The sequence below is a fragment of the Pelodiscus sinensis genome, chromosome 22 (assembly GCF_052426305.1).
Source record: "Pelodiscus sinensis isolate ZL-2025 chromosome 22, ASM5242630v1, whole genome shotgun sequence".
Classification (NCBI taxonomy): domain Eukaryota; kingdom Metazoa; phylum Chordata; order Testudines; family Trionychidae; genus Pelodiscus; species Pelodiscus sinensis.
The window spans coordinates 7943812-8011912 of NC_143073.1; the positions used below are offsets into that span (position 1 = coordinate 7943812).

The window sequence follows — 68101 nt, forward strand, 5'->3', positions numbered from 1 at the left end:
CCGCATGGCCCCTGGGAACAGCCACAGAGCAGTGCTCATCAGCCACGCCCCCGAGACACCCCTTCTGCCAGCTCCGTATGGGTCTGGGGTGCCCTCTGCGGTATGAGGATTCTCAAGGGCTTCTTCCCACCCCCCGCATGGCTGGAGCGGCCTCCGCATTGCTGAGAGCCAGACTCCAAGACTCGCTGCTGCCAAAGCGCCGTGCCCCATAGAATGGGGAGGGCAATGGGGGAGGACAGAGGATTCCAGGGGGCTTGGCTGCAGCCAGGGGATGATGTCATTTTTTCTCAGGCTTGGGATGAGAGTTGCTGTTTCCCTCGTTAATTACCGACTTGATGGAGAGTGGTTGACCGCAGGCCAAGGTAAGGGGGCAGGCGGCAGGGGGAGCCGCATGATGTCATTCCTTTGCCGCCTCCCCCTCCCCCCGCTAATTAAAATGAGACCTTTTGGGAGGCTAGGAAGAAAGTTAATAGAGAAGGGCTCATCAGCGGCTCTTGCATTATTTGGGTTTTCCAGCAGCAGCAGCTGCTGCAACCGCTCGGTGGCTACTTGGGGAAAACTGGATGCACCCCCCCTGTGCCGGAGAAACTGCCTGGGACCCTGAGATGCAGCAGCCCCGGCTGGGGTGGGGCATGGTGGCTGTTTATACAGGGCTCGCGCAGCACGAGGGGGCTGCTTCCTAGCTTTGTGGTGCCGTCAAGCTTGTTTTCTACTCCCCAGCCGTAGCTGCACCGTACTGCCTTTCACCCTCCCACTGATCCATTATCTGCCTGCAGCTTTCCCATCCGTGTCTTCCTTGCACCCCGAACGGCCACACCAGGTCAGACCAAAGGTCCATCCAGCTCAGTGTCCTGTCTTCCCACAGTGGCCAATTCCAGACACCCCAGAGGGAATGAACAGAGCAGGGAATCATTAAGTGATCTCTCCCCTATCGCGCATTCCCAGCTTCTGACAAACAGAGGCCAGGGACTCCATCACTACCCATCCTGGCTAATCGCCATGGATGGACCTAACCTCCCTGAATTTATCTAGCTCTTTCTTGAACCCTGTTATAGTCTTGGCCTTCACAACATCCTCTGGCGAGGAGTTCCACAGGCTGACTGTGCATTGGGTGAAGACATGCTGCCCTTTGTTTGTTTGAAACCTGCTGCCTGTTAATTTCATCTGGCAACCCCTCGTTCTTGTGTTATGGGAACAAGTCAATAACTTTTCCTTGTTGACTTTCTCCACACCAGTCATGATTTGATAGACCTCTCTCCTATTCGCCGCTGGTTGTCTCTTTTCCAAGCTGAAAAGTCCCAGTCTTATTAATCTCTCAGCATATGGAAGCCGTTCCAAACCCTTCATCATTTTTGTTGCCCTTTTCTGAACTTTTTCCAATGCCAATTTATCTTTTTCAAGCTGAGGCAACCACATCTGCAGGCACTCTGAGATGTGGGCGGGCTGTGGATTTAGACAGAGACAATACGCTATTCTCTGTCTTATTCTCCATCCTTTTCTTCATGATTCCTCTACTCTGCATCCTCCCCCCCACACACACTCTCCCCGGCTTCCGTTCCTGCTCTTAGCAAGCTCCAGGCAGCTCCTAGCCCGGGGGCCCCTTCTGCTGTTATGTGTCGTGGCGTTCTCTTCTTTGGAAATGGCTATTCACAGAGGCCAGGGTCAGGCTGGGTCCTAGGCGGGCTCATTCCAGCCTGATTCCCAGGATCTCTTCCTAGATGGAAAAGGTTTGCAGGGAGCAGGGTCATTCTTCACATGCTGGTAGCACCTCGAGGCTCCATCTGTGAGCCAGGCCCCAGCGTGCCAGGTGCTGCACAGTCTAAGGAAGGAAGTCGCAGGCTAACAATTTGTTTTTCCTATGCGGCGCCACTGTCAGTCCTGAATCCATTGTCCATGTGGGGTGCTTTCCAGAGTAGTTTATTGAGATCCATTTTCTCTTCTCAACAACCCCTTCATTGGCAGAGAGCGGGCAGGGAAACTGAGGCAGAGAATTCACTCCCCCGCCCCTCCAAAAAATCACACTGGGCCTTGCTACCTCTTGTTTCCCCCTTTCTTAATATCATCCTCACTCACTTACAGTTTCAACTTCTGTCCTAATTAACCCTCTGCCTTTGGGTTTATCGCTTCCAGAAAGTCCCGTACACACGTCTCCCCTCAGAACCACCCGTGAGCCACACAGTAGAAATATCTAGTTGTTTAAAGCTGATCCTACACCCGCCCCTGCTTGGATCCCCCCCCTCCCCCCCCTCGGCTCTGTTAAATGCACTGGCCTGCTGCAGCCATTAAGCACAATCTGCAACGGGGGATGTGCTGTCTAATGGGTAGAAATCAACATTAGGAGCCAGGATGTCTGGATTTTATATTCCCTGCTCTGCTGACCTTGGCCAAGTTGTTGTGCCTCAGTTTCCCCATGTGGAAAAGGGGCCAAGAGGTCCCTACCCCCTCTGCTTAGCTCGTTGGTGAACAAAAAGTTCCATGAGACCTTTCTGCAGAAGGGCAAGGTGGATTTTATATTCCCTGCTCTGCTGACCTTGGCCAAGTTGTTGTGCCTCAGTTTCCCCATGTGGAAAAGGGGCCAAGAGGTCCTTACCCCCTCTGCTTAGCTCGTTGGTGAACAGAAAATTCCATGAGACCTTTCTGCAGAAGGGCAAGGTGTCATGTATCCTCCTATCCAACAGGGCTGTGCTCACCCGCCTGGTATCATTAAAATCCATCAGGTTACTCATGCTTCCAGGGGTGAGGCGGAAATCAATTAGCTCCTACACAGGGTGGCAAGGAGGGGGTGGGGTGGGTTTTCCTATTTAATCTCTATCCTAATGAAGAAGGGCATTTGCCCGCAGGAGCTGGCCAGGCCTGGAGAAGAGTTATAGGACTGGGCGAGGCTGCCTCGGTTTCCCAATTGCTTCTCCTTGTACATGAGCATCACAGAGCCAGAGACCCATTAGGGGGAGGGTGTCGCTGGAATATTCTGTGCTCTGGTTACTGCTGGCCAACTCTACCCCGAGGGGTCTGTGCTGACTTATGCCAGGGGCTTCCTTAGCTCCCAAGGAGCAGCCCTGACTTGGCTGGGCAGGAAGACCGGACGTGGCCCTGTGGCAGAGGTTTCTTGGGGGGCTGGAGGGAAGGGGTGAAGGGCCTGGGATCCCACCACCCCTGGCCTGTGCTGTGAAATCCAGCAGCAGCGTCTTGGCATGCAGGAGCGGCAGCCGGCATGGCTGGTTTTGGTGTAACACGAGCCGTCGTTGGCCAGAAACTCCCCTCGGTTACTCCCGATCCCCCCCCTCCCCTCGCTCCGTGGGTCCCCCCCTGCATCCCAACTCTGACGGATGGCTCCAAACACACATTCCAGCAGCTGCCCCCTCCTCCAGCTGACAAATTTAATCTGCCTCCGGTCAAAGGTCCCACCGTCTGCATTCTGGGGCTAGAGCAGGAAAATCCCAGGTTGCTTTTTTCAGACACGTGCTGGCAACAGCTGCCAAGGTCGGGGCGCAGGGGTCTGCACTGAACAGGAGTATTGCAGAACAGCTGGTGCTGCCTGGAAAGGGTCCTGAGTAAGGGGAGATCTTATTATAGACTATAGAGAGCTGCCTTTCCTGGCTCCGACATGGGTTATTCTCAGCCGTGTCTGTGGGGCACGTGCCCAGCCAGGGAAGCACTGAGGCAGGGGGTTGGGGGTGCAGGCAGAAGGAGGGCTGAGTGCCAAGCTGGAGCTGGGAACCAATGAACACAGAATGTAGGCTGCATAGAATTTCTCCCCATCCTGATTTCCAGGGGCATGGGCAGTTCTCAAATGACGCAGGCCCAGGGGTATGCATCAGTATTCCCTGTAACTTGAGCACCTGGGCAGTCCCCCCCCCCCCAGAGAGATTCAGGTGCTGCCCAGCTGATTTGAGGAGAACCCACAGCCACTCACATCCAGCAACATGTGTGTCTACGGGTGGTGCACATCTGCACATGCCTTGGTGCACCCGACAACATTTATTCCGCACATGGGTGGAAACTGTTCACGGGAACACTGGGGTGTGTGTGTCAGACTGGTGTCATCAGGGTAGGACATGGTGACAGATGGCATCATGGCATTGCACGGATGTCATCCAGGGCTGTGATGCAATAAAACGGGATTGCGACAGGAGGGGACATACCAGGAGACTGGGGGGTGACATGATGACACACAGAAAGGCAGCCACCGGGCCTCACCGCCCCATGGGGCAGGAGCACCATCGGACGGGATGGCTCCCTGTGGGAGGGTGATAAACCAACTCAGGGACTAGGCCGCCCCTTTGTGGCGGGGTGTGGCACAGCAGGGTCTCCCACTCACCATACCTGGCTGACAGCCACTCCCGTCCCGCCACTGTCTGGTCATTGTGGCTTGACCCAGCCGCTTGGTGGCTTCACGTCCTACCCCTTCTGGGGTAAACTGAGTCCTGTATGGCAGGAGCAGCACCCCAGATCTTCTGCCAACTTCGGAGTCACGCTTCCTTTCTCGCCTGTGACTTCCACCCTCCCTTTGTCCGCAACCTCTTGTCCATCTTATACCCCAGGTTCCAGATAAAGATCTGTCTACTCAGGCCCCCTGCTTCCTCTCTGACCTGTCTCTAGGCCTTTCCATCACCCCCTACCTGGCACACTGCTCCGCAGAGGAAAATCCTGCAATCCCAGGGAACAAAGCAATCCCAGGGAACAAAGCACACAGACCAGACCTGGGCCAGGCCGACCCGCCCCAAGGAAGCGCTGTCCTCTGGTGGCAGCCAAGCCTTCTTCCGAGGGCTTAGTGTGAGGTCCTGTCCTAGCCTCCTCCCATTCACCCCCTATTGAGCTTGGAGTCCCCCACTCCCTTTTAGTCCCTCTCTGCAGGCCGGTGAAGCAGGCTGGGGCTAAGGGACCCCACAGTTTGTCATTAACCCTGTGATGGATGGGAGGGGTGCTGTCCGCTTAATAGCCTGAGGTTCTGTGGTGCTGGTTCAAAATCATCCCACCGCTGCCACCATGTCAAGACTGTCCCCCACTTTGGCACTTTGAGTGCAGAAGTTGAGGGCCCTGCAAGAGACCTTAAAAATATCTTGCAGAGGAGCAGGGCCACAGTGCGGTCATGCTGCGCTGGCCAGTCAAGGTATCCTGAGACCTTCAGGACAAGGTAGGGCAGCCCACAATGTCGTGGGGGGTGGGGGGTCAGAGCTGGGTTACCATGTGGCGATGTGGCACATTGATGTGGCTGCCTGGTGTTGCTATTTGCTGGCATTCCCTGGTACCCTGAGGGGATGTAACCAAAGCTGTCATGCTGGGGATGGCTCAGGATTGGGGTGCTGGAAAACCCCTGGAAAATGGCCTGTTTTTTGCAGTGTTTCCTCTAATTATTTCAATATGTGTGCAGAATAAATGTTGTTTGGTGCACCGACGCAGATGTGGATGTGCACCACCTTAGAAACCCAGGCTGCCAGCTGTGGGTGCTCTGCTAATCAGCTGGGTGGCAGTGGACTCTCTTCTGGGTGGCCGCCCAAGTGCTCAGCTGACAAGGAATATTGCCAGCAACTGTTTCAAGGTCTGAGCTCCCAGGAACCGTGCTTGGTGCCTTGCCCACGTGGCCTCTCTCAGTACAAGGCAGAAAGCAGAGGCCCCATAGCTAGCGCCATCGGACCAGGACACAGAACACCTGTGCGTCCAGGGCTTGGCCTAATGGGACCCTGACCTCAGGCATAGGGTCAGGAAGAGACTTACCCAAGCTCACTCAGTAAGCCAGAGCTAGGATGAGACTCCAGGGCTGAGTGCTTTATCCACTAGGCCACACTGCTGCCATGTGTTTTGCTTAGCTGATCCCTTCTTTCTGCTACCACTGCAGCTGAATGGAAATCCCCTAACATGGCTTCATAGGGTGAACTCCTAGCTCCAGAGAAGTTTTGGGAATTTTCAGCAGGGTTACAATTTCTCCCATCAGGGCCACGGGGGCCGTGTGAGAGCTTTTCATTACAGGCTCTCCTCCACCATTTAATGATTCATTCATGATCCTCCATCACTGCGTGAGAGGACAAAGAGCTCTGTCAACCTGTGGAACTCCTTGCCAGAGGATGTGGTGAAGACTAGGACTTTAACAGGGTTTAAAAAAGAGATAGACAAATTCATGGAGGTTATGTCCATCAATGGTTATTAGCCAGGATGGGTAGGAACGGTGTCCCTAGCCTCTGTTTATCTGGAAATGGCTAACAGGAGAAGGATCACGTGAGGTTTACCTATTGTGTTTACTTCCTCTGGGGCATTTGTCATTGGCCACTGTTGGCAGACAGGACACTGGGCTAGAAGGACCTTTGGTCTTACTCAGTATGGCCATTCTTATGTACTTATGCTCTCTCTCCTGTATTTTGAAGTTGGGGAAACTGAGGCACAGAGAAGAAAAAAAAATATGACTTGCCCGATGCTGTGCAGTGAGCTAGCACCGGAAGCACTTCTCCTACTCCCCCTGCTTCTCTAACCACCCAACCACGCTCCCTTCCCAAGTCAGGCCTGGCATCCAGGACACCCAGATCCACTCTACCCATGAAATGGGGCTAGAAGAAGGGATCTGGATTCCCATCTCCCCCTGATCTAGCTGGAAGGCTCCTCGTCCTCGCCCCTCCATTTGGAAAAAAGCAGCCAAAGGACTGAATTGAGAGAAAAAAAAATAAAGTGGCTGGGTTTTTGGGTTACTATTATTTGTATCGATTCTTCCCCTTGCTGCACATTCCTGCAGGGCCACGAGACGCCGCCAGCGCATTCTGCGTTTCCTCGCATTCCAGCCAGGGCCTTCCATTGTCTGCGGGAACACAGAGACGCTTTTGGAGCCCGGACAAAGCGCTGGCGCATAAATAGAAGGGTGACATACACGCATGATGCATGCAAAAAAAAATTGGTCAGTTTCATTCAGTTGCATCAGGGCCTGAGCGGAGCAGCTTATATTTAGCATCCCCTGGGAGACGGGGGCTTTTTTGGTTGGCGGGCGCGGGTGATAAGATATTTTTTGGTCCTTCCCTTATAAGGCTCATGTATATGGGGAGGCATGCAGGGTGAGGTCACCCGGCTGAGGTCATCCTAGCCCCCCCCCCCACTTCCCTATTGGCCCCACAGCCAGGCTTTGTCTAGCCTCCAATGGAGCAGCCATCTCAGCCTAGCCGAAAAGGAAACAAACCCCTTAATTGTCTGGCTGGGAGCCAAAGGGCTGCAGAAAGACACAGAGCAGCGAGAGGCAGCTGTCTGTGGGCCCTTAAAGGGGCAGCATGAAGGCAAGCTTGCTTCCTCGGGGTCTGTAGGGGGCCGCAGTGTGGACGCTTCCCACATCAATGGAAGGGGTTTCATTAGTCTGCCTCCCTTAGGAGCCGTAAGTTGGAGGATGGGAAGCATTTGGCCGTTGACCTAACTGCATCCACGCTAGGGATGGGATAGTGTAGCCGATGAACCGATAAGCAAAAGCTTATAAGTGAATGCTATAGACCAGTGGTCTCCAACCTTTTGACACCCAAGATCACTTTTTAAATGACAGACCAAGCCAAGATCTACCGCCCCGCCCCTTCCTTGAAGCCCCGCCCTCTCTCTTCTCCTCCTCTCCACCACTTGCTATCCCCAATCCTTATACTGCTACTTTAAAAAAAAAATTCCCAGCATTTCTCGCAGCTACTCACCTGTGCTGTTGCTTGGTGAGTAGCTGCTCCTCAAATGAGGAAATCTAAAGTAAATGTACTGCGCAGGCGTGCAGTTCAGAGAGGGCTCAAGAGCTACTCTTAGAGCCTCCGAGATCTACTGGTAGATCGCGATCTACTGGTTGGTGATCACGGCTATAGACTATACACATTCCCTCCCCCCCCCCTTTGCCAGTACACTTTTTAGCAGGCTGGCCAGCAGCCCAGCTCAATCCCAGCTTGCACTGGGTCCGGGACCTATCGCTGCTGCGGCTCTCCATGTAAAGTGTATTAGGAGCCAAGCAGGCAGCCTGGCTCAGTTCCGGCTTGTACAAGGTCCAGGAGCTCAGCCCCTTACCCCCTGGACAGGGCCTGCCCAGGGACTATAGAACAGTCGACTAACCGATAAGAATTCATGAGGTTCATCGACTATTCAATGAGCTGATATTTAACATCCCTAATCTACGCTCGAGGCGTGACGTTTCCCACAGGGCTGAGTGCCGTGATGGTGGGGGGCAGGGGGTCTTGATCTACTTTTTAAGTGTGGACCAAGCCACCGGGAAGGGCTTGCTTAGAGCAGCGGGTTTCTAACTTTTTTTCTCGCATGCCAGTTGAAGAAAATTATTGCTGCCGCGACCCAACAGAATTTGACTGGAGCACGAGCTTCTGGAGAAGGGCTGAGAGCTTTGGGGTGTAGTTGGGGGCTCTGGCTTTGAGGGTGGGCAGGGCTGGGGCAGGAGGGTCAGCTCCCGGTCAGCGGTGCAGCGGTGGGGGCTAAGGCAGCTTCCTGCCTCTCCTGGCACCACAGACCATGCTGCCCCCAGAAGCAGCCTGCAGCAGGTTCCAGCCAGTGGGGGTACGGAGCTCGTGCTCAGGGCAGGGGCACTGTGTGGAGCCCTGGGCGTTCCCCACCACCAGCTAGGAGCTGGGACTGCTGCCTGCGGCTTCTGGGGTGCACCAGGACAGGTAGGGAGCTGCCTTAGCTCCCCCACTGCTCACCTGATCCCCCTGCAGCAATAAGACCCAGAGCCAGACATTCCACCCCCCCAGTCCTGGAGCTCTGTCTCTAGTTTGAAATCCACTGGCCTACGTGAAAAGTGGTGCTGGTATAAATAGAGTGTGAGTTACCGCCTTAGCCTCGAGCCCCGAGGAGGGAGAGTTCTCCCGAGAGGCCTTGCATCGACCAGTGTTACTTTGGTTTGTTTCGTGCAGGTGGAGAGTGCTGGAAATATTCACCCTCTGCGTGTGCACAGTTGTGCGAGGGAGGCGGCATTTGTGACTGGGCTAGTGCGTGCGTGCGAGAGAGACCGCCTCCGAGTGATGACACGGGAGTGCCTGTGGACGTAAGCAACTGGGAGACTGCGTGACTGTGCGCTTGTGTGGACTGGCCTGGGACAGCGTGGGTGTGTGCGACAGGGTGTAGTAATCCGTGTGTGGTAATCCAACTGTGCTCCCGTGTTGGATCTGTGTGACTCTGCACCCAGCGTGCAAAGGTGGGTGTGTGAGAACTGTCACAATCTGGGAACGTGTGTGCATAGGAGTGTGTGTGTCCCTTGGAGAGTGGACAACCCCAATTCTCTGTCCTAAACGTACCATTCCTCCCCCCTCTCCCCGAAAGAACCGAGAGTCCCCACAATTAGATTACATGTGCTCCACTGACTAGATTTAACAAGGCCGGATAATTACTGCTAAAGGACGGGGCTTAGATGAGAGCTGCTGACTTCTTGTCAGTTACAAGTTTGGGGTTTGTTTTGAGTTTCTTTCAGCGGCTTCTGGAGACAGCCTGGGTGCCCAGTGTCAGGTGCGGAAAGAGCCGCTGTTGGGTCTTATTTCACCCTTCCCAGAAATAGATCTCCAAGTGCTTTGACAAGGAGGCTGATCGAATTATCCCCATTTCACAGATGGGCTAGCGGGGAGTGCCTGGAATAGAGGGGTATGGGAGAGGGACACGTTCAAGGTGGTGGGTATAAGAGGCAAGGGCCTGCCCCCCTCAGACTCCGCCCCCCAGAATGCCTACTGTATGCCTAGTAGGGGTGGAGCATTTCTGTCCCCAAGCGCCTGCCTCTGGGGTCGGGGAAGCTTGGATCGTGCATCTCCCTCCTTCCCCATGGAGATACAGGTAAGGAGGCGGGGCTTGGTTCCTATGGGGGCGGGGCCTAGGCAGAAGGGGCGGGGTTGGGGGCTAGCTTGCGCCAGCCCTACCTTCACCTACTGCCCACAGGTACACAGCGTGATTGAGTGGGATATGGAAGGCTGCCCAGAGCCCCTGGGGTGTGACCTCCGTGCCGCCTGCAAGCTCTGCGTCACTGGCCTAAGGCTCAGGGCGCACAACACCTCAGGGGAAAATCACGAGGCCTAGGCGGTATCCCCTGCGCTGCCTCGCAAAGCCCGAAAGGAAGAAAGCAAAGGAGCTGAAGGGGCAGGTGGCCCTGGGGAACCTAGAGCAAAAAAGAGGCACCAATTCCGGGGGAAATGAAACACATTCCTGGCTGCCCCAGTGTTGACAAAGTGGGGGGCAGATGGTGTAAGTGGAGCTGCATCTCCCAGGAGAGGGGGACCAGCAATCGAAGGGATCCCTGAATTGGGGGTGGCTGGTACCTCGAGGTGAAGAACAGACAAGAGGGGTGGGGCGGATGTGGCTGGCAACCAACATGACCCAAGAAATTCAGCATGGTCCTCTGGGCCACGAGTGCATTGCTGCTGCTGCAGCTGGTGCTTCCTGGCCCCCAAAGGGGCGTGGTTGAGCAGGCAGGGGGCGTGGCTAGTTTTCCATCTAAGGGCACACGTCCTTCTATACACGGAAAGGACGCTACAATACGCAGAATCCCTTCCTTCACCACAAGCACATTTCCTCAGCAGATCTCAATACTCTTTACAAACAGGTCGGTCTCATCACCTGCCCTTTTCTGGATGAGGAAACCGAGGCACTGAGCAGGCATGTGAGGTGACCAAGGTCACCCAGCAGGCCAGTGGCAGAGCCGGGACTAGAAGCTGAGTCCAAAAGCATAAAATCGTTACCCACAAAGGATGCAAGTAGCACAAAGATGGGGGGTGGGGTGGAAAATAGAGACGAGGGCAGGTTGCTGGTTCAGTGGGATTTGGATCGACCGGGCTGCAAGCCAACAATGTGTGTTCCGAGCCAGCCAGATGCAGAATGAAACATCTAGGAACAAAAGAGCGCGGGCCCCACTGCCAGGAAGAGGGCTCGCTCCCGGGAGGCGGCGATGCTGAAAACGACTCAGGCGTCCTGGCGGATTATCAGCTGACCCCGAGCTAGAAGCCGGGAGGTTATGTTACCACCATGCTTGGCCCAGGTGACAATGCCATTGGAAACCTCTCTCCAGTCCTGGCATCCACCATTCAAGAAGGATGTTGATACACGGGGGAGGGTTCAGAGGCTAGCCAGTCCCCCCGGCTCAGACCACTAGACCCCACTTCCCTAGCAGAGCTGGGCCTAGAATCCAGACTCCCAGTCTGCTGGCTCAAACCCCTAAGCTCTGTTGCATGTTGGGGCAGGATATCTGCAAGCGATGAGAGGTGAGATAAGTTCGTTTCTGCTTTCAGGGATTGAAGAAGCCTGGTTTTCAGGCAATGCTGGGCCATCAACCCAGCTAGATCCCTTGAAGGCATCTCAAGCGCCCCAGATCAGTAGCTGCTGGGGTAAATCTTGGCCTGGCAGCCTGGCTGGCCAGCTTGTGCTGCCCAAAGGTGGCCGGTTTTTGCCTTCTGTGGCCGGTGAGGTGCCAAGTGCCGAAGGCAGGTTCATGGCTGGTGCCATGGGTGGCGGGTGAAGTCCCAGCTGAGGAAGGCGAGCCGAAGTCCCGCCCCTTCCCACCCAACCCTACCTGGCTGGGCAGTGTAGGCAGTTTTGGAAAAGCAATGCCTTCCCTTGCCAATATCACCCGCTGCCCATGGCCGGCTGGAAGCATGGGGACCCGCAGGGAGGGGTAAGGCAGGCAGGGGCCCCTGGGACCAGGGGACAGCGGTGTCAGGGCAGAGCCATAGGATGGTCCAGGCCCTATGCTTTGGGGGGCCGTCTCAACCGTCCTGCAGGCAGGTCCCAGGGCAGCCTGGGAGGGCTACCTGGGGGCCTGGTGTGGGGCAGCAGCAGGGGTCAGCCCCCCTCCCGCACTCACTACGGTGGCGGGAGCTCCAGGGACCCGACACCTCCTCCCAGCCTGCTGCGCCGGCTTCCCCACAGCAGGAAACAGAGCGCCCCTGCTCCCGGTTGAGAAGTGGGGTGCAGCAGGCTGGAAGAGGGCGGCAGCGTGCAGCGGAGTAGGCTGCCCTGTCACTCTGGCTCCTGCCACAGCGGGGAGTGTACGGCGGGGGCCCTGCTGCTGCCGTACGCCGGGCCGCCCCGGTCATCCCCTGGCTCCCGTTGCTCGGGGGAGGGGCTTCGGGGAAGTGGGAGGGACAAGGGCAGCAAGGGGCGGGGCAGAGAAGGGAGAGAGCGGGGGCAAGGCATGGAGGGCCCTGGGGAACTGGAGGGGGGGGGGGTCCCTTCAGGACAGCCCTGTGGCAGGAAATCGCCAGGGGCTGTTTTTTCCACCTTTCTGCCCTGTTGACCCTCCACGGCCTCCGCGAGACGCGCTATGAACCGTGGCCCTGCAGCCAGACATCGGCGTGACCTCCTGCTCTCAGGCGTCCGGACAGCAGCCAGCAGCCAGAAACCCAGCGGGGCTCGCGGAGGGCCAGCTTGTGACTCAATGCAGGCCGTGTGCCTGAATAAACGGCCGAGGGCTCATTTGTAACTCTCATCCTCACGCTTTGGTCCCCATCCCAAAAAGCGAGTTTGCCCTTAAAAGGAAACGGCGGCTTCTTCCCGGGGCTGCAAAGGCTGGCAAAATATTAGCCCTTCTCAGCCTTTGACTCCAGCGTTGCCCACAACAGCTGGAAGGAGCTGTTGTTGGTTTAGGCCTCTGGCTGCCTCCAAACTAAATTACAAGCGTGGGCAAGGAGGGGGAGGGACAGCCGGGCAGCGGGCAGGCGGCCAAGGTTGACAGCAGCCAGGCACTGCCTGTGCCCCTCGTGGGACGGGGAGACTGGCCGAGGGATCTGCTAGGACGGGGCACAGGCTGGAGAAGTCAAAATGTGGAGGTTGGAGAGAGGCTCATCTGAAAACTGGACCTGTGGGCCGAGCTGCGGACTGGAAGTCAGGATTCTGGGTTCTTTAGCCAGCTCCGGGTGCGCGGTGTGGTCTAGGGGTTACAGCAAGCAGGCCGGACTCTTGACATCTTTCTCCTGCTCTGCCGGGCTCACCTTGGGCAAGTCCCAGCTGTGCCGAATGCCTCAGTTTCCCCGTGACGACACGGAGGGCGCTTGTCTGTTAACCATCCTAAAACCGGACGGCGGAGCCTTGTAAGATTTGATGCTCAGACGCCAGGGGCCAATCCAATCGGGCACGTTGACTGGCGTCGGATGGGAAGGACTCGTTTCGGTTGCCCAGGGCTTTTCGGCCACCGGAGCCTCGTGTTCTTGCTTCATTCCCTGCCCCTTCACTAGTGTCCTCAAGAAAACAGGCACTTTGCCTGGCTCGCTGAAAGGACTGCTCCCTGCAGGGTCAGATTTTCAAAGGCTCCACGCCCCATGGCACAGTCACCGCGGCGTCTGCTCTGCTCAGACCCCGTGCCCCATCTGCCTCCTACAAAGCAAAGACTAATCCCCCAAGGGCAGGGCCTTCTGGGCACACCCCAGATCCACCCCCATGCCAGGAACTGGGAGCTGGCCAGGGGTAGGGCAGGGCAGTGGTTCCCTTCCCCTCCAGCACGGAGCACAGCCTGGACAAAGACAGGGGGACCTGTGGTCAACTCACAACCCAACTGGGAGGGTCCTGGGTGATGCCCACACATCGGTTCCCGCTAGGGGGCGCACCAGTGCACACCAAGAATTTGAATCCCGCCCACTTCCTCAGCAGAGCCCCACAGCGGCCCCCCCCATCCTGGAAGGTGAGCTGGTGGTGGTGGGTCGATGGTAGCTGCCCAGCTGCTCTTGGGGTGCTGGAGCTGGACCCGGGCTGGGGTGCAGCTGTTCCTGGGACCAGTGTCCCCTGCATCCCTGTTTCCCCTGCTTCTCCCCTCACTGTTCCCTTCAGCCCCCTGCTGGCTCCCCACTTGTCGCTGCTCCACCTCCAGCCCCCCACTCCCTGCAAAGCCTGGGGGCTGGCAGCAGCTTCCCTCTGCCCCAGACACAGCCTCGCAGCAGCCCCTCGGGGAGCAGCCCCTGCCCTGCACACAGGCTGCCCCGGGAGCAGCGCTCCCTGCGGGGGGGCGGACAGGTCTCCCCTTCTCCCCATGACGGGGGTGGGGCGTTGCGTGGGAGCTGGGGTCCCAGCAAGGGGGGCCAGGCTGGGGTGTCGGCGCTGGGAGAGTCTCTTGGGGAGCAGCGCCACCGGTGGGACACGTCTCAACAAGCGCCCATGAACTCAATAGCGGTGCCCCAGACAAATCTCACTCCACTCACGGATGGAAAATCCTAGAGGGAACTCGGGCCCCCACGGGCCCCTCTCCGCACATCTGGACCCGGGCACCACCCCAGCCCATGCGTGCGGGTGCCCATCAAGCCGTCGCGCCCGTGGGGACCACCCGGCCTGCCAATGACTCAGCTCTCTCCTGCTGGCTGCCCTCTTCCCCCGGCACAAAGAGCTCCATTCTCCGCCCATGCCGGGGTGGATTTTTCATGGCATCCACCACCCTGTGTGTGGCGGCTTAGCAGATAATGTACAAAGGCCCGATTGATGGGATCATACCCAAGGCTTGGCAGTTCCAGCCCTGGCGTGCCAGTGGGATGCAGGCGTGAGGGGTTGGCGCCGCAAAGAAAACAGCTCTGGGCTCAAGGGGGCCAGACACTGCAGGGCCATCCCCTGAATCTGCCACAGACTGCCTGTGTGATCTTTGGGCATGTCACTTAAAAATAAATCCCATCGTGCCTCAGTTTCCTCCTCCTGCAGAATAGGGGAAACGAACTCTGAGCCACCCTTTTGCACAAGGGGCTTCGCCCCTCGAGCCTGCCACAGACTGCCTGTGTGATCTTCGGGCATGTCACTTAAAAATAAATCCCATTGTGCCTCAGTTTCCCCCTGCTGCAGAATAGGGGAAATGAACTCTGAGCCACCCTTTTGCACAAGGGGCTTCGCCCCTCGAGTTTGCCACAGACTGCCTGTGTGCTCTTCGGGTAAGTCACTTAAAAATAAAATCCCATTGTGCCTCAGTTTCCCCCTTCTGCAGAATAGGGAAAACAAACTCCGAGCCACCCTTTTGCACAAGGGTCTTTAATAGAGGCAGGGTCGCCCCTCAAATCTGGTGCCAACCCTTCCATAAAACCTGGCCTTGTTCCATCCACTCGGCATCCAGGCAGGAGTTTACCAGCCACCCTTGAAGATCCGTGAGGCAGCCACATGCACTAATAACCCAGGGCGCCACTGTCACAAACCGTTCTGCAAAAGATTTTGTTTTCCCCATGCTGCAGGAGGGGGAAACTGGGGCACAGTGGGATTATTTTTTTAAGTGACATGACCGAAACTCATGCAGGCCGTCTGTGGCAGAGCTGGAAGCTGAACCAAGCAGCCCCAAGCACATCTCCACTGCGCAGAGGGGAAAACTGAGGCCCAGTGCAGTGGAAGGCAACATCTTTCAAACACATGTGCCACTTGCTTAGTCGCCTGAATCCAACCCCTCACTGGGCTGAGCACCTTCAGGTTCCCTTAAGTGCCTCATTCCTGGGATCGCCAGCCACGTCTTCGCCTCTCTGCACTGGGCACAGCAGGCCCCTGGTGACCAGATCATTTCAATCGTGTCCTGCGAGGCGCCCGCCCTCAGCTGTTAGAGGGGCTCCAGCTGGCCTCCATGTATTTCTAGTTGCTGGACTCACCGGGGGAGCCCTGTCCTGCTGTGACAAAGCAGGGAGTGTATTCGCTCCGTTCGCCTTGTTACGTTGCATGTGATTTCTACTGTCCTGTAGTAACCCTGTTGGCGTGCCTCAGTTTCCCAAGGCACTGAACCAGATGGCGATGGGAAGCTCAGGGTGACAGTCTTCCTCCCCTACATTGATGCTTTCTGTAACCTGAACTGTGTGTGTCCTCGCCCACAGCTGCAGTCTCCCGTGGCTGGCTTGCAGGAGGAAATGGTGCAAGCCACCGCTGGGGAGAAAGCCTCTGGGAATATACTGCAGGGACCATGGGAGGAGCAGCAGGGGAGGGACAGCGTGGAGGATAGCCCTGTCCCCTGGGGTGTGGTGGGCGGAGCTGGAGGCAGGTTCATCCACCCAGCACACAGCTCCCAAGGCCCAGCTGTTCAAGGTATTTAGGTGCCTACCTCCCACTGAAGGCACCTGAAACCGTTGGGAGATCTAGGCATGAGTCAGTTTCCCAGCGCGCGGTAGCTAAACAGGGCTTTGTGTGGGCCCCTGGCTCCCACGGCACAGCTGAATCCCAGGCACAGCTGGATCCCAGGGATCCTACAATTGGGATGCCGACGGGAGTGGAGAGGCAGACACTGCACCAGCTGCCGGCCAGAGGCAGTGTTCTCTGGAAGCTGGGTGCTTGTGGGGCCGCTCAGGAGAGGGTCCAATTAGGGATGTGAACGTTAACTGGTTAATCAGTGAGAGGGCAGGAAGCAGCCCCTGCCCACGGCAGTTTAATCAGTTCACTAATGAAATTTTACATCCCTAATTCCAGTGCCAATGAGCGGTTTAGTAGAGTGCCCACAGCTAGATTTTTGTGTTTCTGCAGGTGGTGCACATCCGCACATGCCTTGATGCACCTAAAATTTATTCCGCACATGGATGGAAAAAAAGCCACATGGGGTGGAAAAGCTGAGCGGGAACGTTGGCCCTGACCCAGTCTCTCTTCTTCTGCGCCCTCCCCTCCTGCAGCATCATCTTATCTCTTGCCAGGGGCCTGGCGGCGTGGAGAGGAAGGAATGGAAGCTCAGTTGTCTTCCTCTTAAAATACATCCCCGCTCATAGGGGAGTTGCATCAGCCCATCCCAGATGGCCCATCTTGCAGGCAGCCGGCCAGGCGCCCTTTCCCGGTCTCCCTAGAAAGAGCAGCTGCCTTCTGCTGTCTCATGGCTAAATGCGCCCGTCGCGGCGCCTGCCAACAGCTGGTTTTGGAATCTGACGCCCGCCAGGCTTGGCTGACTTTGCGTTCGATGACACCGAGGGTGATTCTGCCGGAATCGGTTCAGCTCAGGGATCAGGGAGGGAGCTTCCAGGTCCAAGCGGCCCCCCTTGATCAGTAGAGGGAATCGACAACATAGCTGAGAGCTTCTCAAAGGATTCCCTGGCCTCACCCCAGAGCGGTGGGACCTTCAACGCTGCTATTCTACAGCAAGGAAACAGTGGCCTGGCTTCTCACTTACTGTCTGGCAGGCGTCTACAGCCTGGGGACCAGATCCGGCCCCCAGCTTGCCTGGATCTGGCTCAGGGCTGGCCCACAACATTTTGGCACCTGAGGCGGGGAGCCCCATGCCCCCTCTCTTGGGCCAAAACTTTGAAAGCTCTCAATTCTCTGGGTCCTAGTGGCGCCCCCCCCCCTCTTCCTCCCCCGGTCTGGCAACTGAGGCGGCCGTCTGAGTTTGTCTCATGATAAGGCCAGCCCTGATCTGGCTCCCAAAGCTCAGGGCTCCCCCCTCCAGCACTGGGAAGCTGGGGTGCCAGCCCTGTGGCCCCCCTCCTGCCCAGATCCTGCACCCCCACTCTGCTCCTTCACCCTCCCAGGACCACCAACCCCCTCACCCACTCTGTCACCCTCCCTCCTGCCCAGACGCCGTACCCCAGGGTTGCTTCCTAATATCTCCCTCCCACACACTGCACCCCTCAGTTTTGGGCCACAAATATCTACTGGCCTGCCCCCACCCGCCGGCTCTGGTTTGTTTTGCTTCTCACCTATGTACAGCCCCTGACTGATTTTTCTGTGGGTCAGCGGCCCCCGACCCGAAAAAGTTCCTCACCTCTGCACTATGGGCTTGTCTACATGGGCAGCGACTTTGGATTTAACTCCACGATTAACTCCAAATGCGCTTCATTGGCTTGGGGAGCGAGGGGGACGTTAATGCCAGGCGGGGGCCAGATCCCGAGCTGCGACCTGCCTCCCGAAGACCCCTCTATTAGCTGCATGAGCTGCACGGTCTCTCTCCCGGTTCCCTGACGGAAACCTGGTTCAGCGCCTTGCCCTCCACCCCACCTCCGAGCGGGTTCAAGTCCCTGTTCTAGCACATGCTTCCAGCATGAGCCGGGGCATGTCATAGGCAGCCCACAGGAATCAGGCCCCTTAATACATTTGAGGATCCGGGCTTTAATTGCGCCGTGCCTCAGTTTCCCATCTATAAAAGGGGGAGGCTGGCTGGGTGTTGGGGGGGGGGTGGTGGAGTGAGTCACTGCAGCAGAAGCCAGGATGGATCAGCTGGATGGATGGAGCGTACCATTCCCTCTTCTGCTGTGGGGGAGGTTACAAGGAGGGCAGAACTCTTAGTGGGGCGATGGCCTCTGGGCAGGGGATGTTTTCCTGGTTTTCGGGCCAATGCAATGAGCGCACGAAGAGGGTGTAATCCACCTACTCCTCCTTCTCCTGCCCCGGCATGGATCTGCTCAGGCACCGGCCCGCTGCAATAACACATACCCGGGGCGTCGGGCCAGGTGTCTTGCTCTGCCCGCTCTCACCTGGGCTCACTATAGCCACTGCCCCAGCCTCCCTACGTGCAGAACAGCTCTTGGCCTGCCTGTAAATCCCACCGGCCCTGAGAAATTAAGCCGAGTCTCGGAATTGTAGCATCCCAAAGGGATGGTCCTCTTGGCCGGTGAGGACAGGACGAGAAGCAAAGGGCTTAAACTGCAGCAAGGGAGGTTTAGGCAGGACGTTAGGAAAAACATCCTACCTGTCCGGGTGGATAAGCACTGGAATACATTGCCCAGGGAGGTTGTGGAATCCCCATCTCTGGAGATTTTTAAGAGTAGGTTGGATAGACCTCAGGGATGGTCTATATCAGTGTTTCTCTACCTTTTTTCTTTATAAAGTACCCCTTTAAAATTATAAGTACCCCCAGAGCCAGGCACCCGCATCCCCCCCTCTAACCCAATGCACCCACCCCTCCCCCAGAGCCAGGCACCCGTATCCCCCCCTCTAACCCAATGCACCCATCCCTCCCCCAGAGCCAAGCACCCGTATCCCCCCCTCTAACCCAATGCACCCACCCCTCCCCCAGAGCCAGGCACCCGTATCCCCCCCTCTAACCCAATGCACCCACCCCTCCCCCAGAGCCAGGCACCCGTATCCCCCCCTCTAACCCAATGCACCCACCTCTCCCCCAGAGCCAGGCACCAGTATCCCCCCCTCTAACCCAATGCACCCATCCCTCCCCCAGAGCCAGGCACCAGCATCCCCCCCTCTAACCCAATGTACCCACCCCTCCCCCAGAGCCAGGCAACCGTATCCCCCCCTCTAACCCAATGCACCCATCCCTCCCCCAGAGCCAGGCACCCGCATCCCCCCCTCTAACCCAATGTACCCACCCCTCCCCCAGAGCCAGGCACCCGTATCCCCCCTCTAACCCAATGCACCCACCCCTCCCCCAGAGCCAAGCACCAGCATCCCCCCCTCTAACCCAATGTACCCACCCCTCCCCCAGAGCCAGGCAACCGTATCCCCCCCTCTAACCCAATGCACCCACCCCTCCTTCAGAGCCAGGTACCCCCCAGCCCTCCCCCCCCAGCCCCCCCCCCAGAGCTAGGTACCCCCAGCCCTCCCCCCCACTCTAACCCAATGCACCCCCTCATCCTCCAGAGTCAGGTACCCCCAGCCCTCCCCCCCACTCTAACCCAATGCACCCCCTCATCCCCCAGAGCCAGGTACCCCCTGCCCTCCCCCCCCGCTCTAACCCAATGCCCATCCTCTCCCCCAGTCAGGCACCCCTAGCCCCCCCCCCCGCTTTAATCCAGTGCCCCTCCCCCAGAGCCAGGCACCAGATGTATGGTAACCCTGCTTTTGAAGTGCCCGCTCCAGCCACCCAGCCCTGCCTTGGTGGCTTGTCTGCAGGGAGCTAGTGTCCCGACAGCACCGGGCTCGCCGCATGAGCCTGTGCACTCCCACCCCAGCCCGGCGCCCCCCTAGCATGATGCCGCCCCTCACTACACCATTGATGCGGGAGAGTCCTTTAGAGCAAAGCATACTGTGCCGCTTCACCGTCTTTTCGCTCCTCTCCGCAGCGCACGGGGCAGGGGCGATGGGGATGCCTTGTACTGAGCTGCTGGTGGGGGTGGGGGTAATGCGCATCTCCAGGTTCAGCCGCCCTCCCCTCTGGAGCACCCCGGGGAGGCTGCCGGAGAGGAAACGAACTAGGAGAAGCGGCCGTGAAAGTGATTTTTTTTCTCCCCACCCAAACCCGCCCCCCAACTTGGAACTGCCCTTGGTCTCACCGGAGCTGCGTCCACAGCCACAGAGCAGCTGTTAACGTCTGGGCGTGTGGCTCCGACACATTCCACCGCCCTCTCCCCAATCCCCTTTGCAGGGCAAAATCCCGGACATTTTTTGCCAAATTTCACTTGTGTTGAGGTACCCCCCCCCCGACTTCTCTTGCGTACCCCTAAGGGGTACGCCTACCACTAGTTGAGAAACTGGTCTAGACAGTGCTTGGTCCTACCATGCGGGAAGAGACTGGACTTGACCTCTCGAGGTCCCTTCCAGCTCTAGCATTCTACGATTGTGCAGGGATGTCAAAACCCACCCCGTTGCCTCTGCTTCCTCAACACAGTAAATGTCTCAGGACTGTGGAGGCGGCTGAACAGTGGCTGCTGCGAGAGGGGATGTGGCGGAAGGATTACTAAGACTCTCAGGAGCTGTCTCTTGCAGATCAAAAGAGCGAGATGACTTCACCCCAGATGTTAGTCACACTCCATTCAAACTCTGCGGTGCTTTTCCCAGGCCTCTTAGTACAGAGATGGGAATCCCAGTTTCTTTTCCTCCCTGCCCACACAGAACAGCTTTTCCTCTTGCTGGGCTGGTGACGATGCCGCAGACTCGTTTGTGACTTTCACTCCACTTCGCCAGCAGCAGTTTTACTGAGGGTTTGTCTAGGCTAGAGTTTTCGCTGCTCTTTTAGCTCAATGAATTGATTGCCATGTAACTCAACTTTAGCTAACTGCGAATCATTATGGTTGGCACCCTTTTCCGGAAAAAGGATGCTAATGAGACACTTCGGAATTGCAGATGCCGCGTGGGATTTAAATATCCCCCGCGGCATTTGCATGAACATGGCTGCCGCTTTTTTCCAGCTCGGGGTTTTGCCAGAGAAAAGCGCCAGTCTAGACGGGATCTTGCAGAAAATAAACCCTTTTCCGGAAGATCCCTTATTCCTACTTTCAAGGTCCCTTTCAAGTAGGAATAAGGGATCTTCTGGAAAAGCATTTATTTTCCGCAAGATCCCGTCTAGACTGGCGCTTTTCTCTGGCAAAACCCCGAGCCGGAAAAAAGCGGCAGCCATGTTCATGCAAATGCTGCAGGGGATATTTAAATCCCACGCGGCATCTGCAATTCCGAAGTGTCTCATTAGCATCCTTTTTCCGGAAAAGGGTGCCAATGTAGACACAGCCTATTTGTATGGTACCAGTGCCCAGTCATGGGGTAGGACCAGTGGTCTTCTAATTTTTTCCATCTAGGTGTGGAATACATTTTGTTATGTGCACCAAGGCATGTGCAGATGTGCACCACCTGGATAAACACATGCTGTGGGTGCTCTGCTCATCAGCTGGGTGGCATTGGAATCTTTCCTGGAGGGCTGCCCAAGCACTCTGCTTACAGGGAATTCTAGCCAAGACCTCGGGGCACTAGGTGCTGTATAAACACTGAATAAAAAAACCCAAACCCTGCTCCAGAGAAGTCACCAATCCAGCCACGCTTCAAATGTGCGCAGTTAAGGCTCAGCCTCTGTCCTCCGGAACAAATATTTGTGCCGTGTCTGGATGAGCTAAGCAGCTTTGGATATTGCTCTGAAATGACACGGGACTGGTGGCCAATGAGAAGGCAAGACACTGAATCATTGAGGTGGGAAGACAATTGCTTTATTAAATTACAGACGAGGCACAGAATACATTGTGCAACTCATCCGGCACATCCCAGACGGCTTCACGAGCTTAGAAGACACGGCAGCCGAGCAGAAAGTTCAGTGGGAGAGGCAGGTTGACACATCCGCTTCAAAGCTGTTTGTCAGGATTCAAAGCAACCAGAATGCATGCGGACGCCCAGACAGGAGTCTGTTCATCTTTGGGTTACACTGTGTCATCTTCACACACCTTCCAGAACTGACAACAGCCCTGCACGCTCACTAATTGCTCCGCACGGGGAAGAGGAAGAAAAAAGATCTCATTCTTGGATCAGGAATAGCAGTGAAGGAGTTAGACAAAGTCCACAAGAATATTTCCCTTCGTGGGTGAAGAATCAGAGTGGCCACCATCCGTTCATAATTGGTGGGATGGAAGGATGTTAGGAGGTGGTTTCTTCCAGGGTCTTTGTTAGATCAACCGGAGGGGAGGTAATGAACCATTTTGAACCTCTGGCTTGCTCTGATGGAGCAATGGCCCACATCAACCTGTGGAACTCCCTGCCAAAGGATGTTGTGGAGGCCAGGACTTTAGCAGGGTTCAAAAAAGAGCTAAATAAATTCATGGAGGATAGGGCCATGGCTGTTAGCTAGGATGGGCAGGAATGGTGTCCCTAGCCTTTGTTTGTCAGAAGCTGGGTGACAGGGAATGGATCAATTGATGGTTCCCTGTTTTGTTCATTCCCTTTGGGGCACCTGCCATCAGCCACTGTTGGAAGACAGGGCACTGGCCTAGATGGACCTTTGGTCTGACTCAGCTTGGCCGTTCTTATGTTCTTATGGTGCTATCCACCCACTGGCGATGTGGTCCATCGACTTCAAAGGTGTGGGATATGCGACCGAGGACCCAACCCTGTGTGTCAATGTGCAGACCTCACCAGCACGCAATGTGTCCCCTCCCCCCGCAAGGCAGACAGGGCATAGCTGATCGCTGCCGATAAGGGGTTCAGCTCTATAGATCTAGCAAGGCGTTATGAACCAGGAGGCACAAGCCCTAGAAAGAGTTTGCCTTCAAGCTCAGCTGAGTTCCTGACCTCCTCCCTCCCTCCCTCAAACTAGTGGCAAAGACACAAGTGGTTGTCTCGGCTGTAGTCTGCATTGTTGTCTTGGCCACTACCCAACTACAACTGCTGGGAACACTCTTTTTGGCATCGTCTGTTTCAAGGGGAAAAAAGGACCCTGTGGGAAAAAGCCCTATTTTACTCTGCATGGTGATTTCTCTCGGGCTGGTGCATTTCACGTCTGAAGCTGGAAGTAGAGAAGACGTCCCCCGCTCAGAGGAGACCTTCCTTGCTCTATGAGGAGAGCTGTCCTAAAGAGGTGTCAGCCAGACGTGGCGGGCGAAAACTCAGTAAACACTGAAAGTGCGGTGAGCATATATTTCACCGTGGATCGAGGTCATCTTCCCCATTCACAAGCTACCAGCCCGTCGCCGTTTAGATGGAAAGAAAAGGCATTGAAGGTCTCAGAAAGCCACACAATGTAAATGAAACACCTCGGTACGCAAAGCAGACAAACAAACCCGACGACTGAAGTTAAAAAGCCACAGAGGATGAAAAATGCTCCTAAGACTTGCTTGTGTAATGGGGACTTTCCATGCATGTGAAGTATCCTTACGGAGTGCTAGAAAGGGGCTGTAGTATAATTGAAAGCCAGGTCCAATGTGAAATTTGTTGTATGAAAAAAATAATTAGAACCCCCTCCCCTGGCTGGAGCATTCCTCCCGATCCTAAATTGCTCTTAAAAGGCTGAATTTTCCCAGTTACTTTCCATGAACTTTGTACCCCACCGGGACACAACTGAACCCTAAGTCTTGGAGTCTCTTTTGCTACATTCTACAGGACACTGGGGTTTAATTCTCAAGTGTTTAAAAAGAAAATCCAAATAAGCGTGTTAAAAATCATTTAAAAAATGGTGTTAGGAGGGTAAACTTCCTACATGCTGCTTCTGATTGTCAACAGAAAATTGCCTACCATACGTTTAGAAGAGGGCCAGCTATTAGAGGAGAACAGGGGTGAAGATCCCTCATCTGCCCTACAATTATATGGTTTCATTTGAGCAGAAGTAACAGCTGTAATGTGTCTGTGGTTAGAGTGTCTTCCATATCCCTTCAGTCTTCTTCTGAAGACCAGGATTCTTGTTCATCTTTGAGCTGGAATTTCAGATGCTGGCTGGGTCCCAGGTGAAAGGCATCATCTCCGAAAGGGGATAAGACAGAGATGGTTTGACCCTCAAGGTCCTGTCTTTGCATGCAAGTGCTCTGCATTATGTCAGCGAATTTGCTGTTGTCGGTTTCACTGGAGACCTGACCTTTCTTGGAGTGTTCTTCTCCAGGTCTGTGGCCTTCTTCATAGTCTGGCGTTTGCAATGGGCTCTGGCTTCGCAGAGTTTCGGAGAGGGGTTCCTCTTCATGGAATTCCTGGATGAAGGGGACCTTCCCAAAGAATTCCTCCCCTGAAGAGCTCATCTCATGCTCTCTGGATTTTGCACAGTCGTTCTGATCGGCTACTAGCTGCAGGTCGGCGAGCCCATTCAATAGCTGCTCTTCATGCAGCCCATTCAGTTCCCCGTTGGTGTTGCTCTCCGTCCAAATGTGGCTGGATATTGTCAGGTCCTTGGCATGCGGTGAGGAGGTCACAAGAGTCTCCTGCAAAGCCTCAGTCTCACTCGTCTCGGATAACGCAGGAGAGGAGTCGCCGCCGCCTCTCCCAACCTCCTGAGTCTGGTTGGACGCTTCACCCCCACCTGGAGTCGGCTGTTCCCCTTCAGCATGCAGCTCTGAAAGCCTCACACCCAACATCAGCTCTTGGTTAAATTCCAGAGCTTGCTCTACAATCTCCAGAATGTCTGAGTCTTTCATGACCTCTGCCGGAATCTTTGCTACCACCTCCACGGCGTGGTCCATGCCGCTTTGATTCACCTCTGGAGCATCCTTTGGCTGTCCGGGGTCAACTCCTTCGCTGAGTTCTGGATCAGAAGCTGGATGAGATTGGGTGACGTTGGGGGACTCCTCATCCTCGGAGGAAAGAGGGCTGCTGGAATTTGGGCTTCCTTTCGGGCTAAGAGGCAGCTGCCCTTCCAAACCAGCGTCTCCTAGGTCAGCCGTGCTGCTCAACGGAGAAACCTTCTGAGCCTCTTCAGGTTCCAGGTCACCTGACTCGATAGCATCCAGCATACCGTCGCTCTCTGTTTGAGCACCACCTGAAATGCTACGGCAGCCGTTTTCTTCTGTTGGGAAATCACCGTCCTTTTCCGGCTCCCAGGTGAAATCTGAGCTGCGGGGCTCACTCTCCTCTTGAGGAAACCCTCTCCCCTCGCTTTCTTTGCCGGTGTCGCGCTCCTGTTCGAAGGTCCCTTCGGCCTCCTCCTCCGATTGAGCAGCGAAGAGCCGTTCCTCCCTCGGCCTTTCAGACAGCGCCGGGTGCATTTTTGGATCTGCTCCGGGCAGATTCGAGGTTCCGACATCGCTTTCTTCAAAGTCCTCCAGAACCTCGGCTTCCTCCAAACGGGGTGTCTTTTGGGCGGGTGCCGAAACCATGAAATAACCTTCTACCGCTGCCCTCTCTGGTGTGCCTGCCAACGCCGTGTCAGATGCATCCTCCTCGTGGCTTTCCTCCTCTTGGGAGCTTGTGGGTGTGGCCCTGCCCTCTAACTGTCCTTCATCCTCTGGAGGAACCTCAGGGCTTTCGGGGGCTGGCGATGCATCTCCACCAGCATCACTTACTGGAGGCTGTTGATTGGCCGTGGCTTCGTCCAGCATCTCCTTTTCATAGAAGCGCAGGGGTGTGCTGTCTGGCAGCGTTTCCTCCAACATAATCCTCTTGCCACTTTCCAATTCCTCCTCCATCCCTTCTGCTGTCTGGGAGGCATTAGGGGAGACATCTTCCAGGGAGTCCTCAGATTCCGAAGAGCCGTCTGGTGCCTTGGAAGCCACGTTTATGTTCTCTGGCCTTTCAGGTTCTTCACGGAGTTCTCCCTCCACAACCCCCCCATCATCTACCTTTACCTTCATCTCCCAAGCCTCCTCCAGCACCTTGGTCTGCTCATCATTGGTTTCATGGCCCGGGGAGTCTCCAAGCTGCAAAGTAGATTGGCTCTGGATGTCCTCTGGCTCTATTTCACTGCTGTCCTGGTCTTCTTCCATCAGCTCCGTGCCAGGACTGGTCTCCTGCTCTGCTTTGCTGTCTAGCATCGGATGCGCACTGCCTATAAAGTGACCGGCATCATCATCTTCCATTGTTTCTTCCATCTCTGTACCCAAACTGCCCTTTATCTGCTCCCCTTCACTTTCTGTTTCTCCAGTGCTGGTCATTAAAGTGTCCGTCCATGCTGGCTCTTGCAGAGCGATGTCAGCTGTTTCCTCCATCTCTGGATGTCCCACCCCATCTTCCGGACCCTCCCCTTCCTGTGCCTTCGGCAGTTGGCTTTGATAGTCCTCCTCTTCTACTCTTTCCTCTTTGCCCAGGGACTCCGGTCTCTGACCATTCTCCAGATCCTCATCCATCAGCATAATGTCTTGCTCAAAGCCATTCTCTTCCAGATCCCCATCCTCGTCCTCCAAGGTATCCTTCTCCTGCTTTAAGTTCTCATCTCTCAGGGTGTTCTCATCTGCGCTGAGATCCTCGTATCCCATAGTTTCCACGTCCAGCTTTCCTTTGTGTCCTTCACTGTCCTCTCTTCTGTCCATGGTCTCATCCACTAGGATGTTTTCTTCAGCCTTTGACATCATCTCATCCCCAAGGATGGCCTCTTTGAGGCTCCGATCTTTCCCCTCCTCCTCTCCTACTGCTGCCTCAGCCTCGGGAAGCAACATTTCCTCCTCCTCAAACTTGTCCTGCTCAGCTCCACCACGATGTTGTTCTTGGTGGCTTTCCACGACCAAAGTCGGTTGACTTTCCATGGGAAAAGCTTGAGTCACTTGTATTTCCGTGTGCAGAAACTCACTTCCCTGCCTCTCTGCTTGGAAGTTGCATTCTTCCGTCTCTCCAGAAAGGTTCCAGAGTTCTCGCCTTTCCTCGTCTTCTGACGGATGCCACACGGCTAGGCTCCCCCCCTCCAGGTCTTCTTCTCCTCGGTCAGGCTCTTCCAAATTCCCTTCTGCAACAGCGAGGTTGCCAGGGCCACAGATGCCAGCCTCCCCGCTCTTTCCCTCTGCCCCCGATAACACCAGCTCGCCTTCGTTTAATGGGCTTCCCGGCTCCGTGCCGTTGCAAACCGCGGCTGGCTCCCCATGCATCTCTGTGCTCTGTGATCTTGATGTCTCCTCTTTTTCACTCTCATGCTGCTCCCAAAAGCTGACTTCTTCCTGGGTCTCTATTTCAGGCCTTCCCTTGGTGGCTAGATTGTCAGGGATCCTTGCTTCACTCTGCATGATGGAAGGACTTGACTGAGACCCGTCTCCGTCCTGCTGAGAGGAGCTTTTCACAGCCGGGAACTTCTGCAGGTCTCCTTCACTGGTCGCCTCTTCAAAATTGTCCTCTAGGCCACCTTCCATTTCACCTGTGGGCGCAGAGCCCTTGGCTACCTCGAGCTGCTCTGCTGGATGACTGGCTTCTATCTGGCTGACATGCTCAGTCGCCTGTCCTTCTTCCAATCCCACCGTGCCAGGAGAAGCAGCTAGCCCGGAAGCCTCTTCCAGGCGACTCATGTCATAAGAATGCACGTCATTCGGGGCCCTAGCTGCTTCAGGAGAGCTGGAGTCGGAGCGATCTATTACTTCCTTCAGTGCATCCTCCAAGGCTTCATTGACCAACTGGCCAGGACAAAGTGAATTCTTGGGAGCCAGCTTGCCAGGTGGTTCTTCGCTGGGATCTTTCTCAACCTCTTTCCCAGCTTTCTCCTGACATTCATCTTCCTGATCAATCTCTGCTATTCCCACCTGGCTCGCAGCTGGATTCCCACCTTCTGCTCCCGGGCTCCTGCCTTCCGTGTCTGAATCGGACCCTCCCAGCGGCTGTGGCTCCGTCACCGCGGAGCTCATGGAGTCCAGCCTCTCCAATGGCTCCTGGGAGAAAGAGTTGGCCACTCTCTTTACTTCAGCAGCTGTGATTGCCTCTTCAGGGTGAGATGAGTCCTGCAGGTTGGGGATTGAGTTGCCAGGGGCCGTGGTATCCCTCACAGCATGGGAGCTTTTCAGGAGCGGGGACTGAAGGACGGAGTTTATTTTCTGGAACTCTTTAGCAGCAGGGCCGTCGTTCTTGGTCAGCCCGGCGGCAGCTCGTAGCTGGGGGGAATCGTTTGGGTTTCTTGATAGCGGTGCCTTGCTCTCTCCCTTCTGGAAGGTGGTGGGGCTGAGTCTGTGGTCCCAGGAAACCAGTCTCCTGCTCTCCGGCGTCATGGCTTGGAGTTTGCTGGTACTCACTTCCAGCTTGGCATCTGTGAAGAGTACAGAGGAAAACAAGCCTCATGAGTATCCAGAAGGATATCACCCAGGAGAAAACACCAGCTACGCAAGGGCTAAAGATCTAGCAAAGAAAAGCAGACCAGGAACTGAGATCTGGAGGCTGAAGTCAGACCAATTCCAATGATAAGCCCCCAAAAATGAGGGTGATTAACTGTCGCGACAGACTATCAAAGAAGTGGTGTATCTGCCATCCCTGAATGTTTCCTGGCTAAGACTGGCTCTCGTCCTGGAAAGATGCTTCAGTCAAATGCATGACTCCATACAGAGTCATAGAACACTAGAACTGGAAGGGACCTCGAGAGGTCATCAAGTCCAGTCCCCTGCCCTCACGGAAGGACCAAGCACCATCTAGACATCCCTGATAGATGTCTATCCAGCCTACTCTTAAATATCTCCAGAGATTCCACAACCTACGTAGGTAATTTATCCCAGTGCTTAACCTCCCTGACAGGAAGTTTTTCCGAATGTCCAACCTGAATCTCCCTTGCTGCAATTTAAGCTCATTGCTTCTTGTCCTGTCCTCGAAGGTCAAGGAGAACAATTTTTTCCTCTCCTCCTTGTCAGACCCTTTTAGGCCCTTGAAAGCTGCTCTCACGTCCCCCTCTCAGTCTTCTCTTCTCCAGACTAAACAAAGCCAATTCTTTCAGTCTTCCCTCACAGGTCATGTTTTTAGACCTTTAATCATTTTTGTTGCTTTTCTCTGGACCTTCTCCAGTTTCTCCACATCTTTCCTGAAATGGGATGCCCAGAACTGGACACAATACTCTGATTGAGGCCTAATCAGCACAGAGCAGAGCGCTGATTTTCTTACCTAGAGCTGCAGCTGCCTTATGCCAGAGGGAAATGGTCTAATTTTGATATAGCGTCTTTCCTCTAAGCGGTGGGTGAAATTCACACGCCCTCCCCCAGCAGTGGGGCCACACAGCTCAAGTCTCAGCTTAACTGAGTGGTGGAAAAGACTCTGGAAACAGGGTACCGGGATCCATTGTGCCCTATGTGCCTCCAGGAATCACCCAACATTGGACTGCAGCCATCTCTGGGGTGGAACACAGCAGCTGTGTGACAGCGCACTAGAACGGTACTCAAGCTGTTAATGATGGGAGGGGAGGAGGAAGAGCCAAACTCTATCTCCCTTGCAAGTCTATTGACATTTAACAGGGGTGTGCAGTTGCAGTCAAAGCAAAATACCATTATTGGGGGAAGCAGTTACGGTCATTTTTCTATACACAAGGAAGATGACTATCCTAATCCACAGGGGCGGATGAGAGTTTTGCGGGGCCCAGGGCAGCCACCCCACTCGCCCTGCCCTATATCCGCCACTGCTAATCCACCTCCAGGAATATGCTGGCAGCTTCCTGCTTCACAATAACTGAAAACAAAATGGCATAAGATCTTTTCAAGATCTGAATGATGCCTCTTCGGGGTGTTTAGAATTCACTCTGCAATTTTCCCTCTAGGCTATGTCTAGCCTGTTGGCTTCTTTCAGAAGAAGCTTTTCCGGAAGAAATTTTCCAAAAAAACTTCTTCCAAAAAAGAGCGTCCACACGGCAAAAGCACATTGAAAAAGCGATCTGCTTTTTCAACAGGTGGTGTCCACACTGCATGGACAGTGTCTCACATGTCAGCTGTGATTATGGTGGGTGGAATGGCTACCAGGGCACCTGTGCTTTTTCCTCTTTCCTCTTCTTGCGAAAGAACTCCCTCTTCCGTGTCACACACGCCTTTTTTCCATCTTACCTCTGAAGCCATTGGCCAGTTTGTACTCTGCTGGAGGCATCTGCAGCCTGCTGCTCTCTGCTTCCAGGAGCGTCCTGCAAGGAACAATCAGATGCCGTATTATTCACACAGATGGCGCCCAGCAGCTCCCCAAAGCCCCACCAGAGACCAGGGCCCCATTGTGCCAGGTGCTGTATGTAGACACTGTGAGGGTGATCCCTGGCTTGCATACATTGTACTCTACACACCCCTTTGTACACTTGGGCGGTGGCGAGGAGGTGCTGTCAACTCTTCAGCCATCCCAGGGATGTGGGGCAGGGTTCCCCCTAAGCTGAGCACTTGGGCGGCCACCCAGGAGAGATTCCAGTGTCACCCAGCTGATTAGCAGAGCCCCCACTGCCGGCAGTCGGTGTTTCTATGGATGGTGCACACCTGCACATGCATTGGTGCATATAACAAAATATATTCTGCACACAGACGGAAAAAAATTAGAGGGAACATTGGTGTGGATTCAGCAATCAGAAGCAGTCAATAGCAGTAGAACCTTCCTGCCCTTCCAGAAAAATAAGTACGGAGCTTGTCTTAAGGAGGAAAAACCATCGGGCGGGTATGGGGGTGGGACTGGGAGTGTCCAATACAGAATTGCCCAGACACCACTAAAATTCAAAGGGATGCGGGGTGAACCATTCCATTCCAGTGTTGCTCCCTTTTATCCGGGAAGAAACTGAGGCCCACAGAGGGCCACTGAGTGAGCGGAGGGGCTGCAAAGAGAACAAAGTAAACTGAGGCAGGGGTCGGCAGCCCTCTCCCTGCTGCTGTCTGTTCTATTGGCTGTCTGCTTATGGCCTCCCAGCCTAGCCTTGGCCTTAGATGCTTCTGAAGAAGGAGGAACTCAAAAAACCCTCAGCGCGGAAGAGCAGTGCACCACACAAGGAAACTGAGGCACACGGTGGCTTCGTGATTCGGGCAAGGTCACACGCGGAGCCAGACATTGCACCCGGGCTCCAGCACGAAGGCTCTCACCACTAGCCCATCCTTCCTGCTCGCTAGAGCATTCCCTTTTGCTGCTCCCCTCCCCCAGATTTAACGTGCCAGGTTGGGAGCTGAAGGGACCTTCTTACAGGGACCTTGAACCCAGCAGCTTTTCTGGAGGGACACACTGGGTAATGCTGCATTCGCTTCGCTGCTCCCTTTTTCCTTTGCAAAGGAGAGCCCTTCCTTCCAACCACCCGCTCCCCTGCCCTCTGTTCGTCCCCCGCCCTCCCAGACCTGCACACAACACTTCCCTGCTCGGCTTCCAGGGGGACGGAGGCGCAGGCCCTCGATGACATAATGCCGAGTCCCGAGGGGCTCCCCCCTCTCCACAGAAGATGCTATTCTCATGCTAATCCCTCCCCCCAACTCGACTTTTGTCCGGGAGCCATCTGGATAGGAAGGGGGGGCGGGAATGTAGCTGGGCAGCAGGTTCCCAGGGACTGTCCTTTGGGGAGGGAGGGAGAAGAGAAATGGACAAGAAAGCCCCAAGGCGCCAAATCCCACGTTTTATTTATTTATTAATCCCTTTGCAAAAGAGGCTTTTCCAAACAAAACAAAACAAAACACCCGAGCTCCGGTGAGGTCGGGCGGCTCCGTATCCGCTCACGCCGCATTCTCATCCCCGGGGGGAGTTTCCTTTCCACAAGGCAAAAGTATCTAAGGACACGGGAGCATTTTTTCAGTATGATCATAGATGGTGCGGAATGTTTACCTTGACATTCCCCCACCTTTCCATGTCCCCACGGCCTGTGGGGATAGGCTTGTTCCAATGTCAGGATATGCAGTAGGAGGAGGCAGTGAGGCCTAGTGGATAGAACCCTGGGTCGGGACTCAGGAGATGTAGATTCTAGTTCCTGCTCTGCGAGGTGATCGGGGCAAGTCATTTTTCCTCCCTGTGCCTTAACGTCCCCATCTGTCAAATAAGGTTACTTTATACAAATGAAAAGGTCTAGGAATTGCTATTGGGGTTAGCTTCTGATCAGTGTTGACACCAATGTTCCCTCGAATCGTTTCCATGCATGTGTGGAATAATTGTGGTATGTGCACCGTGAATGTGCACCACCAGTAGGAACAAAAACCTAGCTGGGAGCAATCTGCTAATCACAGGAGCCTGTGATCCTCTACTTCCTTACCCATCTGATTCCTGACACCACCTGGCCAGCTGCAGAAAGGGACAGAGAGCAGCAAAAAACACGTGCCGCGCCACACACGTCCTTGCTGAGCTGTCTCAGCCATCAGAGCTCGCTGGCCAGGTTAACGAGCCGTGTACTCGTTAGCAGGTGGCAGAGCCTTTCGACTGCACAGCAACGAGAGGAAAGCTGGTGGGAAGCAAACCAGCTTTGACCCGCCCCCAAATCCGTTCTCTGCCAAGAGCTGGCTCCACTCTTCACCCAGCTCCCCCCACCCTGAGCCCACACACTCGGGCTGGGCCAAAGCATCCTCCAGGGAGGTGAAGATTTCAAGAGTGGGAGATCCCTGAAGACCAGGGAGATGGGCTGGGAGACGGGCACGCTGAGGACGGTTTGGGGGGCCACCCCAGGCCCGCATTTTTGGGGAGCCCGCGGCTGCAGCTCCAACCGCCCTATGGGGAAAAGGGCAAGGAGGCAGAGTGGAGGAGGAGCAAGGCAGGGTTTGGGGAAGGGGTGGAGCGGGGGCAGGGCCTGATGCGAGGGGGTGTGTGGGTGAGGGTCAGCACAGGCTTTGATGGCGCCCCCTATTAATCCACCCACTCTGCTCCCTGCAGCACGGCGCCCTCTAGTGCCATGCTGGGGTGTTGTGGTCAGCAGGGGCTCCAATGGGAGAGCGCCCCCTACAGAGCCACCCACCATGCTCCCTGCAGCACAGTGCCCCCTAGTGCCACGCTGCGGTGTTGTGGTCAGCATGGGATCCAATGGGAGAGCGCCCCCTACAGAGCCACTCACCCTGCTTCCTGCAGCACAGCGCCCCCTAATGCCATGCTGGGGTGTTGTGGTCAGCAGGGGCTCCAATGGGAGAGCGCCCCCTACAGAGCCACCCACCATGCTCCCTGCAGCACAGTGCCCCCTAGTGCCACGCTGCGGTGTTGTGGTCAGCATGGGATCCAATGGGAGAGCGCCCCCTACAGAGCCACTCACCCTGCTTCCTGCAGCACAGCGCCCCCTAATGCCATGCTGGGGTGTTGTGGTCAGCAGGGGCTCCAATGGGAGAGCGCCCCCTACAGAGCCACCCACCATGCTCCCTGCAGCACAGTGCCCCCTAGTGCCACGCTGCGGTGTTGTGGTCAGCATGGGATCCAATGGGAGAGCGCCCCCTACAGAGCCACCCACCCTGCTCCCTGCAGCACAGCGCCCCCTAGTGCCACACTGGGTTATTGTGGTCAGCCCAGGCTCCGAGGGGAGAGAGCCCCCTACAGAGCTGCCTGCACGAGTCTCTGCAGTACAGCGCCCCCTAGTGCCATGCTCTGGGATGTTGTGGTCAGCCCGGGCTCTGAGGAGGGCACTGCCAGGGGCTGAGGAGGGAATGACTCACCTGTACGTTGCCACCTCCAGGCTGAGGGACATCTTCAGGTGCATGAGCTGCTGTCTCTCCTCCAGGACGTGAGCAATCTGGACTCTCAGGGCCTCTTTCTCCTGCTCCAGAGACTCCAGGGCCAGCTGGGAATGACAAGCAGGAGACAGCCAGGGTCAGGATGCGGGCAGGTGACCCCAGCAGCACCCACCAGCTCCAAAGACCGAAGCCTCCCTTTGCAGCCACTACCAAAGAGCTGCTCACTTGGGATCTAAGGAACCCACCCTGCTCCCCTTCCGGCAGTGCCTGGGCCTCCCACTCTGCAATGCCCTTAGCGCCCCTCCCTGCCGCGGGAGCCAGGGCTATGCGGCTGACGCCAGTGGGAAAAGGGGAACAGAGGTGTGGGGGAGGTGAAGGGACATGCCCAAGGTCACACAGGGAGTCTGTGGCAAAGCAAGGACTTCCACTCAGCTCTCCTTGGATGCTAGGCTACCGCCCCCACTGCTGCCCCAGACTTCTTGGGGTGCTCTGAGGAAGCACTTAGCAATGGCGCCGGGACTCGGCACCCTCCATCTTCGGCCCAGGGCCACCTGGCAATAGGAGGAGGAGGCACAATGGGCAGAGCTGTCCCATTGGCACCTTCCTCCCGATTGCAGGGGTGCTATAGGGACCCCATCCAGCCCACCCACAGTCCTAGAAGCCAAGGCCAGAAGGGACCCCTGTGATCAGCTGGCTGCTGGATAGCATGGCCCAGAGACCTGCCCCAAAGTATTCCCCAGGACAGATCTAGATGAGAGGTACCCCTTTGGACGATCTCTGTGCACACCCTCAGGGTTACAGGTACTCCTGGCTGGGATCCCCCCCCCCCAAGAAAACAGTGTAGTCTAGTAAATAAAGGCATCTACCTGGGATGTCACAGAACTGGGATTGTTCTGCTGTTGATTTGCAGTGGGGCCTCCTCGAAGCCCCTCCACTCCCCTGTGCCTCAGTTTCCCCAGCGGTACAATGCGAGGGGAGGCTAATTCTACTCATATGCCCCTTGTGTAATGTGCTTGGTGATCTCCAGACACCAGGTGCAAGGGATAATTTATTATTACAAAAGCCACGGGCTGTGGCGGGTGAGGGGTTCAGGCTGATAAGGTGCATTACGGCATTCTCCCAGACGTGGGGCGCAGGCCTGGGAGAAGAATCTGTGGGGTGGGGAATGTTGAAACTGTCTTTTGTAGCCACCCAGGGCTAATTAGCATCTAAATCAGAAGGCAGGGAGTGAAAGGATCAAAAGGTCAGTTCGGCTCCGTGCATGCCTCACTGGGCGGCTTGGCGCCTGGCGACACTCATGGGAGACCGTGAGGAAACAGGACTAAAGAGTCCGGAGAAACACAAAGGCCTTCTCCTCAAGCGTCCCCAGGTCAGAATGGGGTTCCCCCAGCTTAGATCTCCAGTGTGGGGGAGTCTTCTCCCATCTCAGGTAATTTACCCAGCCTCCGGCTGTGTAGTATCAGAGCAATTTACACTCATGAATGAATTCTTCCCTCCACACTGGAGTCTTGCAATATCTCATTTCATAGCTGGGAAATTGAAGTGCAGAGAGACAAGTTTAGAAAGCAACTTTGGTGCAGAAAGACACTAATCCCTGGCTCCCAACTGGTGCGTCTCCTCCAGAGATCTCTGAGCACTTGACAAAGGAGGTCAGTGTCACAATCCCCATTTTACAGATGGGGGAAACTGAGGCACGGGTCAGGAACGTGACTTGACCAAAGACCCTCAGCAGCATTAAAATGGGACCCAGGTGTGCTGGTTTCTTGAAGGGTGCCTCTACACTGCACCGTAGATTGAAAGAAGATCCGCGATTTGAACTATGCAAATGGCACATCTTATTTCAATATTATTCTGAAATAGCTTATTTTGAAATTTGGCGCAGTCTGCCCAGCACTTATTTTGAAATAAATCGCTATTCCGAAATGTCCTTTACTCCTCGTGGTATGAGGTTTACAGGGACATTGGATTAGCGAGCCCGTTATAGTTCGAAATAATGGGTGCACTCAAAAGATGCGGAGTAGCTATTTCGGGACACCGCTGGTATCCCAAAATAGTGCTGCAGTGCAGACGTAGCCAAAGTGCCCAAACCCGGAGAGACATTAGCAGGTACTAAACTTGGGTGATAATTCCCTGTCACCCCAATCGATTAGCTACCCAGACAAACTTTGCAGGGCTGTATCAGACTCACTTTGCCTTGCAGGTAACAGTGCACCCCAGTTCCTGAACCCCATGAAAAAGCATCCCTCTGGAGCCCCTATCACTGGACACTCACAGCAATTAACCAAACTCCTTCTCCAAAGAGAGAGTGCGCACACCGATTCAACCTCACCTGTGGCTTAATATTACAGCATGAGATCTCTGTGATAAAACAAAGATTGTTGTACGTGTTACTGAGAAAGGGCCGTGGAAACAGAGCTGGTGACAATAAAATACAAGTGTATCACGTTTCTAAGAGGATAAACGTAACTTTAGGAAGCTCCACTCCTTCGCAAAAGGGCTTTGAGGGAGAGGAAACTGCTCTAGTGAGAGTTTGATTTCTGATTTGACTAAAAAAAAAAAAGTCACAGATTTTTCATGCGTGACTCAGCCCACAGTGCTCCTCAAGGAAATGGATAACAAATCCCTTTTTGTTTCTCTTATTTTCCCCCAAACTCACAGTTTGGACCCAGAAGTGAGACAACCCCGCTGTGGTTATATTTGTCTACCCTGGGAAGATTTGGCACCAAAAGTGCTGTCGACATGCAAACATCACCAAAAGTGAAAACCAGTTTTTCTGCCTCTGATTGTTGACATTTCATGGCCACATTGCTAGCACCCCTGTCGACTGATAGAGCAAAGCATTGTGGGAAGGCATCCCACAGTGCAGTGCTCTGGGAAGCAGAGCTGATCCCTGCGCTTCTTGGGATCCCTCGTATCTCTGTGAGCTCTCCCTGCTGAGGAATATCAAAGCAGCATAGCCGTCTCTCCAGCCCCTCCCCCTGCAGCAGCAGTCTGCTGCTGCTGTGTTCCCAGCAGGGCAGAACAGGAGCATGCCAATGATTTGCTTTTTATTTGTTCCCCACATGGAGCAGCTCACTCAGCTGTGAGATGCTTCCTGGAGTTTTGAAAGGGGAGGGGCACATGCCTGCAGGGCAGCAGAGATCACAAAACACTGAGCGCAGCCATCAGGGCAGGCATTGTGGGATACTGGGGGAAGCCAGTTCTCTTGACAAAACAAAAAGCAGAGTCCTCACTGGCTCTTTGTCAACAATGAAGGGAAGGAAAAGACAAAAGTCTCTCATGGGTCTGGAATTTCTTTTGTCGCCAAAACTGGTTGTTTTTCCCAACAAAAGTGCCATTGCAGTGTAAACACTCTCAGTGTTTTTCACCCAAAGGCAGGTTTTGGCGACAAAACATGCCAGTATAGACAAGACCAGAGTCTTCCCATGCTAATTTCACATTCTTCCCTCAGAGAAATCTGGCTTTTGCTGTTGACTTCCATGCAAACAGATTTTCCTCTGTGTTGGTTTCCCAAAGTTTAATTTAGAGTTGATGCAACCCCAGACTCCCGGTGACCTATGCCTCCAGCTAGTAGAAGCTGCAACTGGACGAGAGGGACAGATCACTCCAAATCACCTTGTTACACTTATTCCCTCTGATGCATCTGGGGTGGCTATCATCAAAGACAGGATACTGGGCAAGATGGACCTTGTGTCTGGCCATTATGTTCTTATAGCTACCGTCCCAGTACCGACCCAGTACGGCCGTTCTTATGTTCTTATGTCCCTCTTGTCTGGAAAAAAGCCCTTTTTTATCCAGTGTTTGGCCACAGACTTCACAGCATAACGCCAGGACGTCGCCATAATTCCTCAGACAGCATCAGTACATAATTTCGCAATGATATTAGTGACCAGTGTGTCTCTAGCTTTCATTTGATACCTTGAATAGCACTTTCTGGGTAAACGCGGGGTGTGTGGTGGGTGTAGCGAGTTTGTCAGGCCTGATACGAGTAGTGAGCATCACTGGGCCTGTGTGTCCCACAGACTCTCCCGAGGCCCAAGCCTTTGCACTGTCCCTGCATTTCTGCGTAGACGCATCTGCGCATCCCCCTAGGAACCTAAGTGCCTTCAAACAACCAACCCATCTAGGTTAAGTGACTTGCCCTAGGCCACATGGGAAATCAGTGGGGGTATGTCTACACTAGCCTCCTAGTTCGAACTAGGGAGGCTAATGTAGGCATTCGAAGTTGCAAATCAAGCCCGGGATTTAAATATCCCGGGCTTCATTTGCATCTTGCCGGGCGCCCCCATTTTTAAATCCCCCTTAGTCCAAACTCCGTACCCGTGGCTACACATGGCACGGAGTAGGTTGTTCAAATTAGGATCTCTAATTCGAACTACTGGTACACCTCGTTCCATGAGGAGTAACGGTAGTTCGAATTAGAGATCCTAATTCGAACTACCTACTCCGTGCTGTGTGTAGTCGCAGGCATGGAGTTCGGACTAAGGGGGATTTAAAAATGGCGGCGCCCGGCAAGATGCAAATGAAGCCCGGGATATTTAAATCCCAGGCTTCATTTGCAACTTCGAATGCCTACATTAGCCTCCCGAGTTCGAACTAGGGGGCTAGTGTAGACATACCCTTGCAGAGCAGAGAATGGAAACCAGGGAGCTAGGGCACCACCGCGGCACCATCCTTCCACCTGGGGCTGGGTTCTCTCCCTTCTCCCTGGATGTTTTCATACTCAGCCTTCCAGGCCTTTCCTTTCCCTGCCAACTCGAGGCCCTACCGCGAGTCACAGCCATCGACACAGCTGTCCTTAGAGAGGAAGCCCAGAGTGTAGCTAGGCAGAGCTACTGCCAAGATAGTTTGCAGCCGTGCAGTCTATGGTCTCAAGCACAGGGGAGGCTGCGCTGGCAGACATCAAAGGAGGCTGGTGTAATTTTGTCCATTTGTCAGGTGGAGAAACTGAGGCACAGAACGAGAAAGTGACTTGCCTGTGGTCAGGTTGGTGAATGACAGAGCTGGGAATACAAGCCAGGAGTCCCGGCCTCTCCCCCCCCCACCCCGCCCGTATTCCACTGGCAAATCCAAGCACCTTCTGGGAAAAATGTGTTATGGGAGTGGGAGGAATAAAAGCCATTTCCATTATGAACCCTGCAAAATATAAACAACTCCAAAGTTTGGACCACCCCCAGGTTATATACACAGTGTGAGAGGCAGCCCTGCCCCCAAAGAGCTTCCAGTGGACAGAGGCAAGAGCTGGGGAAACTGAGGCACCGAGCCAGTGACAGAGCTGGGTGTAGGTGTTTCGGTGCCTGTGGTAGCCAGACCTTTCAGTCTCAGTGCCTGCAGCCAGGGCCGTCCCTGGAGGAGGCGGGGCCTGAGGCAAATCCTCCAGTAATTTAGGCCCAGGGCAACCCCACTGCTGCAGGCCCCGCCCTGCTCCTGCTCCATTCTGCCCCACCCCTTCTCCAAGCCCTGCCCCGGCCCTGCCTTGCATCCTTGCCCAAAGCCCCCTCCCCTGAGCAACACGAGCGAGGGGCTTTACCAGGGGCCTGGCGCAGGGTGGCAGCAGGGGCCACCGCCTTCCCCCTCACCATGGTTTGGGAGGCAGCCTGCTCCACCCCACACTCATCTCCCAGCTCTCCGTGCTCCGCTTCCCCATGGGACCCGGGGTGCTCTGCTTCCTCCAGTTGGTGAATCTGACCGAGCACCGTGGGCTGGGAGAGGGTGGCAGAGTGGAGCAGGGGGCTGGCGTCTGGGCTGCCCTGAGCGGTCCTACGGATGGGACGGTTCTGCCTGCAGCTGCTGGAGCTCCTGTGCCCTGAAACATCTCCAGCGAGCCCCCAGCTCAGTTCCCCCCTGCTCTGCCTCCCACAGCTGCTTCCCATGTGCCGCTTTGCTTGCACTAGACTAGGCCCTCCTGCGCGCCCTGGGAGGCAGTTTGCAGGCGAGCGGCTGGTCCAAAGCCAAGTTCTCCTCTCACATTTCTCCCCATCCTCTCCCAGCCTTTTGCCCAGACAGGAAATCATCACTCAGCCTCCCTTCCCGAGGGATGGGAACGAGAGGACCATAACTCAGCACTATGAGCAATTTTCCCTCCCCAAATCAATGGGGCACAGAAGAGATTTACTGCCTGGTTTAATCAGGTTCTGCCCCAAGAGTTAAACTGGCCAGGCTGCTGGATCCAGTATCACTGAGACTGACAGCTTGCCCATGGGTGTCGGGGCAAAACACAGAGCCTCTGGTTTCCTGCTCAGCATTAGAAAGAAAAGTACTATTGCAGGAGATTTAGGAGCACCTGAAATAAATTCACCCATGGATTAGGGGCAGGAAGAAGAGGTGTGAAGGATGAAAGTGAAGAAAGAAAGAAAGAAAGAAAGAAAGAAAGAAAGAAAGAAAGAAAGAAAGAAAGAAAGAAAGGCCGTGTCCAGACTCAGGGGTTTTTTCGGGAAAAGTAGCCTTTTCCCGAAAAAACTTCCCCTGCGTCCAGACTCAAGCCGTGTTCTTTCGAAATTATTTCGAAAGAACGCGGCTTTTCTTTCGATGGCGGTAAACCTTGTTTCACGAGGAAGAACGCCTTCCTTCGAAAGTTCCTCTTTCGAAGGAAGGCGTTCTTCAATGTAAAGAGGCCGTCTTCGAAAGAGAGCATCCAGACTCGCTGGGTGCTCTCTTTCGAAAAAGCGGATTTCTCTTTCGAAAGATCCGCCTGCAGTCTAGACGCGATCTTTCGAAAGAGGCTCTTTCGAAAGATGCTTTCGAAAGAGCCTCTTTCGAAAGAAGCCTGCAGTCTAGACATAGCGAAAGAAAGAAAGAAAGAAAGAAAGAAAGAAAGAAAGAAAGAAAGAAAGAAAGAAAGAAAGAAAGAAAGAAAGAAAGAAAGAAAGAAAATTGTGAAAATGAAAAAGTAAAAAAACCAGAAGAGAAGGATGAGTGTGAATGAAAAAGGACAGAACAAGATAAGAGAAAGAACTGGATTGTTGTGCTAAGTGGCTGAGGAAGTTGGTCTGAATTACTTCTCTGGGGAGGGGTTCAGGTATGTTTTGGGGGCCCCAGAGATCCCCCTGGGGAGATGAGAGTGAGGAGGGTAGAAATCCGCTACTACAAACCCAACAGGATGAAGGCTATAACCCCACCCCCAAGCCAGCTTCCCCCTTTGCTCTGTTCTAACCCCATTCCTCAGGCATGAAACCGCCTCCCAGCCCTGATCTCTTTTGATTCCTCTAACACAACCAGGCTGAAGGCGGCAGGGGGTGGGGTGAATTCCTGGCTGTTCACATCAGCAGCCCTGGTAAAATTTAGCCCTGAACTTTCACAGCATTCCTCGACCCTTTTCCGTGCTGATAAAAACCCAGCGACATCCCTGCCCCATTGAATTATTTTTGCAGCTGTTCAGCGGCAACGGGACAAAGCCAGCTGAGATTTCTGCCCTTCCTTAGTCCCATTTGGCTCCCTGGCCCTCAGTTACCTGAACCAAACAGCTGTTGGGACAACTGGGACTATGAGATGATGGGGGCACATGGAGGCCATGGGCAACTCAATCTCTTTTCTAAATGAGGACTGGGCTCTTTTGACAGGTCTCATTTTGCAGCATTCTCCACTGGGGTGCAGGAGATCAAAGAGATCAAAGAGCTGAGCCAGTTCTTGGTTGCAGTGGCGTGAATCGGGAGAAACTCCATGGAAGTCCACAGGGGTTACTCCGGATTTACCCCAGTGTATCTGAGATGCGAATCCGACCCCACTCGCCGAATAGCTACTCCCGCTTTACACGGATGTGAGATCACAGTCTAGCCCTGGCTCTGTGAAAGGCAGTAGAATCCCTGCAGAGTTACACAAGTCAATTCGAAACCACCATTTGGCTTACAAACCGGAAAGGAACCCGCCTGAAATCCTTGCAGGCCAAACACACCTGAGAGCGTTGAGGCGGCTAGAAATCTGCTCCAAGAGTTGAATTTTGGAAACGGCCCCAGAGATTCAGCTAGTGACCTTGCCCCAAAGCCTGATGTGTCAGGCCCAGTTCGGATCCCAGTTCATAGACGAGTAGGGTTGGAAGCGACCCCGGGAGGGCTTTAAGTCCAACCACCTGCTCCAACGTGGACCAATACCAACTAAATCAGCCCCTCTGAGACTTTAAAACCTCTAGGGATGGAGATTCCACCCCCTCCCTAGGGAACTCATACCAGGGCTTCACCCTCCCTCCCCCCGCAGGGAATTCGTTTTTCAAAATATCCAACCTAGACCTCCCCCACTGCAACTTGAGACCATTGCTCCTTGTTCTGCCATCTGCCACCACTGAGAACAGCCTCTCTCCATCCTTTCTGGAATCCCCTTCAGGTAGCTGAAGGCTGCTCTCAAATTCCCCCTCCCTCTTCTCTTCCTCAGCCTAAATAAGCCCAGTTCCCTCATCCTCTCCTCATCACTCATGTGTTCCAGCCCCCTCATCATTTTTGTTGCCTTCTGCTGGACCCTCTCCAGTTTGTCCACGTCCTTTCTGTAGTGGAGAGCCCCAAACTGGTTGTTATACCGGGATCAATGCAACAGCCTCATTCCTGCTCTCTAGCCAGTCAGATTTTGGCTCCCGCTCCAATACCCCAGAAACCTGAGATTCTCCCTGCCTCCTGGAGCTTCCTTTGCTTCACAGAGGTTTCGTGGTGGGAGGAATTTTTTTTCTCGACAGCAGCTCTAAGCGCTTGGCACATCTCCCGTTTCAGAAAGCCTGGAAAACCGATCCCTCCGGTCTGGACCCTCTGTCTCATTCCGAAAGGGGTGAACCCAATAACGGGGAGCAAGGTCTGTTCCGGGGTGTGAGAGCTTCACTCCCCCAGGGCAGTGACGAGGGGCGGACGGACAGAAGGACGGGACTGATCAGCGGCGTCTGTGAACAAGGCAGTGCGGGGTGCACAGGCTCCGCAGTGATGCTGACTCATTTAGGGTCCCACTCCCGGTGGATGGGGGTGAGCCAAGGTTTTCACGCAGGCTGCATAATGCCCCTGTCGGGTTCGCAGTTCCGTTAAACGTCTCCCTCGCCCCAGATACGGAGAGCCGCAAAGCTGGGGCGGGGCAGGGGGCTTGTCTCTGATTCCAGGACTTGCTGGGAGTCCCCTCCCCATGCTGAACAAGTCCCATGTTCACACCCTAAGCAAGCCCTGATGCCTGGCTGAATTGATCGCTTGCTCTTGATTTCAGAGCTCCACCGACTGCGTCCCGTTCCCAGCTCCATCAGACCCAGGCCGGGCACCTGAACTGGACCCCAGGGAGTTAAGTTTCATAGTCCCACTGTGAGGGAAGGAGAAGCAGAAGCACAGAAGGGGCAGGACTTGCAGAGAGGGCCAGGTGCAGCACCCCACAGTCTAGGCCTCCAGGCCTGTCCCTTAGCCACCGACCCACACATCCTGCCCTAAGCTGGTGCAAAGTGCTGATCACCAGGGCTGGTTTTGCAGCTGAGGCATGGAGAGGTGGGGGTAGAACCCAGGAGTCCTGGCTCCCAATCCCCCCCGGCCCTAACCCAGGGGTGGGAAACATACAGCCTGGGGGCTGGATACGGCCCCCAGCTTGCCTGCATCTGGCCCCTGAGGCTCAGGGCTCCCCCCAGCATTGGGGAACTGGTGCTCCTGCCTGGCGTCCCACCTCCTGCTTAGACCCTGCACCCCACTCTGCTCCTGCACCTTCCCTCCAGCCCTGCCCTCCCACCCCCGGCTTGCTCCTGCAGCCTCCCACTCTCCCAGACTCCCCAATCCCCCTCCACTCCTGCACCCTCCCTCCCGCCCGCCCAGACCCAGGATGGAACAGAACGCTTCCCTCCCACACACCGAACTCCTCATTTTGGCCCCACCCCAGAGCCTGCCCCCCCCCCCCAACATTTACTAGCCTGGCCCCCAGGCTCTGTTGTGCAAAGGGAATGTAGAAGCTTTTTTGCTTCTCCCTTTTGTGTGGCCCCCGACTGATTTTTCTGTGGGTCAGTGGCCCCCGATCCAAAAAAGGTTCCCCACTCCTGCTCTAACCACTAGACAACATTCCCTTTCCCTGCAGGAGAGCCCAGGAGTCCTGTCTCCCGCGCCCCCTGGATCTAACCCCTGGAGAGCTGTCCCAGCCCCCGATGGGGTGTGGAGGGGACCCGCAGTCTCCCTGATTCTAATGCTTTACAGAGCGCTCCTGCGCCAGGACCTGATCCTGGGCACACCAAGCTGCCTGTCGGAAGTGAATGGCTCTGCAAGCCCCACTGTGTTTCCTCTCCCTTCCTCCACCGCCCGCCTGCCCGCCTGCCCCCCTGACCCACCTGGAACTTCTCAGCCTCCCCTCTCTGGTCCTGCCACTGCCTGGAGAGGTTCTCTTCCAGCATCCCCTTCCGAGCTTTCAGCCCAGCCAGCTCCTTCTCCAGTTGCTGCAACTGCAGCTGGTTCTGCCGGTTGCCTTCCACCGCCTTCCAGAGGTTCTCCTTGGCCTGGCAGAAGGAGCTCTCCAGCTGGGAGACCTCGCTCTTGTAGGTCTCCACTGCTCCTCTCCAGATCTCCGAGAGCCTCTTGGAATAGTCCTCCACCTCCACGGGCTGGAAAGCCACCGGCACGGCGCGGAAGCTCTCCAGGCTCTGGGAGAAGCTCGCCAGCTCCTGCTCCAGCCCGGCTTTCTCCTCCTCGTGAACTTCCACCAGCACCTCCACTTCTTTCTCCAGCTGGGCGGCCTTCTCCCTCAGCCAGATCTGAGCCCGTCTCTCCTCCTCCAGCTCCTTCTTGCTCAGGGCCAGCTGCCGTTTGGCTTCTTCCTGGGCCGCCCGCTCCTTCTGGCAGCGGGTCTTCACGTGCTCGATCTCCTCCGACAGGTTGTCCCTGGCCAGCTCCGCCGCGTGCTTCTCTCTGAAGGCGTCGTCCAAGGTCGCCCTCAAGGTGCTCAGCTCCTCCTCATACTTGCCCCGCCAGGAGCTCTCCACTGGGCTGTCCTTGGCGCTCTGGATCTCCGCTCTCAGCAGCTCGTTCTCCTCTTCCAGGAACTTGACCCGGGCCAAGTAGGCTTCCAGGCGCTTGTTGAGGTCCCACATCTGGAGGGATTCCTCCCCGAGGGCTCGGGCGGCCAGGAAGACCTCCATGCTGTGGTCCACACTGAGGCACTGCTTGCCAAGAACGGGGGCTGCTGGCCGGAGCGGAAAAGCCAGGAGCAAGTGGCCGGGAAGGGAACAGAGCGGAGCTATTCATACTCCAGGCTGCAGAGTGGGAGGCCCTTGAGAGTCAGGGAAGGGGGGTTAACCCTTCACTGGCTCTGCCGCAGAGCAGCAAGCTGGACAGAGCTGGCTGGGAAGGGCGAAAAATCCTTTTGGTGCTTGGGAGGGAGTTATTTTAACCACTGATGGAGAGGGGCAAGCCAGGCCCCAGCTCTGATTTCACTGCCAGGGTGTCCCAGGCAGGAGAGAAGGCTCAGGAGGAGGCAGGGGGGGGGGAATCAATATGAAAAGAGGCAATACACAAAGCAGTGGGTGTGAGTCAGGACCCGGGGGTACCAATGTGCAAGCCCCCTCTGTGCCTGCTTCCCCTCCCACCCTTCGATTGGCTTGTCTGCTTAGGCGGCATGTTCTCTGGGGCAGGGAGGGTCTCTCTCGTGATGTGTACGTACAGCGCCTAGCACACCGGCGCCCCGATCACAGGCGCTAGACTAACGCTAATCACCATAACCGGTTACTTATGCCTCTGTCAGTTCCCTTAATCCGCTGTCCGCAAGAGGCCAGGAGCAATTGAAACTCACCCCTCGGCAGAGGAGTTGATAGGAGATGTGGACACCGCTGACTCCCCATTAAAGGCTGGATACTGGTGGTCTCGTGTTTCCCAGGCCTTGCCTGGGGTCTTTTCACATGGCTCAGTGGCGGATTTGGTTCGTGGGGCCCTGGGCTCAGTTTACGTTTTGGGCCCCCCTCTCCTGGACCCCGCCAAGAGAAAGAACCTTCACTCTTTCTGCCCCCTCTCCCATTTTTCATTCTTTTTTCTTCCTCTTCCTCTTCTATTAGAAGTGTAACCCCCAAGGAGATTGCTTGGATTCCCGGGGCCTTGTCTGCTGGCAGCTCAGGGAGAGGCTCTGAGTTTGCCTTGGCTCCCCCTCCCTACCAGGGCCAGAGTCTGCCCAGCAACCCATGGGGAGTGAGATGCCCCCCCAGGGGGAAGGAGAGACCATTGTTTGAGGAGTCTGGAGCCAGCCAGGGCAAGGGGAGGACTGACTGTGTGGGAGCTAGTAAGCCCCAGGCCTGCATGCAGGGATCCCCCTGAGAACTGGCCTCTAGGGACCTGAAGGCAGGATCCCTCCGCTGGGTTTATGTCTCCCCTGTTGATTCCCAGTTGTGGAGTTTGCTGGGAGGCTTCCCCAGCCAGGCGGAGTAGGCTCCAGCTCCCTGGGTGAGAGGAGTCACCGCATGGTCAGCTCGGCTCTAGCAGCAAGTTCAGGGCTGCTGCCTGCTGGGTGGGTCTGAATGCTGGGCTGGGAGGCTGTAGTTTTGAGTTTTGGTGCAGTTGTGTGGTCTGCATCTTGAGCCCTGCACCCCTTCGCGGGGAGGGGAAATTCTGGGACTGAAGCAGCCTGGTTCCTGCTTGAAGAGGACCCCTGTGAGAAGAGAGCAGCCCTTTGCAGTGACTGAGTCATCTCTCAACCTGAGGCTCATTCATGGAGTGTGTAAGTGCACCAATTTTTAGTTAGTAAGTCAGGGAATTTGTTTGGGGATTTTATTACCTGCAGCATATTAAACTGTGGAGGGATTTGCTGCCTTCTCCCATGTGTGAGTCCTTTGGGCTGTACTGGACCTAGTCAGCTCCACTGCTAAACCACTGCAGAGAAGGATTGTATGGTCAACAGTCATCAAGGGCCCCAACAAAGTACGCGTACCAACAGGACACTAACCTCACAGTCGCTGGGCACCGGTGACCCTAAAAATAGTGTTTTACCCTGTTCTGTTCTAATTGTCTCCTGTTTAATATCATTGTGTTTATTATAGTGTATGTGTTTGTGTTATTTTCTGGGAGTCTCCAACTATCTGGCAAATACGTGGGGATTATCCTGGGCTAGAATTTTCCTCCCAAGCTGCCCTGGTGACCCTGCTAGGAAGGAGTGAGGGGGGTGGAGGCACCGCCAAGTACATCAATCAGAAAGAATAAAATTGAGTGGGTGGCGGGATCCAGAAGAACCCAGACCTATCCATCCGAACCTGAAAGGAGATTGGCTTTAAAAGAAGGTAACCAGGTGGAGAGGGGGCGCTACAGAAGTAATAAGAAGTAAATGAAAATCAAGGGAGGTGCTTGGATTGTTTTGTAGTCCGACTTTTTTTTTTTTCACAGACCACTTGAAAATTGCAGAGGGGTGGACGGCTTAATGGCCTTTCCAAATGTTCTTTGTCCCATTCGCTGACTTTTGGACAGTTCTTTGGATAAGAGCAGTTTAAACCACGCCCCCCCCCATAATCTCCATGGCCGCAGAGGACAGCGTCAGGTGCCCCAAGCTACATCTACACTGAATTTTCTCGAGAAAAAAATATGCGAACGAGGGACTCATTTGCACGAGTCACTATCTCATTTGCATATTTTCTGCCGATCCATTTTTGCGCTAGGGGTTTTTGCGCAAACATGACCAGTGTGGACTTTTTCTTTTTGCACAACCCCCCCCTTTTTTCCACAAGATCCTTATGCCCCCCAAAAGGAGGTCTACCGATCTTGCGGGAAAAGGGGGTTTTGCGCAAAAAGAAAACAGCCACACTGCTCCTTTTTTGCGCAAAAAACCCTAGCGCAAAAACGGGTCGGCAGAAAATATGCAGATGAGATTGCGACTCATGCAAATGAGTCCCTCATTAGCATATTTTTGCGGAGAAAACTGGCAGTGTAGACGTAGCCTCAGTGGCCCTGCTGGAGAAGTGGGCATGTGCTCTACCTAAAAATGAGGGGGGGGGCACAGATCCATCGGCCACCTGAGTGCCCCCCTTTTCCCCCCCGGGCTTCCCAGCCCCTCTCCCCCTCACCCACAGGCAGCAGCAGGGACACAGGCTGGAAGGTGTCAGAGGAGCATGGACAGCGGCCGGGGAGAAGCGACGCTTTTCGCCGGCCGGCTGTGCAGCTGCCCCGGGCTCCTCTGATACTTTCCAGCCTGGGTTCACACTGCTCGCCGCCTCCCGTTGGCTCTCCTGAGGCTGCAGCCTGCAGGTGAGGCTCCCTGCTCTCCTGCTCCCACGCAGCCCTCTCTGTAGAGCAGTGGTCCCCAACGTGGTGCCCGTGGGTGCCAAGGTGCCCACAGGGCTATTTCAGTGTGCCCGCCAAGTGATCAGGGCTGGCCCCACCCCCCGGCGCGCGGAGCATGGGCAGCCCTGCCCCTGGGTGCACAGAGCATGAGTAGCCCCCACAGCTGGGTGTGCAGCACAGGGGTGGCACCGGCCCCTGGTGCGCAGCACATGGGCGGTGGCGGCCCTGCCCCCGGGCGTGCGGCACATGGGATGTTCCAGACCTGGGCGCACGGCATATGGGCAGCCCCCTGCCCTGGGCGCGCGGTGCAGGAGCGCATAGTGCATGGGTGGCCCCAGCTCCATGTGTGTATGTGTGTGTCCCCGCCTCCGTGCGCCCGGTGCATGAGCGGCCCGGCCTCCAGGCGCCCAGCAACCCCAAAAGGTTGGGGACCACTGCTGTAGAGGGACTGGCTCTCCCCACCCACAGAGCAGCTGCATCCTGCATGGTGGGGGTGGGGGTGCTGGACCTGGTGCTGGACTGCCCAGCCCCACAGGGCCCCATGTCACTAAGGGGGCCCTGTGCCAGAGCCCGGTATGTTTCCTTGTAAATCCGTCCCTGCCTGGGCTTGTTACAGTGAAATTAAAGGGAGAAAAAGTCAGGGGGAAGTTCTCAGCAGAAGTGTTAGGATTCAGTTGATGCCTATCTCACAAAATCCTTAATGCTGGAAACCAGGCTGAGAACCCAGCAAACTCATGTTACACAGGGCTCTGGAAAAGGAATGAATCATGTGTCCCTCCTCCGGAGATAAAAAGAAAAACAATATCCAGGGAAACAAAAGTGGGAGGAAATTCAGAGACATTTTCCAAGTTGTTCCCTTCATTTATTTATCTTTTAAAATCAACGTTTCAATTCATTTTGAATTCTTTTTGAAATTAAAAAGATTGCCAGGGGAAAACTTCAAAGTTCTTATCAATGATTTTCCTGATTTTTTTTCCCAAAAGTCTCCTGTTTCATTCAGCCCAACCAATAGCAAATCCGTCTCCTTCTCAGATACTTTTATGGCCTCGTTGCCACAATGCTTAAGATGTTTATATCTGCACAACACCTCTCTGAGGCAGCGCACTGGGGTTACCTCTATTGCATAGATGGGGAAACCGAGGCACAGAACGACTACGTGACTTGGCCAGGCCCACACAGGGATACCAAATCTCCCAAGACCTAGGCTAGGAATCCAGGCATAGGACCGCCCTCCTTGTTAATTTGGCTCCAATCTCTATACTTAGCCCTGGGTTGAATTCCTGCTTTTGCTACTAGCTCACTAGCCTCTCCATGCCTCAGTTTCCCCACCTGTAAAGGGAGGACAACGTGAGCTGCTAGACAAGCTAGGGCAAACCGGTAAAGTTTTTGAGAGATGTAAATTCCTATGCATCCTGATTCTTCTCCCAACTCAAAAAAATCTTTATAGCCGAAAAAATGCATTTGGCTTGCAAACCACACAGGGGATTCTTCTCCCGATAAAGCTGGATCTCTGGATATTGTTCTTGAGCACCTTCCCCTCCAAACGTCCAGCCAGCCCTGGGACTCTCCGCTCTGCACTGCCAAGTCTCTCTGTGACTTAGAGCCACGCTGGCTAGAAAGAGCGCTGCGGAGCCTTTGAAATTCTAGTCTTGCCTGTGCCGCCTGGGGCCTCTGGAGCGGAGAGCCCCTCCCCTCACCAGCCCCCCACTTCCCAAGGCGACAGAGAGAGGCCTCTTACAACAAGGAACTCCCCAGCCCTCAGGATCCTAGAGCGTTTGCCTGTCTCCGGGCCCACGGAGATCAAAGGGGGTTGCTTGGAAACAGCCGTTGGGAGTGGTGGGGAAAGAAAGAAAGAAAGAAAGAAAGAAAGAAAGAAAGAAAGAAAGAAAGAAAGAAAGAAAGAAAGAAAGAAAGAAAGAAAGAAAGAAAGAAAGAAAGAAGAGAGGTAGGAAGGGGAAAGAGAAAATAAAATTGTGAGAATGAAAAAGAAAAAAAACAGAAGAGAAGGATGAGTGTGAATGAAAAAGGACAGAACAAGGGCTTAAACTGCAGTAAGGGAGGTTTAGGTTGGACATTAGGAAAAACTTCCTAACTGTCAGGGTGGTCAAACACTGGAATAAATTGCCCAGGGAGGTTGTGAATCCCCATCTCTGGAGATATTTAAGAGTAGGTTAGATAAATGTCTATCAGGGATGGTCTAGACAGTATTTGGTCCTGCCATGAGGGCAGGGGACTGGACTCTATGACCTCTCGAGGTCCCTTCCAGTCCTGAAGCAAAATGCAGGACAATGTAGCACTTTAAAGACTAACAAGATGGTTTATTAGATGATGAGCTTTCGTGGGCCAGACCCACTTCCTCAGATTTCGTGGGTCTGGCCCACGAAAGCTCATCATCTAATAAACCATCTTGTTAGTCTTTAAAGTGCTACATTGTCCTGCATTTTGCTTCAGCTACCCCAGACTAACACGGCTACATTTCTATCACTATTCTTCCAGTCCTAGTATTCTATGATTCTATAAGAATGAAAAGAGAAAGAACTGGATTGTGCTAGGTGGCTGAGGAAGTTGGTCTGAATTACTTCTCTGGGGAGGGGTTCAGGTGTGTTTTGGGGGCCCCAGAGATCCCCCAGGGGAGATGAGAGTGAGGAGGGTAGAAATCCGCTACCACAAATCCAACAGGATGAAGGCTATAACCTCCCCCCCCCCCCAAGCCAGCTTCCCCTTCGCTCTGTTCTAACCCCATTCCCGATTGCGGTAGAATCCTCACTCTGCCCTGCCGGGCCAGGCTGGCGTAAACCAGCTCCCATCTCACCTCCCTGTGCTTACCTTGCCTTCATGCCATGACGCGCTCTCCCTCTCAGCCACCGCCTGCTTCTTCAGACCCTGTCTCCTCAGCCGTGGCGCTGGCAGCAGCAGAGGCTGGGACGCACGGAGGTGCCAGAAAGAACCTGGCAGACTGTGCTCCCGGGAACACCCAACGTTGCCGCTACGAGCACCCAAGCAGAGGCGCCAACGGCAGTGTGAGCCGGGGCAGCCCAGCTTGCCACGGGACGGCGTTCCCTAGGGGAGGGAGGCGGATGCCGCTGGGAGAGCCACATCTGTAGATGGGTGAAAATGGTCCCTTCTGTCCTGGAGCCGGGAGCACGGCGAGCGACGTGCGTTGGGATTATTCGGGAGGTCTCTGCACCGTAGAGATGAGAGAATCTTGGCCTGTACTGTCTCAGGCAAACCAGGCATGACCTAGGGGTGGGCGAGATACGGTCCACAGGCCGAACCCAGCCCACCAAGCCTGGGCCACAGCCCACCTTGCTGGGACCCTCAGGGATGGAGCCATTTTGGGCCTGGGGCTTCTGGCAGGGAGCCTTTTAGGTAAGGGCCTCCCGGCCAGAGCCTGTCTCTGGCACCCCACCTTCTCCTGCCCCCCAAACCCTTACCTCAGGCCACCACCCCATTTCACCCAAACTCCCTCTCAGACTCCACGCCCTCTCCTGCACCCCAGTCACCTACCCTGAGCTCCCTTCTGCACCCAAGCTCCACCCCAGCCCCCTCCATAGAAAAGCGCTGCCCTTGACCAATTTCCAAAATCTATTGCCCGCCCTTGACCTAGGGCCTCCTGGCCCGGTGCTGACATGGCTAGATTGCAAACTGTTGGTGCACTTGAAGCAAGAGGGGCGGGGGTTAGCGTCTCATCCATCCATGGTAAAAGCCTGTCCCTGCCCATTCTGGGCATCCCAGCCACATCCAGGGCTGGACTGAGGCATGGGTGAGCCGGGCAGCTGCCCAGGGCGCCAACCAATGGGGGGCACCTGATGGCAGCTGTAAGGGGCATGTGGCGTCAGCTCCCGCCACGCCGGCCCCCTACCCATCCCTGTGGCGCCGGCCAGCAACGCCCTTCCCCCCATGGCTGCGGGGCCCTGCACGGCCCGGCGCATGTGCCAGCAGCGCTGGCCAGGCCGGGCTAGGCAGTGCATGCACCGTGCTCCCATGGTGCCAAAAGGGCTCGAGCCAGTCCTGGCCACATCCAGCTGCAAATTCCTCTCCTTCCAGATGTACCACTTCTGGTAGCACCAAGACAGAATCTAGCGTTATCAGGAAATTAGACCAGTCTACACGGCTCTTTGAAAACCAGGAAGAAATGGTGGTTTTTGGCAACCAAGAACATGAAGTTTTACCCCACATTTTCTCAAAACATTCCAGGTTTCATGCGCCAAAAACCAACCCATGGGTTTTGTTTTTCAACTAGTTCATTTTGCTGAAAACAGAAAAGTAGCACGTTTTCAGTTTTGCCCAGTCTGGAGGATTCCGTTAGATGTCCCACAGATATTTCCATACGCTTCAGAGGGGTAGCCGAGTTAGTCTGTAACAGGAAAAACTTAAAAAACAACAGTCTAGTACCGTGGTCCTCAACACGGTGCCTGCGGGGGCATTTGTATGCGCTCATCAAGTGCTCGGGGCTGGCCTGGCCTCGGGCACATGGCACACAGTGAGCGCCGGCCCTGGGAGCGCCGTGGATTGGCCGCCCACGTTCTGGGCGCGGGGTGCTTGCAGGGGGCGCCGGCCCTGGGCGTGCGGCGCTTGGGGGGGGAGAGCACCGGCCCCGGGCGCGTGGCGCTTGGGGGGGGAGAGCACCGGCCCCGGGCGCGTGGCGCTTGGGGGGGGAGAGCACCGGCCCCGGGCGCGTGGCGCTTGGGGGGGGAGAGCACCGGCCCCGGGCGCGTGGCGCTTGGCGGGGGGAGCGCCGGCCCCGGGCGCTTGGGGGGGGAGAGTGCCGGCCCCGGGCGCACAGCGCTTGAGGGTGAGGGCGCTGGCCCCAGGCGCGCAGCCCTTGGAGGGGGCACCGGCCCCGGGCGCGTGGCTATGGGGGGGCCCTGCTCCCGGGCATGCGACCATGGGGGGGGCTGCCCCCGGGCATGCGGCTATAGGGGGGGCCGCTCCCGGGCGTGCAAGTGTCCCCGCCCCCTGGCGCCCGACGGGTGAACGTCCACGCCCCCTGGCGCCCGGCAACCTCAAATGGTTGGGGACCACTGGTCTAGTAGCACCTTAAAGACTAACAAAACATGTGGATGGCATCATGAGCTTTTGGGGGGAAAAATCCACTTTTTCAGATGACTCATTTGAGGAAGTGGGTTTTTCCCCCAAAAGCTCATGATGCCAGCTACATGTTTTGTTAGTCTTTAAGGTGCTACTAAACTATTTGGGTTTTTTAGATATTTCCATATCAGTCAAACTCTCTAAATCCCCTCCCACAGCAAATGCAGCCCATTGACAATTTCACAGCCATGAACCAATTTCAGAACCCTGGGAGGTGTGTCTGCTAATCCCCCATGGTGAAGATTCAAGAACACCCAAATTGGCATATGGAGTCTGGAAAGAGAAGCTTTGGGTCCTTGCTTTCCCATTGGCAATCAACACCGCCCTCTGCTGGGACGGATAAGGCAAAGCAGCAGACAGCGCTGCTGGAAGAACCCACCAACCACTTAAAACTCGCATTATTTCAAAATAACTCACGTTAATTCGAAATAACAAGGTGAGCGTCCACACAGCAAGCCCATTATTTTGAAATTATTTCGAAATAACTGGCTTCTTCTTCCGGAATAATAAACCGTCATTCCACGAGGAATAACGCCTGTTTTTGAATTTCGGAATCGCGGTAGTGTGGACCCTCCACTGCTGCTATTTAGAAATAGCAGCTCCCCAGGGCCATTCAAAGGAATTCCTCCCCAGTGCTTCCTGGGGCTCTAAATCGAGGTAGTGTGTCCCCATTAGGGGAGCCTGCCTTGGAAAAATTTTGAGTCTTCCCTGTAAGGTGGACGTGCTATTTTGAAATAGTTATTTTGGGAATTATTATTCCAAAAATAATTGATTTTGAAATACCCTTGGGCTACATCTACATTGCGCTCTCTTGTGCAAGAACATATGCAAATGAGCGGCAGCGATGAATATTGCCGTGCCTCATTTGCATACTTAACGAGCCACCATTTTTGCGCAAGGAGCTTTTGCACAAGAAGGAGCTGTCTACACCGCTCCTTCTTGCGCAAAACCCCCCTCTAGTGCAAGAGCCGTTCTGCCTGAAAAGAAGCAGCAGAACGACTCTTGTGCAAGAGGGGGTTTTTGCACAAGAAGGAGCAGCGTAGACTGCTCCTTCTTGTGCAAAAGCCCCTTGCGCAAAAATGGCGGCTCATTAAGTATGCAAATGAGGCACGGCAATATTCATCACCGCGGCTCATTTGCATATGTTCTTGCACAAGACAGCGCAATGTAGACGTAATCCGGGCAGCCTGCTCCACCCCACTGCCCTGCACCACCCTCTCCCAGACCTGTTCCCACGCCACCCTCTCTTCACCCAGCTGCACCCAGCGTGCTCCACTTCTTGCTGCCCATGGAGAAGCAAGGCACATGGTGCAGCAGGCCAGGAGCAATGTGTCCTCTATTCTTTCCATCCATGTGCGGATTTTTTTTTCCCATTCTTGTGTGGAATAAATTTTGTTCTGTGCACCAAGGCATGTGTGAATGTGAACCACCAGGAGAAACACAAAGCTAGTTAATCAGATGGGTGCCACTCTCCTGAGCAGCCACACAAGCCCCCAGCTTACAGGGAACATCAGCCGGAAGGGCGGCATGGCAGGGCAGAGCAGGCTGCTGGGTGGCTCCAGCTCCCAGTGCCTGAGTGGTGAGTGTGTGGGGATCCCTGCTGCCGCTGCACCAATCCTCTGTATATCCCCAGATGGTGTTGCTTAGGGGAGAGGGTGGAGTGAGGATGGAACGGGGGCAGAGTTTGGGGAGGGGAGTTTGGTGGATGGGTGCAGCTTGCAATGGGTCGTTTCTCCAGGCCCTGCCCCTGGGGCACTGTAGGGGGGAGTGCTGCCCCATATCCCCCTTGGGACAGTCCATGTAAACCTGAAGGACATGGTGTCTCACCAAGATTTGTAGCATGCTCGCCTCAAAAAAATGAGAGAAATGAAAATGACCCTCCCCACAAAATTCTTGATCAGGGGATGGGGCCCAAACCTGGGTACTAACTCCATGCTGGCTCCACAGCTGTTCAAACATCTGGATTTGCACCCTGGTCTCCCATCAGGTTGCATCTAGAGTCCATTATTTGCTGATGTGCTTTACAATTGAACTAAAGTCTCCAGCCGCACTCAGGCACTGCACATACATATGCTGAGAGACAGTCCCTGGCCCAAAGAGCGTTCAGCCTGAGGAGACAGAGTATGTGGGGGAAACTGAGGCACGGGGCGGGGATGCCGCAAGCGGAACCAGTGATTTCTGACAGGTGAACTGCCCAGTCCAATTTTTTAAATGGTCTAAAATGATCACGTTTTGCCATTTCTCGCTGATTGCAGATTCTTAGAAGCCAGGTTGCCGAATAGCGAAATAAACATGAAAAGATCGTGACGCGCTTTGAGATCTACGGATGAAAAGTGCTAAGAGCTAGGGAGTTTTATGCTTGTTTCGTCGTTGGTGAATGTCACCCAACACGCCTCATTCATTCACTCTGCAGATCTCTTGGGGCTGTTCTCAAAGCATCCCATCTTAGCCACGCTACACAACTTTCTCTCTCTTAGTTCAGCGGCATTATCCGCTGTCTGGTTCCTCCAGCTTTTCTTTTTTTGGTCCACCTCCCCCGTTTCACTCCCCCCACGCCCAACTTTGCAGCAGCCTTCTGCTGCCAAGTGATCCAAAGAGACCGGCCTGGAAGGAGAACAGAATTTCAGGAAACCAGCAGCGATTCCTACCAAGAAAAGTTTGAATCTTTTCTCCTGGCTAAAGTACGGGCCTCTCCAGCAGGAGCAAGAGGAAAGTACACAGCACGCCAGCATCCCTGATAGTGACGGAAGGGGAACAGCAAGCAACAAACAGAGTTGGTAGACCCCACCCGATTTCTGAACCCCTCTACTCCCAGAACCCTATGTCCTGAGCCCCTTCATATACCCCAACCCTGACGCCTGCACCCCCCATACTCAGCCCCCTGCCGATTCCCTCTTCAACCTCAACCCTGACTCCTAGACCCCTGACACTCACAGCCCCTTGCCCTGATTCCTGCAACCCCCATATCCCATCCCCTATCCTGAGCCCCCTGCGCTCCATCCCACATGTAAATTTCTTACAGGTACTGTCACATTGGACCCCTCCAACTCCCTGTACTGAGCCTCCCATGACGCGGCAGCGGTGGGGAGAAGAGGGTAATACAACAGTACCTGTAAGAAATGTAAATTACTTTCACCCTTGCCTGGCTTCAAGAAGAGGAGGCTGTAACAGGTAGGGTGTCATAGTTCACAAACTTTGGGAAGCTAGCAGGTCCATGGGGACACTGTGCCCCTCCGGTACCGGACTTGACTCATTTTTCAGTCTGATCTCTGTCCCTGAATTAATTCTGTTTGAACCAGTGCAAACCTTCCAGACAGGGCATCCCATCTTCACTTTAAAATGGCCTGGAATGGAAAATCCACCCCAGTCCTTGACGTGCTGTTCCCACGATTAATTGCCCTCCCGCTTCAAAACCTGCACCTTAACGTGCCTAGCTCTCTGGCTTCCAGCGGGGGGATCTGGGGAGGCCTTTGGCTGCTCGACAGAAGGGTCTGTTTTTAAATAGCAGCCCCCGCCGAGGGCAATTAGAGGCTGCGTCCAGTCATCCCTTCGCCTTCTCAGCATTACAATAAACAGAGTCAGCCGCTTGGGCCTGGCGCAGTAAGGTCGGTTTACCAGTCCCTTATTCATTCTCACAGCTCTTCTCCGAGACCTCTCCCAGTTATCCGTATCCTGCTGGTTCCGGTGATCGAGTGGCGGCACCGCCCTTTTAGGCTGCTTTGATGGCATCAAGGAGCCTTCCAATTGGTTGAAAACAGTCCCCTCCCCACCATGCAGGGGTCCTCATTGGCTGGTGCAGTGGAGGCGGGATGGGGGGCGTGGCTGGAGAGAGTGTGCTGCATTGGGGCTATTCTCTTCCTAGGAGCCATCTCTGAAATGTACAAAGCCAGTCCCTGGATGGGTTCCTGCTTCTGTGCCCTTGGGCAGAGGCAGCCTCAGGGAAGGATCCTCTTTAAATAGGGCAAAGACTTTTCCCTGCAACACCCAACCTGCTCCCTTGAGAAAATGTTTCTCTGGGCACCCCCTGCTCCCTGGCCACGCTCCTTCCAGCCGCTTGAATTTCTACCAAATCTCCTGCCAGACATCCTGTCTGGCTGCCCGGCTCCCTCTCCACCCCCACCCCTCCAGTCTCTGGTCTCTTTCAGTGAGTCAGTCTGGAAATGCCATTAAGCGATAGGGATGGCTCTGACCAGCACAAAGGGCCTGGAATTCATCTCCGGCGCTCCAGATGTCAAGAGAGGGGTCTGTGCAGTGCTTTCGAGGAGGAAGATCGGGGCAGGAGAGACGGAAGGCGGGGGACAGGACTGTGGAAGCAAAATGCAATAGCTGGCATGCACCGAGGGTGGCTGGCTCAGGTGACATACAACAAGAGGCTCTGCCTTTCGCTGCTGGTTCAACTTCCGCCCGAGGCAATGAGCCTGGGGACTTCCCAGAGACAATCCCTTCAGTCCCCAGCTCTTCCCATCCAGAGATCTCAAAGCACTTCCCAAAGGAGGACAAATATGACCGCCGCCCCTCTGTCACAGAGGGGGAAACCGAGGCACAGAGCAGGGGGTGACTCCCCGCAAGGTCACCCAGCAGCAGAGTTGGAAAGAGACCCAGATTTTCCAGCTCCCTGACCAGAATGCTATCCCCTGGGCCCAGGGATTGCCTGCTCTGCCAAAGACAAGAGACAATGGGCGGAGAAAGGCAGATGGGGTCAGCTACTCAGTGACCGATGGGAGTCTCCCCCCAGCTAACACACTGGGCAGATGAAGTGAATTGACCATGGTCACTCCAGGAATCTGTTGCGGAGCTGGGATCTGAACCCGGCTCTCCCAGCCTTGTGCCTGCAGCAATAAAAGGGGCCAATAACCCGTCCTTCCTCTGGCATGTCTATTCAGATTGTAACTTGGTTGGGGTTGGGGCAGGGACTGTCTCTAACACTGTCTGGGACAACGGGGCCCCGATGCCAGTCAGGGATTTTGGGCGTTTGCTTTGGGCCAGTAATAACAGCGCAGGGCCTGATGCTGATCCAAATGGAGTGACTCCCGTTTACATTAACTGAGGACCCAGCTTGCCTTGAGAGCAGGACATAAACCGGATTATGGCAACGAGCGGGTGCAGAGAAGGAGTCTCCCGTTTGCTCTATGAAGTATTCAGCGAGGAATGTAACCCCGTGGCCAGCCGCCTCTGCCAGGGGCTGACATCATGTGGCTTCCTCGGAAAGGCGAGCGGAGCTTTGGATGCGGAGCCATTGATCGTGAGGCCAGGGGCGCACAGAGACAGGCCGCCCGAGGCAGCAAGTTACACAGACAACTGACAGAGATGCAGCTTAAGTCTCTTCTGTCCTCATGCCAGCTCGAGTCTGTTCCACTAGGCATGTTCGTAAACCAGGCATGCAGCTGTGGGGCCGATTGCCCAAGGTCTTTGAGGATCTCAGGCTGAGCTCCCTATTTCACACCCCTGGAGTTATCTGCATCTCTTAGCTGCAGAAGTCCTTCCCAAACGCAGGTCCCCACTTTGCTAGCATGGATTTTGAAACACAGCCACTTGGCCCTACATCACGGACAGGCTAAGCAAACAAGAAGGTGGAGGGGAAACTGAGTCAAAGGAGGCTGGCAGGGCAGGGGCAGAGCCAAGATGGGAACCCAGGTCTCAAAGCAGTAAGTGCTGTATCCTCTCCTGCCCAGACTTAGTGACTCCCCGCTTACACCAGCAGAGGGGCGAGTGCAATTAGCCCCCAGTGGGTTCTTTACATCCACACTTTTGCTGTTGGTCGGAGCGCTTTGATCCCCCTGCCCTGCAGTTTGTGGGGTCAGTTGCACCTCGGCTAAGCTGCCCTTGAGCCGTTACATTGATGCCAAGGTGCAGGGCAGGGCAAATCGGGCTCCGGGCGTGGCAGGGGCATCCTGTTACCCAGTGAGTAATGGGAGGGAACAGAATCCTTCTCCCTCCTTTCCTCTGTTTCATCCAAGCACCCGGGGGCCCTGTTAGGAGGCAGGTTTTACCCACATTTCACAGATGGCGCTGCCCAAGAGGTGATGGAGACGGCAGACTGCGAGCCGCCTTGTCTACCAACCCACACGCACAGACTCAAAAGCACCACACGCTCCGCAATTCTGATCCTTGCCCTCCCCATATCCTTGGCTGCGCAGGGACCCTGCCTCATGGAGGGGCTCTGGACCGCATGCTCCTGGAGTAGTAGGCTATTATCCTCCATGGGCCAGCAGTGCGGGACACAGAACGCTTTGCAAGCATGGGACACGGGTCAGCCTATAACCCCATCCTACACTTTACCTCCCCCAAGTGGTCGCTCCACATAAGCAGTTCAGGAATCTCCTCCTAGTACAGGGGTGGGCAGTAATTTTTGAGGGGGGGGGCACTCCAAGAATTTGGTAAGTGGTCGAGGGTTGCACCCTTCCATGATATTCATGGGGGTCTGGGATGGAGGTTGGGTGCAAAAGGAAATTTGCGATAAACAATTGGGGGCTAAGATCTGGGAGGGAGTTTAGGCGAAGGGGGGGATTGTGACTTGGGCAGGAGACTGGGTGCAGAGGGGGTGCAGGGTCTGGGAGGGGAGCGTGACCTGGGGTAGGGGTGCAGGAATTTGGGTTGTGACCTGGGGCAGAGATTTGGAGTGCAGGGTGCGGGAGAAGATTCTGGCCTAGCGGAGGGGAGTAGGAGGAGGGGGTGCAAGGCCTGGGAGGGGGCTGTGACCTGAGGAGGGGCGTAGGAGGGGGATGCAGTGTCTGGGGAGGTATATGGGGGCTGAAGCAGGAATACAGAAGGTTTGGGTTACACGGGGTAAGGGTGCAAGAGAGGGGCAGAGATTGGGGGAGGGAGGGGCTGGGGTGCCAGTAGCAGGCTCTGGCTGGGAGATCTTACCTGGGTGGCTCCCAGCCAGCAGCCCAGCAGGTTCCTTAGCCAGGGTCCCTGCCTTCCAAACCCCTGTACATGCTCAGAGCAGCTGCAGGGGCCACGTACGCTGCTCTGAATGCAACGCTGTGAGCCCAGGGGATGGGAGGGAGGGATACGTCACATGCTGCCTGCCCTGCCAACAGGCAGCTGCTATTGGCTGGAAACTGGCCAATGGGAGCAATGTGGGTGGGGGCAGTGTGAGAAGCCTCTTGCTCCCTCCCCAGGCTCTCAGCATTCAGAAACCCACACATGGCCCCACGGCTGCCTTTACTGAGTGCTGAGTGGAGGTGGGGGCAGGCAGGGAGCTGAGACCCTTGTGGGCCAGATTCGACCCACAGACCATATTTTGTCCTAGTATAATTTACTCGGGGGGTTAGTATTTCAGTGCAAGTGGTACAAGATTGTCCTTTGCTTGCAGAAGGACCAGGGTTCAGATCCTGCTGTGGGCTCAGGTGGAAGCAGTTACACAAGCAATTTCACATTTTATATTTTAGATCGGGGCAATTTTGTTTTTGACACGAGCCAGACGTGTCAGCTCAGAGACACGCTGCAATATGAATCTGTGCCGTGCGAGGCAAACAGCGGCACATTCTTCATCCTCCCTGTGGTCTACTTCTTATGCCATCTCCCCTTGGCTGAACCATTCCATGGGGCTGCAGACAGCTCTGAGGTGGGCAGAGTTAAGGTTACACTGCAGGCATGGGGAGACAACTTGGCATTTAACTTGGCAGTTGGAATAATTGTCTCTCCCAGGCCTGGCCAGCTCTGTCTTTACCCAAGTAACTTTCCAAGTTTTTTTTATTTTTAAAATAAACTCCCATTTTCCCCTTCTCTAGAAATTCTGGTGACACACCAGCTGGGCACTTTCATAAGTGCAGCCACACTGATTCAGACCAAAGGCCCATCTAGCCCAATCTCCTGTCTTCTGACAGTGGCCAATGCCAGGTGCCCCAGAGGGACTGAACAGAGCAGGGAACCTTCAAGTAATCCATCCTCTGTCCCCCATTCCCAGTTTCTGGCAAACAGAGGCTGCGGACACCATCCCTGTCTATCCCGGCTAATAGCCATTGATGGACCTAACCTCCAGGAATTTATTTGAACCATGTTATAGTCTTGGCCTTCACAACATCCTGTGGCAAGGAGTTCCACAAGTTGACCTGCCTCACCAAAGGCTGTGCAAAAGCCTGCAGTTGGGCATCTTGGCTAGCAGGAGGTATCCAGGAAGTAGTGAATGTACGGAGAGTTGCAGCACATTTTCTCAGGGGCTATCACAGGGCTGGCATAAAGGGACATCTGGGTGGAAAGGCCAGAGCCTCCAAGAGTTTTAGAAGCCTGAATAGTTTTGAGGCTCTGGATCAGTGTCACTAGCGACGGGCCTGTGTGTGCTGGGTTGATATTGCTCAGAAAGGATTGTGCAGTCACACACACACACACACACTTACAGGACACACTAAGCTACCCCAATTCCGTGGTGCTTCACACCCTCATTTTGTGCTGGCGTAAATGATTTCCCAAGGTAGAAAGGGATGGGAAATTCAGGCCTTGAATATTCCTCTCTGCCACCAGGAGGCCCCAGACTCTCACAGCTGAGCGAGCAGACCCGCAGCAGGGTTGTATCAATTTCTGCCTAGGCGGTAGATCAGTCTCTCTGGCCTCTCCTCCACTGCCCCTCTTCCTTTGCTGCTTTCCTGGGCCCTTTCTCCTTGCTTCTCTCCACTTCGCTTTCTGCAAGTCCCCTGCCAGAGAACGACCCAGACTCTTACAAGCTGGACCATTACACGGAGGTTCAAATCCCCCTTTGGGATAGAGGGTGAGAGAGACCCAGCTGATCCCAAAACCCAGCTGGCAAGGGAACACGGACAAATGCTTCACCACCTGCAATGACCCCTGGGCTTTCCCTGCCTGGAGGGGCCAGGGAGCCCAGTGTTCCCTGTAAGCTGCCTGCTTGGGTGGCTGCTCAGGAGAGAATCAAATGCCACCCAGCCAATTAGCAGAGCACCGGCTGCATGTGTTTTTCTGGGTGGTGCACATTCACATGTGCCTGGGTGCACAGAACAAAATTTATTCTGCGCCTGGATGGGAAAATGAGAGGGAACACTGACAGGGACCCACAGGCTGGGTGTGGTGGGGGAAGCTGAGAGCAGGGGATGTTTTATGGGAGGCCAGGAGTCTGGTGCCTGCTACAGATCCACGGGGGAGACAACAACATGCACTTAGATGCTGTGCCTGCCATAGAAACTGAAGGCCAGATCCAACCCTTGGCACCAGTGGTCAATGCACCTGCTTACCCCACGACTAGATTGGGGCACCAGGGGCTGATTCTCCATCAGCCTGCAGCTTGTTTACACCGGTGCAAGATGGGTGTGATTTTACACCCACTGTGGTCCTTTACTTGATTCTCTTGCTGCTCAGCAGTGTAAAAAGGGACCATTTGTGGGCCTGAGAATCCCCCCCTTCCCCCGCCCCACAGGCCCAAGTGGCATGGATCAGGCCTACAGGCCCTGCTCCCAGCCCCTGGCATGAGGCAGACCGCAGGAGTGGCTGGAGCGTATGGCCCTATAGGCAGTCACCACTTTGCAAGGGGCAGGAAGCACACCACCAGACCCACGATGCAGGGAAAGGGCATCTCAGACCCCCCGTTCCACCTGCCAAGGGTTTGCTCAGCAGCTGGGAGTCTGGGCTGACCGAGGCCGAGGAGCGAGGAGTTATTTCACCCCAGCCCCCAGCGTGCTGGTTTCATGTTGGGGCGCAGCGGCACTGGCACTGGGAGGTCTGTTTTCACTCCTCCTTCCCCCGCTGGAGAATGGCTGACTCATTGCACCAGCCCAGGGCTGCTTAACTTTCTAGGTGGGGCCTGGAGCAGAGCAACACTGAGCCGACCCCGTGAGGCAGGTCAGAATCCTTACCTCCCGCTTTTTCTACGTGGGGAAACTGAGGCACAGCGACTTGCCCCGGCTCACCCCAGGAGCCCGTGGCCAAGCCAGGCATCTGCATCCAGCTATCCCGGGCCCGATCCCCAGCAGGAACGAGGCAGCTCCGTGCCGTTGTGAAGCCAACGCGGCTGCTATGATGGGTGCCAGCCAAGGAGCTGGCCTGGCATTCCAAGGGGCCGCGCTTGGCAGGGGCGCTGCGGACGTGGAGCTGAGCAGGGGCCGAGGGAACAGAGAGGAAGGGTTCGCGAGCCAGCGATCTCGGCCCAGCAGGCGGCCCCTTTTCAGCTGCTCGGTGAAAGCTCCAATTCAGCGGAGAGAGGAGGGGGCATGGGACAGACCCTACCCCTGTGTAGCTGTGTCTGGGGAGCGAACCACTCTGGGGCAGGCCTGGGCAGGCGGATGTGAATCCTGCAGAGGGGTTCTGGTGGCCGTGGGTTGCTGCAGCTGCGCCGGGGGCTCTGTACAGCCATGAGTCCCAGTGAAGACCACAGAGGGGTCTGGAGTCACCTATGTCCATGCAGCCCCCTCCTGAGGGGACATGCGCTTTGCGGGGACGCCTCACCATGCTGGGTCAGCTGGGCACGATGCTGGGGGTGTAGGTGCGGTGGGAACCTCACAGGGCCAAGATGGGGGTGGCAGGGAGAGAAGGGACTTGCCATGGGTGAGGTGGTGGTGGGGGAGCTGAATTTCTGAGGAGGATCAGAGCAGCTTGGTGTTGGGGGGGGAGTTGGGCGGAGTGCGTGTGGAACGGGGAGGCTTCCCAAATGTGAGACCTTGCCAATATCAAAATGTCTTTCCCCATCTCCGGCGCTTCCCCATCTCCAGGTGAGCCAAGCCCTCTGCAGAGAAGACCCACCGCATCTCAGAGAGGCAAGGGAAACTGAGGCATGGTTGTGCATAAAATTCCTTTCCAAAGAAAATCCAAAGCCCTACTACTGCATTGCTCACACAATTTTCCCCCAGGGGAGAGAAAGCCAGACCCAAGGACAGCCACTCCAGCAGAGAGAGCAGCGACCTCAGGCCAGCAGCGTAACTCCACAGGGACTTGAACCTCCCCAGCTCGGGGACAGCAGTGTAAAACTGGAGGGAAGGGGGTTCACACCGGCATGACTGAGGCCTGCTTGAGTTGTGACTGAGGTTTCAGCATAGATCTCAAGGGCAAGAGCAATTCGGGGCAGACACTTCCACTAGGCATCGCTGCCGCTGCATCACTGTAGCGTTCAAGTGAAAGCGCCTCCGTGCTGAGGGAAGAGCGAGCGAGACCTCTCCCCTTGGCGCCGTTAATCTGCCTCCCCGAGAAGAATCCTAGACCTTTAAGGGACCTCCAGAGGTCATCCCGTCCAGTCCCTGCCCTCACGGCAGGACCAAGCACCATCTAACGTAGATCATCCCCAATAAACATCTGACCAACCCGGGGGATGGGCAATCGTTTTTGGTGGGGGACCACTCCAAGATTTTGGAAAGTGGTCAGGGGCCACACTTCTCTGTGGAGGGGGCGTAGGGTCTAGGATGGAGGGTGGGTGCAAAAGGGCACACAGGGTAAGGGACTGGGGTGCAGGAGACGGTGTGACGTCTGAGAGGGAGTTTGGGTGAGGGACGGGGTTGTGACCTGGCTCAGAGGATTGGGGTGCAGGCTAAGGGAGGGTGTATGGGGGTACAGGGCTGGGAGGGAGTGGTGACGTGGTGCAGAGGGTTTGGATGGTGACCTGGGGGAGGGAATTGGGGTGAGGAGGGGCAGAGGTGCCAGAGGCAGGCTCTGGCTGGGAGGCACTTACTTAAGCATCTCCCGGCCAGCAGCCCTGCAGCGCCCAAAGGCAGGCTTGGCTCCCTGCCTACTTCAGCCCCAGACCACTTGAAAATGCAGGCTCCTCCCCCCATGTGGCTCTCAGCTTCAGAAGAGGAGAGAGGCTTGCGCTGCCCCATCCCTTGCCCCAGGCCAATCACTCTGCTCCTGTTGGCTGGCTGTTTCCGGCCAATGGGAGCTTAGAGATTGGCTGGGATCAGTTCCTATTGGCCAGTTGTTTCGGGCCGATAGGAGCTGAGGATTGGACGGGGTGCAGGGAGATCACATGACGTTTCCCTTTCCCTCTCCGCATGGAATAGCCCTGCACTTAAAACAGCAGCTGCTGCGTTTTAACCACCCTGGCAGTCTTGCCAGGGGAGGGGGAGAAAGGGGGCCTGTCAAGACACAGGGAGCCTAGTCCCCACTTACTCCACTCTCCTGCAAGGAGTTACAAGCCCCCTTTGTACTCCCTGGGCTCCAGGGCCATATAGGATCCTTGCTGGCTACTGGTGTCAGTTAGAGCAGCCTCAGGGCTGCTCTAACATTACACTGTGCTCTTTGAGAGCAGACAGTAGCTATAGCGCCATGTGCGTCAGCCATGCCCCCAATCCCCTCCTCTTACACCAGCTTCGCCCTGGCCAGATAGGCCCCCCACAAGCAAGAGTGATTCTCAGGAGGATGTTTCCAGCCCCTTGGCTTTCCCTTTGTGCCTCTATCGGCACAGGGGTGAATTTAACCCCAGAGAAGCAAAAAAGCCAGGAGTCAGGGCCAAGCAGGGAACATTTGCTACCAATTATGGTTTAACATCCCTTGCTGAACACGCAGTTCAGGTTTCCCATCTTTTGAGCGTTTTGCCACAAATGTACCGACTCAGGATGTGATCTCATGACTTGAGCTGAGCAGAGACGGGCTGGGTTGGGGCTTGGATGGGAGACCTGCTGGTCGTTGCTGATTCAGGAGATGGCAGAGAATCAGTGCAGAATGAACAGGCCACTGTGGAGGTTTCTTATTTGGGCGGGGTTGGGAGAGGGAGAAAGCTGGATGTCAGGTGAGATGCAATCCCAAGTCACCGGCCACTTGTGGATGGGACTGTGAAATGTGGCTTTGTGGCTCTGTTGCATTCGGGGAATCACAGGCTGCAAACTCCCTGTCCGGTTTCAACTGGACACGGTATTTTCTTCCCTCCCTTCCTGTCCTAATGTCTTGGGCAGTGTTGCTGCACAGCAGTTCAAAAGCTGCCATGCCCCAGAGGTGGCTGCATTTCAGAAGCTCCCTGTACAGCATTGCTGTAGGATGTTCAGCAACTACCACCCTCCATTCCAGAGGTGGCTGCATTTCAGAAGCTCCCTGTACAGCATTGCTGTAGGATGTTCAACAACTACCACCCTCCACTCCAGAGGTGGCCGCATTTCATTGCTTTTGGAGTGATCCTTGAGTGGTGTTGTGTGATGTTCAACAGCTGCCGTGTTCCTCCACAGGGATGTGTGAAACAACGTCTTATACACACATATCCCTTGCCTATCTGTCTGGGGCAGTGTTCCCTCTAATGTTTCTCATCCATGTGCAGAATAAATTTTATGTGCACCAAATTTTGGTATGTGCAGATGTGCACCACCTGTAGAAACACATGCTGCCGGCTATGGGTGCTCTGTTAATCAGCTGCGTGGCATGTGAATCTTTCCTGGGTGGCCACCCAAGCACTCCGCTTACAGGGAACCCTGGTCCACGGTGTTTAATGCTTCTTTAGCACTTTGAGATCAGCAGATGTTGCAGGAGCTTAGGGTACAATCATCATCATCAGATGAAAACGGAGGCCAGCAATTAACTTATATGGTAGGAAAACCCTTCCAACTCTGGGGGGAAAAACCAGAGAGCTGCCAAAGGAACTGGTAGAATTGCTGGCCTGGCGAATATTCCAGGCCAGAATAGACACACATCTATTTCGGATGGGTTAGGAAAATATTAAGTTGCTTTCGCTGTGACTCAGGATGGGGACAGAATTAGACTTAACATGTGCTGGTCTAGCTAGACTCATGCTGGTAGCATCCTTGGCCCTAAAAGAGAGGGGCTGCAGGAGAAAAAGGAGCTCATCTGTGTCAGAAAAGGAGATAAGTGAAGTGGTAATTTCCAACTGGCAAGGAAAGATGGCAGCATCTTCCAACCTCCACCCACTCCAGGGTATTTTCCACTTCCTTCCCTGATCTGCACAGGAGGCAAGGTCTAGTCACGGTAGAGAGATGGGACATTTCTAAGGGATACCAATAGTGAAAGGTTGGGGCTAAAATTGATTAACCCCAGAGATGGGGTGACCCCCCAAAAAGCTTTGCAGGTTCATGTCAGTTTAGCTGAATTGTTCTGATTAAAAAGAGCCTCCCCTCTTCCCCAGTGCCCCCAGAATTGGGGAAAAAAATCTTAGCGTTTTGTTTGGACATTTTCTAAACAAAATGTTTTGATTTTGGGGGGGGGGGGAGGCTCAAAGCAGTTATTTGGTTCAATATTTCCTTTCATTGAATTTTTAAACCCCAAAGAAAAGGGTTAACATCAAACCAAAATGTCCCAAAATGTGACCTGAAAAAGGGTTTTGTTGTTGTTGTTGCCTGATTCATCAAAAATTGTGAAAAATAGTCTCTTTGACCTGAAACATTTTTCCCCCCTGGAATTTCCAGCGATTGAAAAAAAAAATCCATTATTTGCACCAATTTAAATGAAAATCCTCATGCTTCAGGGCAAAACCCTGGCTGGGGTCAGGAAGATTCATCCCCTATTGGCTAACTATTGTCCCATCTGGTGGTTTTGCAGCGGTCCCTTAAAGATGACACTGGTTGCCACTGGAGACAAAACGGACTATTGCCTGATCCAGAAGGCTGAATCCTTGGTCCATATGCTGCTATTTGCTTTGATCCAAGACACGTTTGCTGGAAATTGAGCTTCTGTACAGCTCTGGATGCAAACCACACCCTTGGGTTTATTTTTAGAGCTGGTTAAAAAAAAAAGGAATTTCCATTCAATGATTAAGCCCTGGTTTGGGTTGAAATCTCAACATTTTTTGCAAAGTGAAATATGCCAACAGGGTTTTTATATGCTACATACAACATAACATCAATGAAAGTCCATAATAGATTCTAACATATAATTTAAATATGGAAGACGATGGTGAACTTGAACGTTAGATGCAAGCCACATTGGGGAGTGCTGGAAGAGTGTGGGGTAACATCTCAGGGGGAGTGTCTGACAAGTATAGGCTGCTGACATTACACAGCCTAACAGTTTGGGCTCCAACAGTGCTGTATGGCACAGTGTCACCAGTGATAAAGTACACTCAGTGCTTGCAGGCGTTTGAGAGGCGCCGTGCAAAGAGTTACACAAAGGGACAGATTCCAGAATGGAAGTATGAGGATGCAAGTCAAAGTCCATGATGTGGCTTAGAAAATCCGGGAAGTGGACTAGGATGTTTTGGAGGTATGGGGAGAAAGAGGATGAATGAAGGACAGCTGTGAATTCATTTGGACAGAAGAGGGTGGGAAGAGAGAGCCCAAGGATGACAGAGAAAATGATGCCTGGGCTTCATCAAAGGTGGCAAGCAGGTGGGACGGACGAAGTGGCAGTGCACAGTCAACCTGTGGAACTCCTTGCCAGAGGATGTTGTGAAGGCCAGGCCTATAACAGGATTAAAAAAAACCTAGATAAATTCATAGAGGTTAGGTCCATCAATAGCGATTAGCCAGAATGGGAAGGGGTGGTGTCCTTCCTTTGCCTGTTTGTCTGAAGCTGGGAATGGGCAAAGGGAGGGATCACTTGATGATC

At 54.9% G+C, this 68101-nt stretch overlaps 1 protein-coding gene across 1 annotated transcript; it reads right to left on the reverse strand.

Annotated features, from left to right (window-relative positions):
- Window positions 1–21673: 21673 nt before the first annotated feature.
- NES (nestin) lies at window positions 21674–44565 on the reverse strand. Its single transcript, XM_075908384.2, has 4 exons — window positions 43672–44565; window positions 33396–33520; window positions 29874–29947; window positions 21674–28108 (listed from the first exon to the last, which is right to left on the reverse strand). The coding sequence occupies exons 1-4, from the start codon at window positions 44473–44475 to the stop codon at window positions 23844–23846; spliced, it is 5268 nt and encodes a 1755-aa protein (XP_075764499.2). The 5' UTR covers window positions 44476–44565; the 3' UTR covers window positions 21674–23843.
- Window positions 44566–68101: the final 23536 nt, after the last annotated feature.

Coding starts and splice junctions, on each gene's coding strand:
- NES (XM_075908384.2), bottom strand. CDS start 44,475: ATGGAGGTCTTCCTGGCCGCCCGAGCCCTCGGGGAGGAATCCCTCCAG. Junction 33,521..43,671: donor GGGAGGCTGAGAAGTTCCAG/GTGGGTCAGGGG, acceptor TGTCATTCCCAG/CTGGCCCTGGAGTCTCTGGA. Junction 29,948..33,395: donor CTGGAGGTGGCAACGTACAG/GTGAGTCATTCC, acceptor TGTTCCTTGCAG/GACGCTCCTGGAAGCAGAGA.